A 72,089-nucleotide genomic window follows, 5' to 3' on the forward strand; every position below is an offset into this window, starting at 1 on the left:
TTTCCATTCCAATGTGAGATCCTAACACACTACCATGCTTTTGCAATCGACGTCCACATCAACCTTTTTACCCCTATCAGCCTCTTTACCCCTTAGGTGACTACGCAGATCCCCTTTCCCTGGAGCTTCCATGCCCTTTCTCAAGGTAGCAGCTCAGGCCCAAGGTCAGCCTCCCACAAGTGCATTGCCACGTAGACGTAGGATTATGCTTTGATACCAATTAATAGGAATCCACTCCCAAATTGATATGAACCCACTCCTAAATTGATATGAATTGGCTAGACAATGGGCCTTTGATAGGAATTGGGCTAGGCAGTGAGTCTTTTGTGGGCTTGGGTAAAACTCTCCTTGGAAAATCTGCTTGCCAAGGGAGGGTGCCCAAGCCTTTATAACCCACATGCCCACCTTTTTCCCTTCTAATATGAGATCCTAACAAATTCCCTCCTATGAAAATAGATACAAAAATCCTTGATATGGATTTATCTCTCTTATATTGATCAAATATAATTATCTTAGCTTCGTATCACATGGGAAAAAAAATTAAGGAAATTTTGTGGTGCTACTTTTGCCCATCCTTTGGAAATAAGAAATATATTCTTTTTATGTGTATTGTACATTTTGACGATAATTGTTTTAATATTCTTACCTCAAACTTCGTACTATTAATTATTTCACTTAACCTTTCATTGCTGTTAATGATATATTCTGATTTATGCTTTATTGTTCCACTTATTAGTCAATAGAACAAGAAGCAGTGGAGCTGAAGAACATGTTTTCCAGTCCAAGAAAGTCACTGATAAGAAGACTCCGATAGTGGTCTACTTGAAGACATACATGTGATTAGGGATGGGCTTTTAACCAACCCCATCGAGAGTTTGGGGCAGAGATTTCCTAAAAATGTTAGGGACGAGTATAAGGATGGGGACAGGGATATGGAAAATTCAGACGTGGCGGGGATAGGGATAGAGGTCACCTTGCCTTGTCAACTAATTATAATAATAATAACAATCAAATTTGACTTTAACAATTAAAAGTAAAAAAAATAAATGCATTTATATGTACGTTTTGTCTATTTGTTAATTTTGACCTTTGACCAAATAATGTGCTTCCAATCAATTTTTTCATATGTGTGATTTTTTTTATGGGCATTTAATTTTGAGATCTCAAGGAACTCTAGAACTCATTTGATAACCACTTGAAGCGAAATCCTAGAATTTGCATTGCTTAGGATATGATTTAGGCAATTTTCTATGGAATGATTGGGCCTTTCAAGCCAACCTATATTATTTTATCCCTAGCTAACCCTTTGAGCTTGTATATACACTTGGAAAGCCTTTGTTTCTTTGTTTTAAACCTACTATATCTTCCCTTAATGATAAACCTAAAACACTTTTCGACCCATCTTATTCTGAGAGACTTAATTTGGTGTGACCTTAGAAGAAAAACTCATGAAAAGAAGTATTGTAGAAGAAAATAAACGTATGCTTTGGACCACAACCTGAGTATGCGCAATGAGATAGGTCGGGGGTTGAAAAAAAAAATGATAGTAGAAGCAAGGTGGGGTTGAAGGTTGTTTTTATAAGTTACTATCTTCCTATGAAAAAAAAAAAAGGAAGAAGTAGCTAGTTAGAAGAACATGGAATGAGGTTTAAATTATATGAGGGTTTGTGCAAATGTTGGAAGGAAGAGTTCAAATAGTGGTTGAATGAAAAGAGAGCAAAATAATATTTCTGAAATAGTGAGACTAACCTATAAGAATTTTTCTCTATTTAAAGCATTGTTTTAAAAACCGGACCGGACTGGTTCGATCGAGAACCGGCTATGACTTCGGCATGGTTTACTATATAAATGGTAATATATTCAAAATCGCTTTGGACCGGTAACAGACCGGAGGAATAGTATTAAACCGTCGGTCCGACCGGACCGGGGTTTAAACCGGTCCACTAATTGAAACCTACAATAACCCTAAAACAATCGCATTCCCTAATTGCATCTTCATTTCATTCTTTATTTCATTTTAATCAAGCTTCATCCTTCACTGATTTCGCTCCAAATTGCATCTTCTTCAACTTCAAACAAAGATCAAAGTGAAGAAACTCTAAACTCTAAACTCTAAAGTCTAAAGTCTAAAGAAGATCGAAATTGATTCTTCTTCATTTTCTTCAACTTCAATAGCAAGCAAAACTTGGGCAAAACCTGTACTTCTTTGTCTTCTTCACTGATTTTGCAGGTTTATTCTCTTTTCCTTCAACTAAAATGCTTTTTTACTTTGCTCTTTATCCTGAAGTTCGTCTTCTTCTGCATTTAGTTAGCATTTTTAGCTGTTTCATTTGTTGTTCTTTACAAATATTTGATTACAGATTACAGAAGCAGCTGAAGAGATTTTGCAAATATCTAAATATCTGAAGTTACAACTTACAAGGTCAGATGAATTTCGAGGATACGAATTAGATATTTAGATTGTTGGGTCTGGTGACTGGTGGCTAGTTTGCGTGAATATTGCCCTTCTGTCGATTTAGAAATTTAGATTGTTGGGTCTGGTGAGTGGTGGCTCATTTGTGTGAATATTGCCCTTTTATTGTTTGTTATATTGTTAGTGTGTATGTGCTTATGTTGTTTTTGGGCATAAAGTATCCAAAGAGTTAAACTTTATTTTGCAAATGTTTTTCATTCTGGATTATATTGCAAATGATTTTGTTATTAATTATTATGTGACTTTTTTTTTTGTTATTTAATTTGTAATCAGACGAAAACAGCGTGACATTGGGGCTATTTTTTAATTTGCGGCAGAGCTCCATTCCTCGCTTTGAGTTTCTCTTCAAGCAATGCCAACACTTGCCTCTCCATTTCAATGCCTGGAAATTCATCATTAGATGTCTCCTTGAAACTGTCAACCGGCAATGGAGAAAAAACAGATCACCAACACTAAGGTGGTGGAAAAGTGGAATCCCAACTGAATTGGGCCACCAGATGGGCCACAAATCAGGTGGCTTCAATGGGAGGCCCACTAGCGGAGGCTTTGCGATCCTCCACATCTAATTCTTCACCAACAAGCGTTATTCATCAGTTGCCCAATAGCTCTACCTCTGAGGCTAGCTTCGTTAGCACCTGAATTTAATTGTTTTTTTAACTAAAATAATCTGGTTTGAATTTTCTTTTCGATGATCGTCTCTTGTATAAATAGTGTGCACGGGTGTTATTTAATTTCTCAATTAAAAGTTCGCCTTTTATTGAAGACACGGATTTAGATATAGAAATTATAAATACAGTGCAATCTCTGCTGTATGTCCATGAAAAACTTAGCACATAAATAATTTGAATCATGTTGGACAGTAATTAAGTTGTTATTGTCTATTTGTCTTATTAAAAAATAGAAATATTAAAAAAAAAATAGGTTTTTTTTTTTAAATGTGCTGACATCGTCATACTATGTGATGATGTCATTGGTCCAATCGACGGTCCAACCGGTTGGACTGATTGAACCGTGACCCGGGTAGCAGAGCGGGTTGCCCTCCGATCCGAGTTTTAAAACAATGATTTAAAGTTATAAAAAAGAGTATGTATATGCAACCTATGTACAAAGTAGTAAAGAGTGCTAGTTGCGGTCACGCTTGCGACAATCGCCAGCCTTCCCTGTAACACATGTAAAAAGTTAGTTTATTTTTATGTCTAAAACTATCTCAATAGTGATGGAGATACAAATAGGAGGTGATTTTGACATAATAGAGGTATCTAGCTAGGTGAGACATTGGTCAAATTTGGTACCACATCTTCAAGAGATTGTGAGGGTGAGTGTGTGTCAATAAGAGCTAGCTTTTAGAATAAAAAAATGAATAATTCCCAATATACTAAATAAAATCTAACATCAATTTCTATTATTATTAATGGAAGCAAGCAATGAATAAGACCTTCAGAAATGGAAGCAAGCAATAAATAAGACCTTGAGAACTTATTGTGGCTTCTAGATTATGAATGAACACATAGAGCTCTTCTAACAACTCTTCAACATGATCATTATGAGGAGGAATGTTCGTTGCCATGCCAACCTATAAAACATAAAATGATCTGACATGAAAAAAATTTACTCATACCTCCAATACACACTATTCATGAGAGAAAGCAACTTGAACAATGAAAATTGAACAAAATGTATAATAGAGGAAAAAATAGTTAGATTAAGTCACTACAATCAGAAGAACCATTCCACAATAGATCAACATTTACCTGGAATGAGATCAAATACGATGCATAAATATATTAATGATGATTTGAAGCATGTAGATTATAAATGATTATGAAACAAGAAATAACACTTATAGTATCTAGCTCTAAATCTACTCAACAACATTGCTTTAGCTAGTGGTTGCACAACAAAAAATTAAAGAAAACAAGCGATCTTTAAGAACTTAAAGCAAAGAAGGTAGAACTGTGAAGCAAAAATGATTCACAGGAACAAACAATTATGTTTTTAAATAATCAACCTATAGAGAAAGGCTGAACCAATGTTTCTCTAAGGTAGAATTGGAGGTAAGTTGTAAACTGAGTAAATGATTAACTATTTAAGGCTTTTAAGTGTTAAGCAGTAGTCTTATGACTTATCTATGACATTAATTTAATTTCTATTCTTGTCAGTAACATTTCTTCATGAAGTGGCTACTATCAAACTGAGATTTATTTACAAACCCATCAAAGTTAAAAATGAGCTAACAATAAAACAATGTAAATTTGCTTCTCACATTTGTATTGAGGATAAACCCCAATGGTTTATAAGTTTATTTAAGGTTAGATTATTGTAACTTGAAAATTTTGATTTAAAGTTCTACAAAACCCAATGGTTTAGAAGTTTATTTAATTGGCAAATTAAACGCTATATTTCAACTTCAATCAGTTCCACTTCATTAACTGCTGAATCAAGATACAAGGATTGGTAGAAATTTATGTCTTGTTTTGGATCAAAATTTAAGATACAATTTATCAAATCATGCATTATTTCAGTTAAAGAAAACATCTTAAGTTAAAAAAATTCATCCAAGTAGAAAAAATAAGTTCAAATGAGCTAAAATCATAATACATACTCCAATCTGCACATAGTATAACACATGGCTAGGGCTATTCAACGAGGTGAGCCGCTCGCGAGCCGACTCAGCTCAATTTGTGAGAGAGCATGAGTCGAGTTCGAGCCTACCTCAGCTTGGCTTGTTAGGCTTGCGAGCCAAGCCAGGCTCGAATTATTAGGGGCGTTTTAGGGGTTTTATAAAGTATGGGGGATTAAACTAAAATTTTCAAAACAAAAAGTTTCCAAAAATGACAAAGAACCCCTGATGTTAAAATCCCTAAAAACGAAAGGAAGAGAAACAGGAGCCATTAGAAAGAGAGAGAAGAAGAGAAAGCAAATGAGTAATAAGTAACAAAAAGAAGAGGAAGATAGGTTAAAAAGAAAAGAAAGGGGTTAAGGGAAAGTTAAAAGAAAATAATTTGAATTTTCTTTTCAATTTGGAACATGGGTTTCGTTACCAAGAGAGAGATCAGGAAGCAGAAGAAAATAAAAAACCCTAGATCAAAAGGGCGGTGAGAATACCTTTAGAGTTGGTGGAGAGAAAAAGAAAGAAAGAAAGAAAGAGAAACGAGAGCCACTAGAGAGAGAGAAAAGAAGAGAGCAAATGAGTAATAAATGAGAGAGAGAGAGAGAGAGAGAGAGAGAGAGAGCAGTAATAAATTAGAGAAAGAGAAAGAGAAAAGAAAGGAAATGAGTAATAAATGAGAGAGGGAGAGAGAGAAAAGAAGAGAAAGGAAAGGTGTAATAAATTGGAGAGAGAAGAATCTACTCTAGATTTAAAAAAAAAATGCATTTTATTTTATTTTATTGGCTCGCGAGCCAACTCTAACTCGGCTCTTTAAGCTAGCTCATGAGCTAGACTCAAAATCCTTTTCTCTCTTCACGAGCCGATCCGAGCCAGGAAATCAACAACTCAGTTCAAACTCAAATTCTCCTCCCTTTTCACGAGCTGAGCTCGTTAAGCCAAAAACTCGGCTCGGCTTGGCTAAAAAACAACTCTACACATGGCAGCAGGAGGATATGTTATAAAATAATCAATTTTTATATTAGTAACCGCTAATAGTAAATATATTGAATACAAAACAACATACTATATGTTAATAAAATAAAACAACAATACAATAAAATTAACAATACCAACAATGTGATCACGTGTAGAAGATCCTTCAGAATAATAGGAAGAGATCCGATAAAGGATACAACCTTAGGATGAATGTTGAGTCTTGTGTAACACACAGTTTCCTTAAAACAGATTCTCCTCCTTCACTGGGGTGCCCAAGGATTTGAGCAGCATCTGTTTTCTAGGATACAACAATAGATGAATAGCAAGAGAATCACCACTCTTCTATTCTAACGAACTGAATTAAGCCTTAACTCCAACAAAGGAAAACCTTAAGAAAAACTAGAGAGAAAACAAGAGATTGAAAGAGCTCTCGATTTTTTTGTGTTAAGAATGAGAGGAAAACACCTTTTTATACTACTCAAGGTGGGACAAACATTGAATTCCACCATTATTTTCAACCTTTTCACTTTTCAACTTTAAAACCTCCTCCATTAATCCACTAACCTTTCACCTTCCAAATTCCCAACTTACATCACCACATCTCATTTTATTCAATTTAATTAATAAATTCCAACAATCCCTCACATGAATATATCTGACACTTCTAGACATAAGACACAGTGGTGGAGTTTAAACGGTTGGACTTGCATAGGATAGGTAGGTGTTACCCTTTTAACCTTCCCATGTGAAAGTATGTTTAATTTACTAATTGATTAGTAGACATGATGTCTTTGAACTGATTTTTCATTTATGTAAATGATGACATACTTCACAGAGGAATCCTCCCTAACATTATTCAGTTCTCATTATTATATTCGTTTTGGCCATGAATATACCCTTGATTCTGCGAGAAGTTCTTAAGAATTGAGCCATATAAAATTCCCTTCAGAAGCGGCCCTACTTCTTTCTCACATAGGTGATCTCTTTAAGAGTAACCCCCATTACTATGCTCGGAAACCCTATTTATAAGAATCATTAAAAGTTTTTGCTTAACCTTATTCCTTACAGGCATCACTGTTTCATTTAATCATAGGAACATACTGAGAATAAATCTTACAGTGATCTATCTAAGTTTTTATAATTAAGTTGTCTCTTTGAGCCTGAATCTTGGGATCTCTAATCAATTAGGTTGAGTTTCCATTATATCAATTTATTATTTCATGGGCTTTAGTCCAATTCCGCTTGATGATTTTTCAACAACCTCTTTATTTAACCCTTTGGTTAGCGGATCCGCTAAATTATCTTTTGACTCCACATCAACAATAGAGATAATTCTAGTTGAGAGTAGTTGTCTAATGGTATTATGTTGACGAAGTATATGTCTGGGCTTACCATTATACATATTGTTCTGTGCCCTTCCAATTGCAGATTGATTATCACAATGAATGTAGATTGCTGGCACAGGCTTTGACCACGTTGGAATATCCTCTAAGAATTGGCGTAACCATTCAGCCTCTTCACCACACTTATCCAAAGCAATAAATTCAAATTCTATAATGGATCTAGCTATAATAGTTTGTTTAGAGGATTTCCATGATACAACTGCACCTCCTAGTGTGAACACATATCCACTAGTAGATTTTGAGTCTTTTATACCAGATATATCCTTCTAGCACATCTGAATATCTAGTATAATGCAGTCATAACTATGAGTATACCGTAAATACCTAAGTATTCTTATTATTGCTTTCCAATGATCAGCTCTAGGATTACTTGTGTATCTACTCAGTTTACTAATTGTGTAAGCTATGTTTGGTCTAGTACAACTCATTACGTATATCATACTTCCTATAATTCTTGAATACTTTACTTGAGAAATACTTTCTCCTTTATTCTTTGATAGATGTTAGCTAGAATCTAAAGGTGTTCTAGCCAAGCTAAAATCATCTTTATTAAATTTTTCAAGAATTTTATCCACATAATGCGATTAACCTAAAAGAAGCCCATCCGAAGTTCTTGAAGTTTTAATTCCTTATATTACATCAGCCAAACCCATATATTTCATGTCAAATCTTGAATTCAACATATCTTTGGTAGTTTTAATCATCCTATCATTACTATTGACAATGAGCATGTCATCAACATAAAGACATAAAATGACATAACCATCATTCGTTTCTTTGACGTAGACGCATTTGTCACATTCATTGATTTTGAAGCCACTAGCCATCATAGAACTATCAAATTTTACATGTCATTATTTTGGTGCTTGCTTTAATTCATATGAAGACTTGACCAGTTTACAAACTTTCTTTTCTTGCCTTGGGGTAGAAAAACCCTCGGGTTGTTCTATGTAGATTTCTTATTCCAAATCTCTATTAAGAAAAATTGTTTTTAAATCCATTTGATGTACTTTTAGATTTTGCAGAGATGCAATCACGAGTATCATCCTAATGAATTTATTCTCATCACAAAAGAATATGTATCAAAGTAATCTAGGCCTTCTTTTTGCTTGTATCCCTTAATTACAAGTTTAGCCTTTGTCAATTGAACCATCTACTTTCTTTTCTTTTTCCTCTTGAAAATCCATTTGGACCCTAGAGGTTTACATCCTAGAGGAAGGTCCATTGGTTCCCATGTATGATTTTGCAGGATGGAGTCAACTCGTTCTTAATAACCTCTTTCCAAAAAGGTCTTTCTAAAGATCTCATAGGTTCTTCAAATGTTTGAGGTTTATCTCCTAACAGATAAGTTAAAAAATCTAGTCCAAAAGATTTTATTGTCCTTGCTCTTTTGCTACGTTTAGGTCCATTTTTAACCTCTTAACTATTTTCAATCATAGTCTCATATGTTCGTTTAAATGAACTTGATCCTTCTTTAGATCTACATGGAAATACATGTTCTAAAAAAGATGCATTTCCAGATTCCATTATCATGTTCTCATGAATGTTTGGGATTTTGGAGTAATGCACAAGAAATTGATAAGCACTACTATTATGTGCATACCCAATGAAGATGCAATCAACTGCTTTTTGTACCTATTTTCACCTTCTTTGGTGTTGATATTGCTACTTTGACAAGACACCCCCACACTCACAAGTATTTATGGGAAGGTTTCCTTCCTTTTTATAATTCATAAGGGGTCTTGTCTTCCTTTTTCCAGGGTACTTTATTTAAAAGATAATTGGGTGACAACACATCTTGCCCCCACATGTTCTAAGATGACCTAGAACTTATTTGCATTGCATTCATCATTTCTTTCAAAGTACGATTTTTTCGCTTAGCAATTCCATTTGACTGAGGCGAATAAGGTGCTGTGGTTTTGTGTATAATTTCGTGTTATGCACAAAAATCACGAAACAGTGATTTAGACTCACCACCTCAGTCACTTCGTAACACCTTTATCTTTTTATTGAGTTGATTCTCAACTTCATTCTTATAAAGAATAAACTTATCAATAGCTTCATCCTTGCTTTTTAGCAAATACGCATAAAATGTATCTTGTGCTATCATTAACAAAAGTAATAAAATACTTATTGCCACCCCTTGTTTGTACAGATTTTAGGTCACAAATATCACTGTAAACTAAATCAAGAGAATTTGTGATTCTTTCAATATTATTAAATGGCAACCTTGTCAATTTTGCCTTAACACAAGTTTCACACTTATGTTTGGAATCGATTTGGAAAATAGGTATGTGATTTAAGTTAATTAATTTACGCAAAGTATTATAATTAAGGTGTTCTAGTCTACCATGCCACACATAGGAAGACTTAAGCAAATAATTAGAAGAAGTTATCTTATTAATACTTTCAGGTTTTACAACACAAACATTGAGCTTAAACAACCCATCACTCACATAACCCTTTCCAACATACATTCCATTCTTTGACAAAACTACTTTGTCCGACTCAATAACTAAACGGAAACCATGCTTGTTTAACAAACAACCACACACCATGTTCTTACGAATTTTTGGCACATATAGAACATTGTTTAGAGTTAGCTCTTTCCCAGATGTCATCTTTAAGACCACCCTTCCATGGCCTTCAATCTCAGAAGTAGCTGAGTTTCCTATGTACAACTTTTCCTCATTCTCATTTGGTTCGAAGGAATTAAAAAGTCTTTTGTCTATGTAGACATGCCAAGTAGCTCCAATGTCAAGCCACCATTCTCTAAGGTTAGACCCAACCAGATTCATTTTTGAAACCACCGCATAGAGACTTATGTTAGAGACATACTGAATAATATTCTCCATAACATTTGCCTCTATGATTTCGTTCCTCCTTGGCAATCTACAATCAGAAGCTTTTTGACCCATCTTGTCACAATTAAAACACTTGCCTTGGAACTTTTGTGGCTTCTTAGAGATGCCTCTTTTTTCAAAACTTATGTTGTCTTCTTCAATCCAAAGTCTAATAATGAGTTCTTCAAGGTTCATCTCCTTTCACTTGTGCTTAAGATAGTTCTTGAAATCTTTCCATGCAGGAGGTAACTTCTCAATAATAGTAGCTACTTGGAAAGTTTCACTTAACACCATCCCTTCATAATGAATTTCATGTAATATCATTTGGATCTTTTGCACTTGACTGATGACAACTTTTGAGTCCACAATTTTATAATCGAGGAATTGTCCCACCGTAAACTTTTTGGACCCAACATCCTCAGTTTTATATTTACGGTCTAAAGACTCCTATAATTCTTTGGCTGTTTTCTTCGAAGCGTACACACTGTACAATGAATATGTCAGAAAATTCATGACATAATTTCGGCAAAAAAATTCAGAATGTTTCCAAGCATCAACAACACTGATAACTTGAACATCGTGCTCATCTTCTTTGAGCATAGGAGCATCCTCAATCAAGAATCTTGCAAGATTCAAGGTGGTCAGATAGAAAACATCTTTTGTTGCCACCTCTTTGAATGCATTCCACCGAATTTTTCTGGTTTTTTCGCATGGTTCATAGGAATAGAGACCGGTGCCATATGAGTTGGTGTGGTAGCCAGAGCTTGGGTTAACACATCATCGGGGTTTGATTCAGATGTCATTTTCTGAAAAATTCACATCAAAAAATTATTATGTGAATTTTTGAACAATAGTCAATAAATAATTCCCAGGAAACATTGGAGGGGTCATAGACGGCCCCTCTTAAAATCCAGTCTCCCTAGACAGAATTTCTTTAAATCGTATTGTTCAAATTTCACCACCACACTTTTACTGCACAAGGACGACAACCTTTGGGAAGATCAAAATCCAATGTTTTCAACAGAATAAAATACGGTTACTAATAAAATTGAATATGTTTTAAGATTGTTATAAAATAATCAATTTTTATATTAGTAACCGCAAATAGTAAATATATTGAATACAAAACAATGTAACTAAATGTCAATAAAATAAAATAATAATACAATAAAATTAACAATACCAACAATGCGATCACGTGTAAAAGATCATTCAAAATGACACGAAGAGATCCGGGAAAGAATACAACCTTATAATAAATGTTAAGGCCTGTGTAACACACAATTTTCTTAAAACAAATTCACCTCTTTCACGCGAGTGCACAAGGATTTGAGTAGCATCTGTTTCCTAGGATACAACGACAAATGAATAGCAAGAGAAGTACCACTCTTCTATTCTAATGAACTGAATTAAGCCTTAACTCCAACAAAGGAAAACGTTAAGAAAAAATAGAGAGAAAACAAGAAATTGAAAGAGCTCTCAATTTTTGTGTATTAAGAATGAGAGGAAAAACACCTTTTTATACTACTCAAGGTGGGACAAACATTGAATTCCACCATTATTTTAAACCTTTTCACTTTCCAACTCTAAAACCTCCTCTATTAATCCACTAACCTTTCACCTTTCAAATTCTCAACTTACATCACCACATCTCATTTCAATCAAGTTAATTAATAAATTCCAATAGGATATGCATCAATTAAACCAAAATTCCCATACCCTTGAATTAATGGATATCTTTAAGAGAAATCCTACAAAAAAGATCATGTAGTAAATTTCACATAAATGAGAGAAGAGATTTACATTTTCTCTCATTTTTCCCAGAGAAAATAGAAAGGGAGAGAATATTATTGATTTGAGAAGAATAATTAAAAAGACTGAACAAGATTTCCAGAAATGATAGGATCTAAAGGATCACAAAAAGGGTCTTAAACATAGTTGTTGAGCAGCTCCATAATATAAGCAATCAAACTCAATCCCACAAAATAATGGATGGCATTCAATATTGTATTTAGTATTTTTTTTTTTTCACAAATGAAAATAAGAAGTTTGATTTTGTGTTTTTAAAATTTAAAAATGTGTTCATAACCATCTTCCGAAAACAATCTTTGAAAATGAAAGCATGTTCACTGGAAATAATAAATAATGAGTTTTAGAATAAATTATAAAATTTTAAATCTGATGTGTGAAAAATAAATGAAGATATAAATTATTCAATTTTGATGAGCTTGATACAAACTATTCAATATTCATAACTTTAAAAATAAATGACCTACATTTAGAAGAAAAAGAAGAATAAAGCCTCAATAAATTACCAACCATTTAGCAGCATCTTCAAATGTTTGTTTGATGCAATCAATGGAATTCATAATTCTCAGCCTCACAAATATACTACAACAATATACATATATAGCTATGAAAATTAGCTACAAAAAGGAAAACTGTAGCAAATAAATATTTACAGCTACAAAAGTCAATATTTGTATATGCAAAAAATCTACTGTCATGAAAATAGGGTCTGAACCCGTGAGGTTGAGGCCACTGACAATCTCCTAGATCTACACACATGAAAGGACAAGCGTGAAGCTTCCAGAAAACATCGGGGTGGTGTTTGCCGTAGGCACTTTGACGCTCAAGTCAGCAATGCTGAAAAAGATTATTTGATAAGAATTAAGGAGATGAAGAATTACCACGAGTCTTGTCAGAAGCTAGGACTACGGTGGAGGTGTCAGGTTCTCGGGAGTAAGAACTTTAGGAGTGAATAGATGGTTTTGAGTAGTGTAGACTACTATGGGAGATTACATGCCTAATGAGAGGGCAAGCCTTTGTTTTTATAGTGAACCCAAGGGGTTGGAATCCTAATAGGACACTGAGTCCTCTTTTGGGAGATAATTCATATCAAGAAAGAGATATGATTTCTTGACTTTATTAGATTAAGTTTTATAGTTTGAGTAAGATTAGGAATCCCAGCAGAAGAGGAAATAAAATATGATTATGATTTCCTATTTATGGACTGTTGCAGGCTAATGGGCTGAAACCCAGTTTAGCTTAACTTATAGGATAGCCCAACTCATAGAATAGGTAGTTCACAAAGTGATTTTAAGCATAGGCCCAATCGGGATTGGGCTGAGGCCTTGGGCCGTAACATGTTTATTTCGTTATTGGGCCTCGTCAAGCTCAAGACGATTTTTGGCCCTAACAATATTTATAGCTAATTGAAATAATTTTAGTGATAAGATTTCCTCCCTCGAAGCTAATATTCATCTCTTGCTTTAACTTAATAAAATCATGACAATAACTAGTCATTTAGCTACAATGTATTAGCTATGGTAAAACATTGTAACTAATTAATGTATTTAGCTATAAACATTTTATTTACATGGCATATAGTATCATTATTAGCTATAAGTTTAACTAAATAGCTATTATTTGTGCATTAGTTATAAAATATTGAAATTTGTAGCTAATTAATGTATCTAGCTATACAAATTTTAATTTTATAGTAGTAACAATATTTTAGTATCATTAGTAGCTACTAGTTTAAGTATATAGTTAGTATGTGTGTATTAGCTATAAATTATAAGGATTGTAGCAAATAAAGAATGTGAAAATTAATTTGCTACAATCCTTATAGTATGTAGCTATAGATATTCTTATTTATCCTGTGAGTAATTATATTTTTATTACTTATGAATTAAATAGTTATAGTCAAACATAGTGTTAATCACACCGCTAAGGTTAATAGTAAATTGGAACCTTCAACCATTAGCTAACTTAAAAGAACTCTTCAGCGAGCTAAAAGTGTGAGCTTTTGTAAAATAAAATTTTATTTTAGAGGATCTATGAGGTTTTTGTCTTTTCTATTTAAAACTAATACTTTATGAAATATAGATGATTTTAGGTATCAGATATGACATATTATGAGAATTGGTAATTGTTAGGGCCAAAAAATGTCCTTGGCCCAAATAGGGTAACACTTTTGAAAAAGAGGAAAGCCTAGGCTCAATCCCAATGCGGCCCGAGCCAGAATTCCCCAGATGAGGCCCATACACTATGAAGTACAGTCGGTCCACACCATCTCGACCCCTGATCCCAGCACAACATCTGGGCCTATGGTCCAATTCGGAGCCCACAGTCACCTACGGATCACACTCCTACTTGAACTCTGATAAGGCAGTCCACTATTATCCCAATTCCTCTAAGGTCCGTATCCGAATCACACTCGGACTCCCTTTCACGCCAGGATAAGGGGGCCAAAAGATACATCCCTAGGAGGAACGATTACTATGAGAACTCCTAATTCCACCAAGATTGGGAGACCAGACAGTCACTATTTAAACAGAGGTCAGCCATCTCACAAGGCAGATTACAATACACCTTCAGACCCCGGAGTTCCCGCTTGAGAACTTCGCATTATAGCCGTAGTCATAGTCCCTGACTAGACTTCTAGTAACCTCTCTTCTCCCTAGCCCTCACTAAATTAGCCTTTTCTAGCCTTGCTGACTTGAGCGTCGGAGTGCCTACGGTAAACATCACCTCGGTGTTTTTTGTCGCATGTTTGTTTCTCTACGTGTGCAGGTACAGCAGATCGCTAGTGGCCTTAACCTCACGGGATCAGTCCTTCCGTACAGGTAGATTTTACGTCTACAGTAATGCTACATATTTGTATATATGGATTTGTATGTATGTTTTGGATGATGATGATGATGGCGTTAATAATATTATTATATTTGAAAATGACAGTGTTTGTTTATTATTAATTATATATAGAAAATGCAAGAAAATAGAAAAAACAAATTAAATCATATAAAATACAGTTAAAATTATAGGAGATATGATACAAATTAAATCATATAAAATACAGTTAAAATTATAGGAGATATGATACAAATTAAATCATATAAAATACTGCAAAATTACCTTCTTAATTTTTTTTTCATTGTTTATGTGTCTGGTTTAATACTTTCATAAAATTTTTCATACAATGGTACAAGACTATTGTAAAAAAATAAAGTAAGAAGAAGAGATTAAGAATGGTGGAGTCACAAATGTCAGAGACCTGAGAGGGCAATAGCAACAACTGGAACATCGACAACTTATTTAATACCTATTTAAATTGAAGTTGGTAGTAATGATATTGAAGCATTCCTATTTTGTAAAAAAATTAGTTGATAACATTGTAAATTACTAGGATGAAGGATTTTATGAGTAAACAATTATTTGGTTGAAAATGACTTTATTAATGTTTTATTTTTTATATTAGATTTTTTCTTATGACGTCATTTTATCTATTTAATATAAAAATATTGCTTTAAATTTGTAATTATTATTAAATTTGTTAATTATAGCAATATCTATTACACTTAATTTTACTCAAAGCAACAAATTATAAATTCTTGATATAAATTATTTGTTCCATTGCAAATAATTATAATATTTAGCTACAAATTATATATAAAAAAATTATATCTATTTTAGCAATTTTTAAAGATGATAAAATTGTAATTAAGTTGAGAAAAGTAAGAGTGTGTTAGAGATTGTTGTAGCTTAAAAATAATCAATTAAGTTTTAAGCTACAACAATAAAAGTATTTAGTCAACAACTTTTAAAACTAATCAAGTTTGAAGATGATTATGAAATAATCTGATTTATAAAAGGATTACAACAAGCTATTTGGCCACAAAAAGCTGCAAAACATTCGATCGCCTTTTGTGGCCAAATGACTTGTCAAAATCCGGTGAAACCACCAGACTCTTAACATATCAGCTCATGTTGGTCCTTATAGGACTAGCTACAACACCGACATGTCTTGGCAGCAATTGCTTGATTTTGATAGCTTATTGTCGAATTCTAACAGTTTATTGTCGAATTCTAATAGTTTTTCTACTGATTTTTTTTTTAACTATTTGATTTAATAAATTTTAATTAAGATAAATTATTTTAGCATATTTTGTAATATTTATTAATATATATCAAAATATATTTTATGATTATACATATATTTTAATGAGTAAAATATATCATTTTAAGGGCTAGTTTGGGATTATTGTAACTATAAGTTTAATTAGTTTATACTAAACTTTAAAAATAATCATAAATGTGTTTGGTAAATTTATTTTTTGAAATTTTCGTAAGTTTCAAAAGCTATATACTGTATTTGTGTTTGGTAAATTAGATTTTCATATTAGCATTATATGTGTGATAGCCAAAAATGTAAAAGGACAAAATAGGAAGGTCCTTTTTGTAATTACTGATATTGTGACAGCAGCTCCAAACTATGTCGTTTTGGATTTCTTTATGTCAACTGTTTACACAGTTGCTTCTTGCTGTATAAAACATTCATTGAATGATTACTGTTCAGTTAAGAAAAATCAGAAATTAAGAGTTCAAGATTTCCAGAACTCTCTCAACTTTTCTCTCAATCTCACTTGGTATCAGAGCCGACGACAAGCGTCAATGGCTACGATTCCTCCAGATAATCAAACCAAAAACATGGAAAAGATGCTTCATAGCTCAGCTCACTCTCAGTTCTTAGTGTTTCTGTCAAATCTACAAGTTGTTAGCCCCACATTAACAAGAGATAGCTATACAGACAATTATAGGTTTTGGCGATCTCAAGTTCTCTTTGCAGCAGGAACACATGAGCTTGAAGTACATTTAACAGGTTCAATTCCATGTCCTCCTCCTTTTATCCTTACTGATCCTAAATGTTCAATTGAACTAAGTGACAGTACATCGATTGAAAGCCTAGCTAAAGAAACAATAAATCCAGCTTATGTAGCTTGGAAACGAACTAACAAATTACTTGTCACTTGGCTTTTGGCTTCAATCTCTGAAAGTATGTTTTCTACTGTGTCAAAATACCAATTCTCTACTGAAGTTTGGTTTACACTTGAGAATGAGTTTTTAATTGATTCCAAAGCTAGAGCCTTACATTTAAAGAATTTGCTTCAATCAACTCAAAAATGAAATCTTAGTGTCAGTGAATTTGTTAAAAAGATGAAACGAATTGCTGAAAATTTGTCTACAAGTGGTCAAGTAATCACTGATGAAGAGCTTCTTCAGTATATGTTGGATGGATTAGGCCCAGAGTTTGATGCTATGGTTGTCAACCTAACCTCCAGAATCGAATCCAAATTTGATTCTATTACCTTACAGGAAGCTTAGTTTCTACTTCAGAAATATGAACTGAGACTTGAAAAATTTAATTCCATAGATTTTCACGGTAGCTTAGTTAACATAGCCTCTTTCAATAACTCACAAAGTCAATCTACCTTGACTACCACAAATAAGATGTCTACAACACCTGTTGCATTGGCTAATATGTGACTTCCTTTGCCTGCCTCTTTGCTGGGAACTCAGTTTTATCCTATGCATGCTAGTTCACCCATTTATCAGGGTACTTAAGTCTAATCATCGGATATTGCTCCTTTATATGGTTAGTTTGTTCCTTACTCTTTTAGACCTTTAGGATTTAATAACTCTGGTGGTAGAGGCAAAGGAAGATCAAATAGTCGAGGGAGGCCAATTTTCCAAGTTTGTAATAAGGTTGGCCATACAACAATACAATGCTACCACTGTTACAACTCTACTTACAATGACACTCCACCACAGTTTGGCATGTCCAACCCTGTTAATCCTGGCTACAACAATCGTTCGACTTCACAGCAATCTCATTTTGTTCAACAACAACCCCTTATTTCCACTACCACCTCCTATGGTACACAATCACAACCTGGATATAACTCTTATGGATCACAGACCCAACCAACTAACACTACTGATCTTCATTATCAACAACATTATGATGACTCACAAAAAAGGTCTCCTTTCACTTGTTCCCAGCAAGGGTTTCATGTTCCTAGTCAACAGCTCCAAAATCTACCTCATACACCAAACCAAGCTTACTTTGTGTCCAACCATGTTCCATCCCTGAGTCAACCCTCTGGTGCACATGTAACACTCACTTCAAATGCTCTTGTTGATCCAACCTGGTACATGAATTCTGGAGCAACTGACCATGTAACCTCTGATCATAATTAGTTGACTATCAGCAGAAATTATGATGGAGTTGAGCAGCTACAAGTTGGCAGCGGTGAGTCCTTACATATTACCTATATTGGTTCTACTTTCCTACCAAATACTTTGCATTCTAAGTGTTTACATCTAAAAAATGTGTTGTGTGCTCCTAGGATCACTAAAAATCTGCTTAGCATATCTAAGTTTACTAAAGATAACCATGTTGCTGTGGAATTTGACTTGGATTGTTGTGTTGTTAAGGACAAGGCTACTAGGGCAATACTACTGTAAGGAGGACTTAAAGCTGGCTTATATCAATTACATATTCCATCTAAGCTTCTTTCATCTCATTCACCTACTATGTTAGACAACTTTGGTCCTTTTCTTCCTCAGTCTTTCACTACTTCAGTTAGTCATTCTAGTCATCTAGTCATAATAATTGTACTGATAAAGAAATGAGTTACCCTTGTCATAATAGAAATAAGTTGGCAAGTCCCGAGTTCCACTCAAATGATTGTAATACTATTCTGAATACTTGTAATTCTCTTCCAGTTAATAAAACACGAAACTTGGCTATTTTGGATGATTTTACCTCTTCAATTTCTCCTACTATTTTGCATAATCATGGTGATGATTTCTCTAATATTGTATTGCACCATTATGATACTGACATTTCTCATATCTCATCACATCTGTGCACCAAAGCACTCTCTAATGACAACACCAACATCTCTCAAAGCTCATCTACTGTTTTTCAAGTCAATAATACCAAAACACATATGCTGTCTCTTTGGCATAATAAGTTAGGACATCCTCACTTTGATGTGTTACACAATATTTTGTCAACTATGGATAAATAACCTCTAGGACCTGTTTCTGCTTTGCCTTTCTATGATGCCTGCAAATTAGGCAAGTTGCATAGAAATCACTTTCCCTTGTCTCAATCTAGAGCCACACAACCTCTTGAATTGGTTCATATTGATGTTTGGGTACCAGCCCCACTAACCTCCTTAGAAGGATTCAAATACTATGTACACTTTATTGATGATTACAGCTGATTTACTTGGTTGTTTCCCTTAAGGACAAAAGCTGAAGTCAATTCTGTTTTCATTATATAAGTTTCACCACCTGGTTGAGAGACAATTTAATTGTAAGCTTAAATGTCTCTAATCTGACCAAGGTGGAGAATATAAGGGTCTATTGTCATACCTTACTACTGCTGGTATTCAATTTAGGCACTCTTTTGCTCATGTTCACTAGCAAAATAGAAGAAGTGAACGTAAACATAGACACATAGCAGAAACTGGCCTCACTTTACTTGCTCATGCTTTTATGCCATTGCATTTATGATGGTTTGCATTTGACACTACTGTTTTCTTGATTAATAGAATGCCTACTCTTGTTTTAAACTTCATCTCACCTTATCAAGTGCTTTTCAACATATCACCAGTATATTCTAAACTTAAAACTTTTGGTTGCACTTGTTTTCCTTTCCTGGTAGACTTTAACAAATATAAACTCATTTTTCATTTATCTAAATGCACTTTTGTTGGGTATAGCTTAGTCCATAAAGGCTATAAGTGTTTAACTTCTGAAGCCAAAATTTTTATCACTCATAATGTTCAATTTAATGAAAAAGAGTTTCCTTTTGCCACTAAGTCTGATCAGTCTCTATCAAAGCCCTCTCACTCTACTGTTGCCTCACTTAATTCACCAGACACTACCTCTCCTACTCTTAGTTTCCCTTTTATTTCTATTCAGTTCACACCTAATATAAGTGGCAAAGTCCCTCTTGCAGTGGCTAGCTTTGATCCACGTCCCACTTAAACAGTTGGTTAGTCAGTTCCTACTTCAATCTCAGCACTTAAATTTCCTTCTAATATTCCTTGCATCTAACATTAATTCTGTTTTTCCTTTATCCTCATCACATCATACTTTTGTTCCTATAGATATCTCCACTACCTTAGGTTTTACTTCTTCTAATATAATTGTTACAGATTCAACCTCCACTACACTAAACACATCTCCATCCACCTGCCCTCTTGAGATTGACTTCACCTGTTTTAAGAACAATTGTCCTACTAGTGAGTCACTATCTTTAACTACTAATCAGTCTCATTTACAGCAATCTTCTCAGCCTCCTGGTTGCTCTCTTGTAGTAGATTTAACTCCATCACAATTCTCTGCTCTTATTTCACCTTCTTTACCCATGACTGCTAATACACACCCAATGATCACTAGGTCTAAAGCCTCTACACAACCTTCTACTGCCCTCACTTGGTCCACCATCACTACTGTCCAACCTTAGCCTCTACACAACCTTCCACTGCCCTTACTTTATCCACAATCACTGTCCAACCTGAACCCTCAATAGTAAGTAAAGCCCTTGCTAGTAATGAATGGAAGGAGGCTATGCAAGTTGAGTTTAATGCTCTAATGAAAAATGAAACTTGGAGTCTTGTTCCTAAGACTGTCGATATGAATATAGTTGGCAACAAATGGGTTTTCAAGACAAAATTTAATGTTGATGGATCACTTTCCAAGTATAAGGCTAGGCTAGTTGCTAAAGGTTTCCAACAAACACCTGGGTTGGATTATTTTGAAACCTTTAGCCCGGTCATTAAGCCTAGTACTATTAGAATCATCCTTACACTTGTTGTTTCCTCTAGATGGGACATTCAACAAGTCGAAATAAATAATGCTTTTCTTAATGGCTAATTGAATGAAACTGTTTATATGAGACAGCTTGAAGGGTTCAAATTTCCTCATCTTTCTTCATATGTGTGCAAACTAAACAAGGCTCTTTATGACCTAAAACAAGCACCTAGGGCATGGTTTGATAAACTCAAACATGCACTGCTGGACAAAGGTTTTAAGAATTCAGTTTTAGATTCCAGTTTATTCATTCTTAAGGATAATGCTCAAGTTCTCTATGTCCTCATTTATGTAGATGACATTCTTATTACTAGTTCCAGCACTCCTTACATCTTACAGCTTGTTGAAACCTTAAACAATCAGTTTGCTTTGAAGACTCTTGGTTCAGTTACCTATTTTCTTGGCTTGGAGGCTACTAGAACACATGAAGAAATTCACTTGACGCAGACCAGATATGTTACTGATCTGCTTGTAAAAACCAAGATGCAAGATGCATATTCCTGCCCTACTCCTATGACTGTTGGTACAAAACTTTCAGTCCTAGATAGTGAGCTGTTTAAAGACCCCAGTTTGTATAGAAGTACTATTGGAGCTTTTCAATACTTAACTTTAACAAGGCCTGACATTAGCTTTACAATCAACAAACTAAGTCAGTACCTTCAAGCTCCTACTGAGTTACAATGGCAAGCTTGCAAGAGGGTTTTAAGATACCTTAAAGGAACTCAATCTCATGGTCTTCAGTTCAGAGCAGCAGCTTCTCTTCATCTTGAATGTTATGCAGATGTTGACTGGGGAAGTAATTTGGATGACAGGAGGTCCACCAGTGGCTATTGTGTGTATCTCGGGCCTAACTTGATTCAGTGGAGCTCCTGAAAGCAAAGAGTGGTTGCCTTATCATCTACTGAAGCTGAATATAGAGCACTAGCATACACAGCAACTGAATTGGCCTAGCTGGAAAGTCTGTTTTCTGAATTGGGTGTATCTCTCAACTCTTGTCCAGTAATTTGGTGTGATAATGTCAGTGCTGGTGCCTTAGCTTCTAATCCCGTTTTTCATGCTCGAACAAAGCATATTGAGATTGATACTCACTATATCCAAGACCAAGTTTTAGCAAAGAAAGTTGATGTACAGTATGTTCCCTCACAACTGGAAATTGCTAATGTTTTAACCAAACCCCTCTCCATTACTCAATTTCAAGAATTGAAACAAAAACTTTGTGTTGTTGACACTCCACAGCCTGCTGCTATGTCTTGAAAAGTCAGTAAGTTTTTAATAACAGTTTTCACTCTAAGATGCTCGAAGCTGCTCTACTGTTCTGTTGTTGGACTTTGGAGCTTAGCTTTGTGTTACTCTATTGCTGAACTTTGGAGCTCAGCTCTGTGTTTTAAAAGGTTCAGTTTTGGTCTGGAAGTTTATTTTCTATTTGAAGTTCAACTCTGATTGCATGTTGGAAGTTCAACTCTGATTGCATGTTGGAAGTTCAATTGTGTGTTGAAGTGCATTTTAAAAAGGCTCAGTTCTAGCTCTCAACACTTTAAAGTGTCCATTTCTGGAAGTTTAACTTTGCGAAGAGTTGAAGTTCATTTTTGCAGTTTTTTGTTGGAAGTTCATCCTCTGCAGTTGTATGTTAGAGGTTCATCTTTTGCATGGAGTTGAAGCTAATCTTTTGCAGATTTTTTTTTTTTTTTTTTTTTTTTTTTGCGGGAAATTCATTTTGTTGTCATATTGGAAATTCAATTCAGTAGTCTCTTAACTACAAAGTACAACAAAGGTTTCTTCTATAGATCCTATAGTCTGTTTTTGAGGGGGAATGATAGCCAAATAGGAACCTCACGAAAAGTACAGCAAAGGACAGCAAAAGACAAGGATAGTCCAGTTTAAGGGGGAATGATAGCCAAAAATGTAAACGGACAAAATATGAAGGTCCTTTTTGTAATTACTGATATTGTGACAGCAGCTCCAAACTATGTCATTTTGGATTTCTTTATGTCAATTGTTTACACAGTTGCTTCTTGCTGTATAAAACATTCATTGAACGATTACTGTTCAGTTAAGAAAAATCAAAAATTAAGAGTTCAAGATTTCTAGAACTCTCTCAACTTTTCTCTCAATCTCACTATGTGGAATGACCAAAAAGTATATATTCTTTCTTAGATTAATTTTTTTCCTAACCCTATAATTCCCTAAAATAATGCTAAATAAATAATGACCAAAAAGTATTGTAATGACCACATCACTTATGTGCCACCTCACCTCCCAAAAAAAAAGAATTTTTTTCCTAACCCTATAATTCAAATCCTAAAAATTTTCCCATTGCTGCCGTTCCTAAAAACCATTATTCCATATCGAGGAAAGGCATAACCAACGGAAGGGAAGTTTCTCACTCTATCCCTGACATTGTTCTCCGACGATGTTCCCTGGGCAAAAGGGGCCACCGTTCTCTTTCTTTCTTCAGTTGTTCCAATCAAGACAAATGAGTTGCTTCGTCTCCTCCTCCTATCTTTCTTTCTCTTCATTTTTGATCGTGTTAGGCGAAAGGTAGTTGTAGAGGAGCGACTGTGAAACAACGATTCCCTCCTTAGGAATTCAAGTGAAAGAGGAAGCCAAAAAGCCATATAGTGCAGGAGGCAGATTTTTGTAAAAAAGGGGTTGATCACTCGAATTGGTTCTCGCGTCCTTGTGCCCAAAAGGATGGGCAAGTTCGGTTAAAGTGTTCATCGATCGGGTGGATCTATATGCTCCGGGGGGGGTGAGACGAGGTGTAGCGCAGTCTGGTCAGCGCATCTGTTTTGGGTACAGAGGGCCATAGGTTCGAATCCTGTCACCTTGATGTGGTATTCTCAAGGGGTGTTCACCACTTTGGTCTCCTCCGCCACCGTTCTTTACTCTCCCATCAACGACCTCCTCGGGGGAAATTCCGGCCTTCTTCTTTTCCTTTCCCTACCCCACTTCATTCGTACATTCATATTTCTTATGTCTCTCTCTTTTATTTTCTAATTCTGATTAATTTTGTTAATTATGATTTCAATCTTTGATATTAGTTTTCATTTGGCCGCTAAGATGTTTACTACAATAATCTGAAAACTGATGCATTCTTGTCCTAATTTATGCTCTAGGATTGTCTTCTTTGTCCTATAGGATTTGCAACCAATATGGCTGTGATGGTAGCAATTGGAAGCATTGCCTCACTCCTGGCTGCTAGTGATAAACCTTTGAAAAATGAAAAAATTGCCATATTTTCTTATGCACTAAACCATGCGTCTATAATTGATGGTATTCGTCTTGCTGGGAGAACAAAAAAGTGCAGAACCTTTTAACTATAAACACTATGACATGTCCCATCTCAAGGCATTGTTGTAAGCATTTCACTTCTCTCTTAAAGTATTCCATATATTAGTTTTTGTTCCATCTGTTATTTCCATTGTTCTTGTCACTGTAATGGATTTGTGTTATGACAAATCAAGTTGCACAATGATGAAAAAAGTTGTTGTGACTAACAAGTTGTCATCTTTTCTTAATTCCTTCCTTTAACACTATAGCTTTTGTCTTCCCTTTGGTTAGATAACTTAAGAAATAGATATAGTTATCACAAATATTTAGAGTCTGATGCTCGTTCTAGGATGTCATTTTTTTTTTTTTTTCCTTTACTTCTACTTTTTCTCCATATACTAGGCAACTAATAAGCAACAAGATTTATTGTTGGGACATACATAATTAATTTCAAAGGGTAACCCATTTAATCCAACTACTAGATTGCTTAAAAATATGTGTTAGATATTTGTAGGACCATTTTGAGGGAGAGCTAAAGGAAACTTGGATGGTATATTGGACTTTAGCTTATTTAGTGATCTTACAGAAAAGTGTAAGATGAACATTTGGATCTCCAAAATATTAAGGTGTAAGCCTCAAGCAGCCACAAGGTTTAAGCATGAGTTGAATTAAAATAACTCCATTTATGAATGTGTTATACCTTGGATATTTTGCATCTTGTCTATGAAACCTTACTACTCTGTGGTTGACAGTTAGTCTTTTGGAAATATTTGCTAGGTGTTTTGGTAATATACCATATGTTTGACCAATTGCCGGTCTTACCTTGTTTATATGTTGTGTTATTTATTTTTTTTTTAATGTTTTTACTGCTGAAAATCTTGATTTTTAACTTTTGGCATATTTTCTGATGATGTACTTAATTCTCTTCTTTCTACAGCTTGTTTAGTATGGATGGAGACATTGCACCAATGGTTGAACTTGTGAAGCTTTGCAAGAAGTATGGCTTTTTGTTAGTCTTAGATTATCTATCATTAAACATAATTATCATGCAATTTGCATTCCACTTTTATTCTCTGCACTCAGCCAAATAGTCAAACTGAATATTCATTTTTATTATTAATTAATATTACCTTTTTGTAGGTAAATTAAAATGACGCCGCAAAATGCTTGGTTTGGGCAGACAAGTACTAAATACTTATTCCAGTTTGTATTGGTAGGAAGTACATTTATCTTATTACTCTCTCAGGGCATACACACAGTCACACACTTGAGTAACAGCAAGATTGAAGAAGAGCTCAAGGCAAAGATGTCTTCACTGGACAAAAAATACACCATGGAACCCAAGGAAGTTGTTCATGAACTACTGCTTTATAGTAGACTCTCATCATCACCTATTGAGATTCTTGAAAACGTCTTATTAGAACCTTCCAAGAAAGGGCAGCGTTGGAATGAGCTTAAGAGTAGAGGGTTGTTCAAGTGGTAGTAATGACAATAAAACATTCATATTTTGTTAAAAAAAAAAAAAAAAAAAAAAAATTAGTTGATAACATTTTAAATTACTAGGATAAATTATTTTACGAGTAAACAATTATTTGGTTGAAAATGATTTTATTAATGTTTTATTTTTTATATTAGAATTTTTCTTATGGCGTCATATCATCTATTTAATATAAAAATATTGCTATAATTTTGAAATTATTATTAAATTTGTTAATTATAGCAATATTTGTTATTATTAATTTTAATTGAAGCAATAAATTATGAATTCTTGATATAAATTATTTGTTCCATTGCAAATAATTATAAACTTTAGCTACAAATCAAAAGTATTCATAGCAAGTAATTTCAATATTTAGCTATTAACACATGTCCATAGCAATATTTTTCCATATATATTATGACTTATATATGTCTGTAGCAAAAAAATTAATATTTAGCTACGAATTCATTATATATGTGACAAATGATCTTTTTATTTAGTTACGATTTTAGTGGTCACATAGCCAAAAGGTTAATATATTTACTATAGATATTATTTTTGTAGCAGGAATTTTTAAGATTTAGTTATAAATTTATATTTGTGTAGCTAAAATGCAAACATAGCTATACAAACTATTTTCCGTGGCTACAAAGGCAAAACTTTTTCTACAAGCTTATTATTGTTATGACAAAAACATTTAAGTTTTTAGTTACATATTAATCTCATTCATAGCAAAAAATATAAAGTGTTAGCTACGTAAGCAAAAAGTTACATGGCTAACTTTTAGCTGCTCCACTTCTAGCTACGATAAGCTAAAAAAAACATTGTATTTGTAGCTAAACCATTTAGTTATGCAAATTCATACTTTTAGCTATAATGAACGCTATGACTAGAAATACATAATGTTGTAGTATAGTGCAAAAAGAAATACGCCATTTTCTGCATCATTATAAAGCCTTTTTAATGACATGTTGCCCTATCATTCGTTTGTAAAACAAATAAACAAACAAAAGTAGAACTTGTTTCTAAACCTAAATTAAACTAATCTCTCCATGAAATTATGTAATTTTTGTTCATATAGAAGAGTGGAATTGCTTCCTCACGCAAATTCAGTGTACGGATAAATATACCAAATTCCTAAATTTTTGGCCATTAATTAAAACTTGTCATGCAGAGGAAAGGATTTTAGCCCCACTAACCAATTCTTCTCTCCGGACAAAACTTGACTGGACGTCCACCTATTTCAATGAAAGTTGTCACAATGATAAAGGTCAGTGCCAGGATCATTTAAATAATCACACATTAAATTTTATATAGATGAACTGTTGATTAATCATATACATTACATGTTTGTTAAACATTTTTTGATAGATTGTTTTGAGAAACATAAAAAGTCTCTGTTCATGGTTGGGGAGATTGGAGGAACAGACAACAATTATGCACGATTTCAATGCAAAACCTTCGAGGAGGTCAAGGCCATGGTACTAGATGTCCTCCAAGCCATAATAGATGCTGCTACTGTAAGTTTTTTTGTTCTAATATCTTGTATCGATAAAATTTTATCACTGGAATTCATTCTAGTGGTAGTTTTACTCTCCTTTTCAAATGTTTGTGTTACAACTTCAAATAGTATTTCTCAATACTGATTGTTTTAACTGGTTCAGTTGCAGAGAATTATGGAATATAGAGCTCGTTGACTAATTGTTCCAGGGAACTTTCCAACAGGCTGCTTCGCGGTCTATCTAGCTGGACGCCAAACCAATGATTCTACAGCTTATGCCTAAAGAGCTTGAACAACTTTTCAATGTATCACAATGAGCGCCTTCAACAAGCCATTCAACAACTTAAACTACAATACTGTAATGTCACCATAGTATATGACAATTATTACAATGCATTCTTGTGGATTCTTTGCCATGCTCTTTGTTTGGTCAGTTAATTAATTTCTTAGACATCTCTTAATTACTATATCATTAACTACAAATAAAAATTAATAAGAATTCACGAAATTTTGATGGTAAATCAGTGTAGAAAGCTTGTTGCGGAGTTAGAGGTGAATATGATTTTAGTCTAACAAGAATTTGTGGATATCCTGATGCTCTAGTTTGTGGCAATCCCTGTGAAGGCATAAGCTTGAGGATGCGTTCATTTGACTCAGAAGGCTTATAAGATCATGGCAACTTGATTCATTAGTTACCTCTTCCCAAGGCTTCAATATTTTCATCACTTAAAGTTTTGTACAATATAATTTGTTAATAGTTAATTAATAAAAACATTTTGCTCTTGCTCTGTATTCCCTTATAATAGGGGTAAGTGTTTTTTTTTCTAGGAAATTATTCAGATAATGATCGAGTGGTTCGATAGAGATTCTTAGATATAATATTTATTTATAATTTAAAATTTAATTTAATTTAAACTTAAATATTGGAATGGATAGTTAAATTTGTATAAGATTTGCCTTGTTTATTTATAATATAAAATTTAATTTAGTTTATTATTTTAATCTAATTATTGAATTGGTTAATTCAAAAATAACATTTATTATATGTCATTGTAATAACCTATAGAATATTTTTAAATATTAGCTCCCCGCCACTGTGTAAAGTGTAAACCAAATTGTGCCCAATAAAGATAGGTATGAGGATGGGGAAATCAGAGAGATTCAAAGCGTTTTTAGCGTTGATTATGTTTCTTTTCGACGTAAATTGCTTATTGTGAGATTGAAAAATGGAAAACCTCTGAATCCAACTCATTTAATTTGACAATTTTCCAAGACCTCTTTGTTTTTGCTGTATCTACGATTCAATAAACGAGAACAACATTGCGCCATGATTCTGAGAAGATAGTGGGCACAAATAAAATACGGTGTGTTTGTCTCCTGAAAACTAAAGAAGAGGATCCAGTGAAATAAAAGATAGCAGTTAGAGTAAGACACAATTATGTAAGAGAATGTTTTCCAGGGAATTTAGGTGAAGCCATTGATAAAAAAAACTTCCATCAGATGTTCGAGAAAATGTCTCATTAACAAACATGCTTATTAAAAAGTAAATATGTAATTGGTTTTAGTGTTTTATTCTTAAAGCGTTACAATTTTCAATAAAGATTCTGTCTATAAGAATCCAAATTGACTTAACAACTGATTATTGCATGGACTTAATCCTACAGTTCTCTTGTATGCAGTTTTGATTCAATGTAGGAAAGAACCACCAGAAGAAATTGAGCGAGGGTAGAACAATATCTGCTTGATGGAATTGACAAGCGGATACCTATTCCCTTGGTTTCTTGCAGACTTGTATGAGGGATATGCATTCCTTAACGATGTAGGAAATGCCATTCTTGTCAGTTGAGGGAGGCATATCATTCCTAAAGTGTTTCTTAAAAATGTGGGGATGCCATTCTTGTCAGCTGAGGAAGGGATCTCATTCCTAACCTTTTAAACATTATGAATGTTGTAGTTTATATACTAAACTTCATCATTTGAACAAGCTCTCTCGGTTACTATCTCGCCATCTCTGCATCAAATAGGAGGATCTCATCTTTTCGTCTCCACACAAGTTAACAAGGTAATAGACTTCCAACTTGATTTTATCTTTTAAATATTCTTCAATTTTAGCTTAAATTCCATGTTTCTGCAATTTAAACTTTGTTTATATGAGCTTCTACTCTATTTTTATTTTTTTATTTTTTTTTAACTGAAGTATTATATAGCTTTTGTTCTGTTTTCTTTGGCTGCGGTTTTAGATTATGCAATTACATTAATTTTTGCATTCTGAAATTTGTTTGGTTAACATTGGCTAGAAATTACCAGTCTCGTAAAGAACTCTGCCTATACGATTTCCTTAAAACAGTTCATGATGCAGAGAATATATTATTAATATTATTTAGCATATTTTTCCTATTTAATAAAATATTAATTAGGAATAGTTTTTAGTTTTCCTTTTTTACTTAGGATTCCCATTTAATAAAATATTAGGAATATTTTTCAGTCTAGAAATAGGATTTTTCCTAACTAGTATAAATAGGACAACATAGTCAGTTTATTGTAATATTTTCTTTAATTCAGAATTTTAATTCAAAGGTTTTCTTTAAACCTAGTTATTTTCCATTGTTCCAACCACAATCACCCTATTCTAGCCCTAATTGTTGAAGATTTAATTTCCCTACAACTCTTCTGCTACGTCAGTTCAGGTCATAGAATTTGACATACACAATCAGTGTTCTGATAGCATACCTAGAATTAAAGTTATCTAGCTGTTTAGGTTGGAGTTCTGCAGTAGAATTGTAGTGATAAACCCAGTGAATTAGTGACCAACAAATTATAAGTTGAAAACCTTAGAAGCACAATATCTGGATGTAGTTATTTGAAAAGAGCTCATCTCATTGTATGAAATAATAAAAAGCTAAAGTAGTAGGATTATGAGAAAAAAAAAAAAAAATAATAGTAATAGTGCATGTAACGACTACAACTATCCGCAAAAGACTCAAGCAAATCATTGGAACCAGCAAAGAAATATTCTGAATCAATCTAAAATCCTACAAACATACATCCATCTCATTTTCTTTTTGACTAGGGTTCTAACCATCATCAATTACTTGACTATTTTAGAAAGTGGAGCCTACACTTTATATATATATATATATCAAATGCACTTAATTTTTTTTATATAACTAATTTTGTAATTTAAAGTTTAATTATAATTTTGAACTTAAATCCTATATTTTAAATCTTGAGGGTTTTTTATTTTATTTTTTCTTCCACATTTCACATTTGATTCCATTCCCTCAAGATTCCTTGTTATAACCAAACAATGAAATCTTCTTCATTTCCTTCTTTCATTCCATTTACATTTCTATAACCATTCCCATTCTATTCCATAAAAAAATATATGACATGAGGGCTTGTATTGGTCAGTTTAATTAGGATTGAGGATTAGGTTTAAAAAATAATATTCTTGGATTAAAAGGCGTAATCAAATTTATAATAATCCAATCTCAACAACGAAAGTAGGAAATAGGAATAGCAATGGACCTCAAAATTACTTGAAATACATCTTTTTTTGTTGACATATTTACTCAGTCAAACATAACCAGATTATCAAATACTCGTTTCCCATTGGCATCATTAAAGCTAGGAAAAAAAATCTTGAGGTTGTGTTTGGTTTAGGGGTGTTCGATTCCAAGTACCCTACATTTTTGGAAGGAACCGAAATCGGAATCGGAACCAACGGTTCCTTAAATTTTGGAATCGGAATCGGAACCGACGGTTCCAGTTCCTAAATACCCAGAACTAGAACATGTAAAAACGGTTCTGGTTTCGGTTCCGGTTCTGGGTACCCTGTAAAATTCATTACTCCCCCCCAAAGTCTTTAAAATGACAAAAAAACTCTTAAAAACTTACAAATACCCCCCACCTGGCACTTGTTAACAAAATTAAAATTTTAAATTTTAAATTTCAAACTAAAAAATTAAAATAATCCATTGAAAATCACAAATTCAAAATTAAAATATTACAATAATCCTTTGAAAGTCACAAATTCAAAATTATAAACTCCAAAACTAAAACAATGAAATTACATAACGTATAAAATAAGTAACATAACAATTAACAACATCCAAATATGAAAAACTGAAAATATCTCATGCTTCATGCTCTAAATTGCTTGCCTCATGTGCATTAATTTCTACAAAATAAATACAAGAAAATCAATTAGTAAGTTCAAAATATTGAATACAATAATTTGGGAATAAATTAACTAAATATGAATATAAAAGATTAATATTATTTTTTTACCTGAGTCATAACTTTCTGCATCCATCAAGTAATCCTCAAAAGTTGTTGGGGTATATGCATATCTCAACCAATCTTGTGCACAAACTAATGCTTCCACAATGGGTGTACTTAAAGAACTTCGAAAGTGATCAAGTACACGACCTGATGTACTGAAAGCTGACTCAGAAGCAACTGTAGATACCAGAATAGGAAACACATCTCTTGTTATATACGAGAAAACCTTATACGTTGCAGCATTTACTTTCCACCAATCTAGTATGTTCAAGTTGGACTTCACGGGTAGACATTTCTCCTCGAGGTAAATCTCTAACTCTGATTTTGTCATATCATGAACCTCTACCTCCATTTCCTCCTCATACTCGTCTAAGGAGGGGTCGCACTCAATATCATCACAACTCACACCAGTAACTGAAGAATGGCTAATTCCAGTAATTTGGGAAGAACAAGAAATTTGGCTTTCTTAGAAACTTGCTACAACCTCCACATAAAAATCATACAACCGTTGTAACAAATCTCTCAACTTTCTTGACGTCAACCCAACCTTTTGCAAATCATTACCATAAATCTTTTTGTACCCCCACTCCACATATTTCATTTTAAATCGAGGATCTAAAACCGTTGCAATCAATACCATCATGTTCGATCTATCAACACTTCCATAATACTTATCAAACTTCTCTTTCATTTTCTTTGATATGTTGTTAAGTATTGAATTTGTGTCTTTTTCCCAGTCATTCAAAAAAAGCACAATACCAATTGTCTCTTGAAAGTAATTGTCAGAAGTCACATAGTTTGACCTTAACATTTTTTTTGTAGCTTCATAAAATTTTCTAAGGAATTTAGCAAATACATTTGCTTTTTCCCAATCTTCGTTAGAAGGTGTATCATGTGACAAACCCGCAATGTAGGTGGGATCTTCATCTTCCAACCTCTGAAAAGCTTTCTTGAATTTTACTGCAACATCTAACATCAAATAGGTGGAATTCCATCTAGTAGCAATATCAAGACACACACCACCTTTATAAGCAATCATTTCTTCTTTCACACTTCTTCTTTCACACATCTCTGAAACGTTTTAGCTTTAGTAGGGGAACTCCTCACATACTTAACCGAATTACGAATTCGACTAATATAATCTTTTGTCTCACTAAGACCATCCTTCACGATCAAATTCATAATATGAGCAATACATCTCATATGGAAGAACTCACCATCCAGAAGTAGTGCTAAGTTGCCCCTCAAGTAAGCGATTGCCATGTCATTAGCACCAACATTATCCACTGTTATAGTAGACACTTTATCTTCAATACCCCAATAAAAAATGCACTTCTCAACCACTTTGCCTATCTCCCTTCCCTTGTGACTACTAATAGGCACAAAACTGAGAATTCTTTTATGTATAACCCAATTCTCATCAATGTAGTGACCAGTGAGACGTAAGTAGCTAATATTCTGAATTGAAGTCCATATATCGGTAGTCAAAGCAATCCTAGACTTTAGAGACCACAACTTACTTTTCAGTAAAACCTTCTCATAATCAAAACGTTTCACAACATCCCTAGCCAATGTGATGCGAGAAATATTTGACCACAAAGGTTGCAATGAATTTGGAAATCTCCTAAATGGTGGCTGCTCCACCATTCGAAAAGGTTCTTCCATAATAATAATCATTTCAGCAAGCAACTGCCTAGACACCTCTTGATTGAATTTCCATGTGTTAATCGTACTACTTTCCTCTCCTTCTTCGTTTATCTCATGGCTTCTATCTACATTGCTTGGGCATTTCTTATAATTGGATAAATGCTTACTCATAGAAGAAGTTCCATTCATTGCATTATACACCAACATCTTTCCATAATACGAACACTTCATTTGGTCTGCTATGCCGATTGTCTCATTGAAAATTTTCTCAAAGTGTTGCCACATGTCAGATGGCTTATGTTGTCCATGCACATTTGAGATAGACTCTCTAACAATATTAGGCATATCCTCCCCAATGTCAATGTTCTCTCTATTTAATGACATTGTTCTTGCAAAAAATTTGCCAAGTTCAACTTCAAAAGAATTTAAAATACATATAATTTTTATATATGTAGTGTTTATGTGATATTATGCCATTAATAAATAAAAATAGTATTTACATGCTTCTTAAATGTTTTAACTGACTTAACTACCTAACTTTTTCATGCCAAATTCTAAGGTTGTGTAGTGAATGTTACATTATCACCATCCTTTGGAGGGTTCAGCAGTTGGTTGTCTAAATGAATATCCTTAAATATCTTAACATATCAACATAATACACAGTTGTGAGATTTCTTTTCATAAAACATCCAAGCAAAATTGAGACTAGAGTCACTGTCCATTAATGCTTGATTTGCTTTACATGGATTATTCCTAAAGGAAATATTGACCGCCTTTCATCAAACCAATCAAATAAATGGATCATGTAAAAGTTTGGTCTCCTGTCATATGACATATAAGCAATTAAAATACAATACTTTTATAAATGGTAATATCACACACACACACACACACAAATTAAGACAAGTAATTGAGAAGTATGTATATTCACAAATTAAAACACTTATGCTCTGAAATAGAAACACGTTTTTAATAGAGCATAAAGATACATTGTAGATTCACATATATAGATTGTAGATTCAAGTCTATCTTCTTCACATATATAGGTTCAAGTCCATTGCAATCACTTTTATCCATAACACATAAATGAAGAACCAAAATCCATATAAAAACTTTCTGTTGAGCATTATATTGAACACATTGCATCTGCATATTACTGAAACTGAAGAAATTAAGTGTTAGAGTTGAAATATATTTAATCAACAACAACTGTGATAGTCAAATGCTAAGAAAAACAAGACAACTTTTTTCTCTCTAATATTTCCTTTTTTAAAGTTTTTTCCTTTTGTAAACTTTACATACCACCAAGCACCATGTTCAAATATCGTCAAACTAATTCCCTTTTTTATCTTAATAAAACCAAGCATGCATGTGTCTTTTAATTTTTCAGGGAACATCATTATTTGCCTATCTGTGGTATTATATCATCTTAACATTCTTCTTTTTATTTAAATCTAAATTTGGTGTTATATAGCCAGGATATACATATACTTACAACTAGATTTTTCACCTTTATCAATTCTTGGTTGGTTCATGGAGATTTCTTTGAAAAGCCTGACCCTAACCCAATTGACACTAACCCTATTTGAGCAGAGGTCCAGCCTGGGAAGGTCTACAATTTAGTCCAAATTTCAAATAAAGTGGAAGTTTGGTTCATGATTCAAAACCAAAAGAGAAAAGATATATATATATATATATAAAAAAAGGCATTTGCTTCAAAAAATTGAAGGTTAGTTTTTAGACTTTAGGTGGTCGTATTTTGGATCCCATATGATTAAATTATTCACACAGTATGTCTGTTTGTCAATTAGTATTTGCATTATAATATGCAGACGCAATGTGTTCGATATAATGCTCAACATAAAGTTTTTATATGGATTTTGGTTCTGTTGGTCAAATAAAATTCAAAAATAAAATTAAAAGAAAGAAATGGAAATTACCTTAAGAAATTAGAGTGCTTTAGTGTCTTCTTCTAGATTCCAAAGATCATGCTTTAGTGCTTTAGTGTGATGTGAGGCTCAGAAGTTGTGTGTGTGAATGAATAGAGAGAAAGAGCAACATAGACGTGAGTGAACAGAGAGAAAGAGCGACATAGACGAAAGAAACAATGAATTTTTTTGCCCTAATCTGAACTTTTTATATGTGGCAGGTAAATTACAAAAAACCCCCCACTCCTTAATAATATTTCATTTCAGTCCCAGTTCTTGGTTCTAGTTTCAGTTCTTGACTATAGGAACCGGAACCGAAACCATACAGTGTCGGTTCCAGATTTTTGGAACCAGAAACTACCCATTGACAATCGGTTCTAGGTAGGAACCAGAACCAAACACCGGGTACCCAACGGTTCTGGTTCCAAACGGTTCTTTTGAACACCCCTAGTTTGGCTAGGGTTATGGGCAAATAACTCATGTTATCTATCTTTGATTCTAGACATTCCTTTGTTTGGTTTGACAGTAATATAAGATTACGAGAATGAAACACTCCTAATAGTGAATATTGTTGGTCATTTTAGGGGTTATTAGATTACCTAGTTCGGGGGTGTTAATCTTTTTTTATAGGGGTTGTCTTTTTTTTTTTTTTTTTTTAAACCAAATTTGACATTAAATAAAAGCCATTTTAGACTAAATTGTCCTCAAATGTCTACCAAATAACAATTAGCATAGACCCCCTACATTTGAGATTTTAGCTAAAACACTCCAACCACAAAAAAGTTTAAAAGTTAACAAAATACCCTTATCCATCAAAGACCACCGCCGGCTACTAGCCAGAACCACCGGCCACCAGAAATAGTCGCCAGATCGACGCATGACTGGCGAGATTTGGCCTTCCTTGAGCCGATTTGTTTGTTTTTGGCCATATTGAAGGCCGAAAACGACTAGATCGCCATGGATTTTGCCCAAAACGGCTAGAACATATCTAGCCATTTTTGGCCGTTTCTAGCTAGATCCACGATGATCTGATTGTTGTTGGCCTTCAATCTCGCTGGAAATAGCCAGATTGGCATGGATCTAGTTGGAAGCAGCCAAATCGCCATGGATCTGGCTGGGAACAGCTAAAACGGTGAACGGCTGGCCAAATCTCACCGATCATGCCCCGTTTCGATGACGGGCTTCAGCAGCCGGTGGTGGTGGCCGATGGTCGGCGGTGGTCTTGGGTGCCTGGGTGTATTTTGCTAAATTTAAACTTTGTTGTTAGGTGTTTTAGCTACATTCTCAAATATAAGGGGTTAAATGTGAAAGAAAATGAAACCATTGCTGAAACCATTTTGAAAAAGTTTTTGGACAAGTTTTATCAAATATAAATAACCAAGAATGTGTTGTATGTGATAAACGGAAAGTATAAAACCAGGCCTTTTGATAATCTTTATCTAAAAATTCTTGAGGAATAAAGGTTTGAGAAAATGGGCCTTTTTTTTATAAATTCCAATACGCCAATCTTGTAGTCTTAAACTTTTTTTATTTTGAATTTTGTAAAAGCATTTTTATTTGGATCATTTCTATCTGGATTATGGGTAACTTCAATTGAATCAGTATCAACTAAAATAAATTCATAAAAGGTTATTGTTTTTAATAGATCATTAGGAATAAAATAAAAATCTGGAGGAAATTTTTTTGATAAGGTTTCTTGAAGAGTTTATCCCTAGAATTCGGGTTCAATAATACAAATTGATTGGGTTGTTTTTTTTTTTTTTTCCCAATGTATTGAAAAGTTGGATTAATGTTAATAGGTTTTGATGGAGAAGGTGAATAAGATGTTGCTATTATAAGGGCTTGCTGGTAATTTTTTGGTGGTGATGAAGAAACAGATTCTTCATCTAGAAGAGTGAACCGATTTGGTTGGGTAATAATAGTTTTATGTTTATTGAGTTTTGAAGGTTTTGATTGTGGGGTAATAGGTAGTTGAGGTGGTAACATTGCATACGTTGCTTTTGATTTTTGATTATTTTGTGGTTTGATAGGAGTGCCCATCTTTTCCTCAATTTCTCTCAAAAATATCTTGTCTTGAAAGTTATTATGAGAGAGCCTATTAGAGTAAAAAGTTTTTGATTCTTGCATTTTATTGAGAACATGATTTTGAAAATTTTTAAATTTTAATGCAAAAAGTTTAAAACATGTTTTTGTAATGCAAGCTTCCAAAATTTTCCTAGCATCAAGCCATTCTCTTGTGGAAACAATCTCTAGACTCTCTAGTTTAGTAATAGCATTTATCCTAAATATAGAAATATTTTTTAAATTACTAATGTCTTTTACTAATGGAGGATTAACAAATTCAAATGTTATTTTTTGTCCTAAAATATTTGTTGTGATTCCTTTATTATTTGAGGTAAAAGGGTAAATTTGAGTAATAAAGGGGGTACCTAATATAACATTTTGATCTAAATCTTTTGCTAGAATAAAAATATTTTTAATACAAAAATTTTGTATATATACATGAGCATTAGATAATTTATAATTAATGTTTAATTGTTGACCTTTAGCTCTATGTAATCTTTCTTTTGTCTTTTTATAATATTTTGTTGGAATTAATCATTCTCTCATACAATTTTGATAAGCTCTTGTATCTATTAAGGCTTGAGTGATAATATCTAGTTAGAGATTAATATTAATCCTAATATAAACATGCCCTTTTTTTAATTGATTTTTAGAGATTTTATTAATAAATGATTATTTAGTTTTCTCAGTAATTTTTAATTCTAATTTTGAGATTGATGGTTGTCCTATAGTTTCTTTAGAGGCTTTTAAGCATAATAAATCTGTTTTAATTTCAAAATTATCCTTTTATAATTCTTTGACTTGATTTTTCAGAATATTAATCTCTTCTTGTAAGTCACTTAGAGTAACTTGTTTAGGTTTTTCAAATCTTTTTAATATATCTTTTAAATTATAAGAATCTACATCTTTTTGTTTTTCTTCAGATAAATTTAATTCTTTAAGTTTTAATAAATATTCTCTTTTAATATCTTCATCCTAAATTTTATCAGTAATATCTAACAAAAATTCTTTTGATTTAGTAATAACATTGATTGACTTAGGTCTAGAGGTTGATATCATATTTATTGATTTCATTGCACAGTAGCAAGGCCCCATGCAATCACAATCGTCAGAATCTTGTGAAGACTCATTCATTGTTTCAGAAGAGTTTTCTTGAATATGATAAATCATATCTATGTTATCTATATAATACTAGATTCCTTTTCAAAGTTTGTTTGAATAAAATTTAATAATTGTTGTTTTAATTCTGAATCTATTTCTAATTTTTTTAATTTGATTTTTCATATGACACTTAGTTGCATAATGACCCTGTTGTTTACATTTCTAACATGTGATAGATTTTTTTGGATATTTTCTTATTAGAAGATTTTTTCTTTTTATAAGGCTTACCTTAAAATTTTGGTTCATATTACTAATCTTTTTTATAATAAGGTTTTTTATATTGCTTTCGTTGTTTATCTCTTTTATATTGAATAGAGGGAGTTAATATTTTTTCATAAACATATTGATTACAAAATCCACTTAATTCTGTTTTCTTATGTTTTAATTCATTTTTTAATTTAGCTTTTAATTTTAAATCAGTACAAATTATTAAAGCTTCATTGTTAATAAAACTAATTAAATCTCTATAAGTTAAATCCTCGTAAGGTATATTTCCATCAATTTTTTTGTATAATGCATTTTTAACAGTTTGATTGAATAATCTAGGTAGACCATCTAGGAACCTTTCTTTCCAATAGGGTTTCCTACAGTCTGTTACTAAGCTAGAAGTTTGATTTTTGTGTCAGAAATGTTGATTGTTGTTGAGGTTGAATAATGAGGGTGTTGAGAAATCCATACTTGCACTACTGGTGGGCTAACATTTTGGATGGAAAAGCAGGCCACAATTTAATAAAGATTTTTCTTCGTAATTCTATGAATTTGGAGGAGGTGAGGATATAATGAATAATAACATGAAAATTGCTGGAAAATGCTAGCAAAGGTCTTCATCTGTATTGAATTTTTGGCGAAATATTGATTCTTCAAACAGAAGGTGGGAGAATTTTTTCATTAAACCAAAAAAATGCTATTATTTCCACTTGTTGATGTTCTATTTTTATTTCTTCTAAAGGTGGATGTATAGATGTAATAATTTTATTTGTTGATGTTTGCCAATTTTTTGTCGTATTAGTTGTTACAAAAATAGCTTTCATTTCACTTAAATTTTGATAATATTTTCAATTTTCTAACCAATTAAAGAAATAAATATTTTGTTTTAATTTCTCTTGTGTACTATACCATTTAGATCTAAGGGTATTTTGTTCATCTAGTTTAAATATTGTAAAGAAAATTTGTCTTTTTTCTTTATTATAGTTGTGTAGGAATTCTTGTTTTAATAATTCTTTGTTAATTTCAAAGGGTTTAGTTATTGTGTTAATTTGACTATAATTTCCTAATACTTCTGATTGTGTTGGTGAACTAGGTGGAGTTGATGTGTTTTCATATGCAAGTTTTGGTACAGGAGGAGAGTAATTTACTCCTACTAATTTACTTATTGAATTTGCTGATGAGGGCCTAGGTGTAGTGATTTCTTCAATCCTAGGGTTGTGATGATTTTTATTAGTAATTATGGGTTGATTTTGTTCTAAGGAATTTCTCAAAAATTTAATCTTATTGTATCCTCTGGTTCTTGTATTATTTATTGTATTTCAAATTCATTTTGGTCATGTAAAGGTTTTAGAGGGCATAATTTTTCTAATTTCCAATCTGTTTGTTTAATAATTTCATCCCAAGCTAATCTTTTTGGTGTAGAAGTTTTATGTTTTCTTCTATCAGATTTCATAATAACTGTGTGTCATGGTGGGAACATCCTAATGGCTCTTGGACTTATTGTGGTATTCATAACTTTGTAATAAATCCTATATATTAATGTTGGCTAGGCTTTATCTTGATAAGTAAAGTTAGAAGCTTTTAAGTTAATAGTTAATGCAGACATTATTGTTGGATCATATAATCCTACTGTGAAGTTTTGATAACAATCGAAATATACTAGTCCACTTTCCAAATTAGAGTTTAATACTGCTAATAAAGAGTTATTGAAGTTTAAATTTCTTGCGTCTTTTAACATTACTAATATTAGAATTTTTTGCCCTAATCTAAATAATGGTTTTACTGCTACTTGTACTAATCCTATATATGTGTAAAAATTTATAATTGTTTTGTTTGTGTTTATGTATTGCTTCTTAAAAAAAGAGTTGAATTTCTTCAACCTTTTCTTCGGTTATCATTATTGTGTCTTCTGTTGTTTTAATAGAGTAATTTGACATAAATTCAAAATTACCTATTTGATATATTGTGTCTTTTCTAATTGGTGCTATGTTCCACTTATGTAAGTGTTGATCAATTTTTGCCATATTGATTTCTTGTGTGTTAATAGATTTCATTAGTTCTTGATTATTGTTTGTGTTTTGTTGTTGATTATTAATTCTAATAGCATTACTGCTACTACTATCATCTCATTTACTGCTACTTTCTAATCTCCTTAAGAAATTAAACATCTCTAAAATAATTCTAATCTAAAAGTTCTAGTTTTTCTCCTAGATTACGAGACCACCTCTGGGACCACATAACACGGCTGACCAATGGTTGCAGGCTGACCAAGCGCACCCTTCAGGTTGACCAAGCGCAACCTAGAATCAATTCTAGAGTTCTTCTAGATTAAAACCTTTTAGATATATCTAATCCTTAATTTAACTAAGAAATGAACAGTGCTACAGATGAATAGTAAACTGCTACAGATGTGAAATAGTAACTACGGTAGTGGTAGTTAGTTTTTGAGAATTTTGATTCCTAATTCCTCACTTCTAATAACACTTGGCTCTGATACCATATAAGGTAGGATCTTAAAAAAGTGAAGGATGTAATAAAAGTTATGTACTGAAAATGAATAGTAAATGTTATTGTAATAATAAATGTGAAAAGAAATGAAATAATGTAAAAAATGTGAACAGAAAAGAAATGAATAATAACTTACAAGTAGAAATTTGACGAAGAAACGTTTATTGCTTGATAAATTTTACAAAGTATTTGTCAAAGGACAAATTTTTGTTCTCTCACTTGTTGTTCTCTCATTTTTGCATTCTACTCTTGCATTCTAAGTGATACATATTTATACTACAAAGGAGCGGATTTCAAATACATTTGAATTTGTCTTAATTATTACAATACATAAAAAAATATAAAGTAGATGATAAATTGATGAGCTGTCTTGAATACGTGTCTTCAATTATTGAGAACTTCTCTTGATATTGGCCGACAAAATGATCTTATTGATAAGGAATCTTGAAAAATCTTGATATCCATTGAAAGTATTGAACTCGTGATAAAGCTAGTGCTGAGTCATTGTCCTTTCTTTTATTGAAATCATAATTGATCATGGAACATTGCATAATAGTCATCTTCTTCTTGATCATTTGGTGACTTAGTGTTGTCCGAATTTGGTTTTTAAGATGAGGAAGATCCAATGGCCATACTAATTTTGTCCATATCTTGAGTAGTTTGGCATTGAGCCAACTCAGCTAGAAGTTTTGATTTTTGTGTCAGAAATGTTGATTGTTGTTGAGGTTAACATAAATGAGGGTGTTGAGAAATCCATACTTGCACTACTGGTGGGCTAACATTTTGGATGGAAAAGCTAGGCCACAATTTAATAAAGATTTTTCTTCGTAATTCTCTGAATTTTGGAGGAGGTGCAGTGATATAAAATTGCCAATTCATTATCTAAGCAATTAAGAAATTGCTGGAAAATGCTAGCAAAGGTTCTTCATTGTCATTGAAATTTTTGGTGAATAATTGATATCCTTCCCAAATCAAAGGTGGGAGAATTTTTTTCATTTAAACCAAAAAAATGAAACCATTTTGGAAAAGTTTTTGGATAGGTTTTGTCAAATATGAAGAACCAAGAATGTGTTGTATGTGATAAACAGAAAGTATAAAACCAGGCTTTTTGATAATCTTTATAAGAAAATTCTTGAGGAATAAAAGTTTGAGAAAATGGGCTTTTTTTATAAATTCCAATACGCCAATCTTGTGGTCTCAAGACTTTTTGATTTTGCATTTTGGAAAAGCAATTTTGTTTGTTCCCAGAATTCGGGTTCAGTAATACAAATTAATTGGGTTGTTTCCTTTTCAAAGTATTGAAAAGGTGGATTATTGTTAATAGGTTTTGATGGAGAAGGTGAATAAGATGTTGGTATTGCAAGGGCTTGTTGGTAATTTTTTTGTGGTGATGAAGAAATAGATTCTTCATCTAGAAGAGTGAACCGATTTGGTTCGGTAATAGTGGTTATCTATTTATTGGGTTTTGAAGGTTTTGATTGTGGGGTAATAGGTTGTTGAGGTGGCAGCATTGCATACGATGCTTTTGATTTTGGATTATTTTGGGGTTTGATGGGAGTGCCCATCTTTCCCTTACTTTCTCTCAAAAATATCTCGTCCTGAAAGTTATTATGAGAGAGACTATTTGAGTAAAAAAATTTTGACTCTTGTATTTGATTGAAAACATGATTTTGAAAATTTTTAAATTTTAATGCAAAAAGTTTAAAACATGTTTTGTAATGCAAGCATCTAAAATTTTTCTAGTATCGAGCCAATCTCTTGATGGAACAATTTCATGACTCTCTAATTTAGTAATAGCATTTATCCTAGATATGGAAATATTTTTTAAATTACTAATGTCATTTACTAATGGAGGATTAACAAATTCAAATGTTACATCTTGTCCTAAAATATTTGTTGTAATTCCTTTATTGTTTACTGTGAAAGGGTAATTTGAGTAATAAAAGGGGTGCTTAATATAACATCTTGATCTAAATCTTTTGCTATAATGAAAGTATTTTTAATACAAAAATTTTGTATACATGCATGAACATTAGATAATTTACAATTAATGTTTAATTTTTGACCATTAGCTCCATGTAATTTTTCTTTTGTTTTTTCATAATATTTTATTGGAATTAATCATTCTCTCATACAATTTTGATCAGCTCCTGTGTCTACTAAGGCTTGTGTAATAATATCTAATTCATGATTAATATTAATCCTTATATAAACATGCCATTTTTGGAATTGAATTTTAGAGATTTCATTAATAAATGATTCCTCAGTTTCTTCAATAATTTTTAATTCTGATTTTGAGGTTGATGGTTGTCCTTTAGTTTCTTTAGAGGCTTTTAAGCATAATGAATCTGTCTTAATTTCAAAATTATCTTTTTGTAATTTTATGACTTGATTTTTCATAATATTAATTTCTTCTTGCAAGTCACTAAGAGTAATTTGTGTGGGTTTTTCAAATCTTTTTAATATATCTTTTAAATTATAAGAATCTACATCTTTTTGTTTTTCTTCAGATAAAATTAATTCTCTAAGTTTTAATAAATATTATATTTTAATATCTTCATCCTAAATTTTATCAGTAATATCTAATAAAAATTCTTTTGATTTAATGTTAACATTTATTAACTTAGGTCTAAAGGTTGATATCATATTTATTGATTTCATTGCACAGTAGCAAAGCCTCATGCAATTACAATCATCAGAATCTTGTGAAGACTCACTCATTATTTCAGAAGAATTTTTTTGGATTTGATAAATCATATCTAGATTATCTGTATCATAACTAGATTCTTCTTCAGAGTCTGTCTGAATAATTTTAATAATTGTTGTTTTAATTCTGAATCTATTTCTAATTTTTTAATTTGATTTTTCATAGGACACTTAGTTGCATAATGACCTTGTTGTTTACATTTCCAACAAGTGATAGGTTTTTTAGATATTTTCTTATTGGAAGATTTTTTCTTTTTATAAGGCTTATCATAAGACTTTTGTACATATTTATAATCTTTTTATAATAATGTTTTTTATATTGTTTTTGTTATTAATGTCTTTTATATTGAATAGAGGGAGGTAATATTTTTTTCATAACCATATTGACTACAAAATCCACTTAATTCCATTTTCTTATGTTTTAATTCGTTTTTTAATTCAACTTTTAATTTTAAACCAGTACAAATTATTAAAGCTTCATTGTTAATAAAACTAATTAAATCTCCAAAAGTTAAATCTTCATAAGGTATATTTCCATCAAATTTTTTGTATAATGCATTTGTAACAATTTGAGTGAATAATCTAGGTAGACCATCTAGGAACCTTTCTTTCCACTAGGGTTTCCTACAGTCTGTTCTTGTAAATACTTTTTGTAAGAACATATCCTTATACCATCTAAAATCTGCCATAGTTGAACATTTTAAGTTTGATAATATTTCTTATGATCTTTTCTGAAATCTTGTTGGGTCTCCTACAAAGCTTTTAGTTATTGCATAGATTAATGTAGAGACTGCGTCTTCTTCTTCTTGTTCATACTCCATTTGACTAGTACCTTCTGTTTTAACTTTTCTGATCTTATTTGTTGCATGTAATATTAATTTTTGATGAGCTTCTGTTAAATCACTATCCCACCAATTTTTTAGCATTCCTGTGAATCCTGAAACTAATATTTTTTCTATTTGGTGATCAGTGTTTTCGTGGACTTTATGGGCTAATGCTGACATTGTCATTTCTTGTAAAACATTTAATATTTAATGCTCAGCTAATCCATCTATATTCCATTCATCTATTCCTATTCCACTATAGGTAGATTTTGATATTTGTGTTACATCTTTGAATTGTATATTTGGTAAGGAAGGTTTTGGGTAATAATTTTGAGTTTTAGGATATTTCATAGGGGCGTTCAAAAGCGGTTAACCAAACCGGTTAACCCTTTTTTTGAACCGAACCAGATTTTTGGTTCGGGAAAATTCCCGAACCGAACCGGATTTTCGGTTCAAGAAAATTCCCAAACCGAAACCGAACCGGTTTTCCATTTTTTTTTTATAAAACTTTTTTTTTAATTTTATCCTAAATTAAATTGTAAATATAGACAATATATATCCAAATAAAAATTAAACATTCATACATATCCATTAACTACTACTAACAATAAATTAAAAATTGATACAAATAAAAGTCCATAATAAAACAACAAAATAAATAAATAAGTCCCAATGGAAAACAACAAAAGAAATTGGGCAAATACAACTCCACAAGTAGAAAGCGGAAACCAACATTAAGTCAATACGAGTAGATCTCCCAATATCTGCCCAAATAAAAATTAAATATTAGAAGTTTATAAAAATATTTATCCTCTAAATATTTATCCATCTCAAATTTGGTCACCGTAACTTCCTGTCTAGCCATTGCCTCATCGTACATACAATACATCAATTCTTTAGGATCAACATTTACATCTTCTACATTAACCTGACTTGCTTGTTGAGACTGTTGACTAGATTGCCCACTTGGAGAACTATAAATGAGCTTGTATTGGTTAAATAAAGAGTACAAAGTTGTATGCACTTTTGTCTTCAAAAGTTCAGCATTAGCATCATCATAGTATTTACTAATAACCCAATTCACATATCCTAACTTGAATCTAGGATCCAACACCACTGCAATGAATAACATTAAGTTGATATTGTCAATATTTGACCAATATTTATCATGTTTTCCTTTCATTCTCCTAGCCATAGTACTTAAGCCAACATCATCACTTCTACACCATGTTGAAATCTGCATTCCAATGGCAAAGATCTCGCGCATGTATGCATTGCCGGTAACAAAAAGTGAGCCCAACACATGTAGAGTAGCATCATAAAAAACTTTCAAAAAAGGTAACAAGTAACAGGCATACTCCCAATCACTAGGCATAGGCAAACCCCTTGACTTTTCCCCTCTAGTAAGTTCATCTTTATACTTACTGTCTTGGATTTCCAACAACTCAAATGCTTTCTGAAATTTTAAAGCCACATCCAACATTAAGTACGTAGAGTTCCACCTTGTTTCTACATCAAGAACCAAAAGATTTTTTTGTTCAATCTTTTCTAGCTCTACACACTCCTTAAACCTTTGTAATCTCGCTGGAGAAGACCTCACATATCTCACTGTAGAGTGAATTCTAAAAATGGAGTCCTCCATGTCTTTTAACCCCTCTTTTACAGTGAGACTCAATATATGTGCACAACACCTCATATGCAAAAAATCACCATCAAAACACTACCCTTCCAACTTTCTACCCGATTTTGGAGATATTTTATTCCAACATCATTAGAACTTGCATTGTCAACGGTAATGGTGAAAACCTTAGAAATACCCCAATCAAGCAAACACCTCTCAATTGCCTTACCAATTAATAAACCGTTGTGACTAGCAATTGGACAAAAGTTTAAGATCTTTTTGTGTAATTTCCAATCATCATCAATGAAGTGAGTAGTCAAACACATATAGTTAAGGTTTTCGCAAGATGTCCATGTATCCGTGGTAAGACTTACTCTCTTACTAAACTTACTAAAAAAGGCTTTCAGCTTATTTCTTCCTCAACATAAATATTAAAACAATCTCTAGCCATAGTAATACGAGAGGGAACTTGAAATAGAGGTTATGCATCTTTCATCATATTGCAAAACCCCTCACGCTTTACATGCCTAAAGGGCATCTCATCAACAATGATCATTCTAGCTAGAGGCCGTCTAAGCCTATCTGGATTGAATTTCCAAGTTGTAAGTGAAGATTGTGTGGAGGTGGTAGCAGTACCACTTGATTGGTCATTTGATTGTGTCTGTTGAAAAACTAAGATCCTTTGTTTCTTATCCATCACCTTCAAATGGTACTTTTTACATTGACTTAAGTGATTTCGTAAACAACTAGTACCACTTTTACTTGGACATGCAAGCACATTCCCACAATAATCACATGTTGTTGTCCTGTCATCCACATTCTCACAAGGATTTATAGTAAAATGATCCCACATGTCAGAAGTATTCTTTTGAGTATTAGAACTTACACGTTTTGGGACTCGTGGTGTTTGTGGTCGTGGATCAGGGTCCGTAGAAGGATGTGGGGCTACCAATGAGTTTGGAGTTGGATTCCTACTAGTTGGTGTCTCAGGACTCTCATCAGTATTAGAATGGTCAGTAGCCATGGGGTTGGATTTGGACATCTGCAACATCAACACGAAGATCTTAATGTAAGTGAAAGGACCTTCCTAGCAGTCTATACAACTAAAAAAAGAACCAAATTTTAGAACAAGCAACATTAAGATGCATTACACATGCATTTTGGCTAAAGAAGAATTTCAACTGAGCTAGACATACCAAAGAGCTGTCTAAGCAGCAGGATAAACAAATATGAGCTCACTTAAATACAATAGCTCACTTAAACTCAACAGTCAGCTTAAAAAAAATGATATAGCCTTTAAATTCTAAAAAACATAGCTTTCATTCAGCACATATTAATCATAATGAATTGTAAAGTATATTTAACCATAAAATAATTTGAGAAGTAAACATAACATAATTATATTTGGGTGTTGCTTTTAGAAAATTTAAAAATTTATACCAAATACTAAACACTAAAGCAAAATGATCACAGCATGAGCTCGCAACTTAGGTGCCATTTCGTACTGTATTTCAGTGTGTTAAGCTTTAGATTCAAAGCAGTAGCAAAATGTATCTGATATATATTTCCATGAGACTGAATTGAAAAACAGAGGAAGCATTCTTCAATTTTACAATGAAAATCTCAAAAATGTATTTAGATAATTTAACAATTTATAAAAATATGAATTCTAAATTATATCCATACTTCAAAATAAATCTCAGCTGAAACTCAAAAAGTTTGAAATAACCTCATGCTCTTCACTCATTCTTCCCTCTTACCTCTTCTAGTCACTGCCCCATGCAATGAATTTCCCACTCTGTAATGAATCCAAATAACATCCTCCAGTTGGCTTCATGTTTTTGGATAGCACACAAAAGTTTTGGGTTTTAACTTGGGATAAAAATGAATGTGTTTTTGAGTAAATATGAAGTTGTGACATATAATCTGCCATCTAGGACCATGACTAACAATTTTAATAAGTAAATCTAAGTATAATCTGCCACACTAAAAATGTTTTTATGCTTCTAACTTTTGTTTTTCCGTTTGTGTCCAAAAAAAATAATGAATAATTGTTAAGCACGTGGACAACTTAAAGAGAGACGAAGAGATCAAAAGTCAAAACAAGAGCATGTTAAGAGGTAGAAAGTTACGTGGGTGGAAACTGGGAAGTTCTTACCTTGAAATTGGGGCTAAAATTGATGCCTTTAAACTCTGTTATGTATTGTTGCTGCGCCTTCGTTTCTTGAGAATGGATGAGTAGAAAAGCTGATTTATAAACTGGGAAGTAACGTGGGTGCCTGTTGGAGCTNTCAATCTTCCCAGGTATATATACCTTAACCATTTTATCAAACTTGGACATATTCTTTTATTTAACACACAACAGAATTATTGAATTACATTTGTGTTCAAATAATGTAGGAGTTGCTTTGGGTGATAGTTGGATTTCTCCTGAAGATTTTTGTGCATGTGGTTCCTCTGATTGAAAATTTCTGTGTGCCAAATATTTCTCCATCTAAAAATGACTTGATTTTCATATTAAAATTGCTTACAACTAAAGATTAATTAATGCAGTTTTCATGGGCACCACTTCTCAAAGAGTTGTCACGAATGGACAACAAAGGCTTGAATGAATCGAATAGGTTTATATTAAGAATTTAATTGTCTCTGATTAATGTTTTGAAAAAGGCAAAATCAAATTAAGTTAGCATAATCCATTTTGCAAGAACAGTTTAGCTCTAAAGATTAAGCAACAACTAGCAGCAGGTAAATATGAAGATGCGGCAATAACATACTCATGTATTACTTGTTCAAATAATGTAGGAGTTCTGGTGGCAGACATAAAACAAAATTTCACAAATGATATGACTTATCTCTCACTCTTTTCTCTTTAAGATAAGGTGCCAATATTATTTAATAAATGATAAAAGGAAAGTTCTTACCTTGAAATTGTTGCTGTGCCTTTGTTTCTTAAGCATGGATGAGTAGAAAAGGTTTTTTAATAAACTGTGAAGTAAGGTGGGTGCTTGCTGGAAGAAGGAGCTGGAAGAAGGAGAAGGATGATGCAACTTTGCTAGAGCTGGAAGAAGGAGAAGGATGACGCAGCTTTGCTAGATCTGGAAGAAAAATGAAGAAAATCTGGTATTTGTGAACTGAGAAAGGCCTCGGGTGCTTACTGGAGCTGGAAGAAGGAGAACGACGCCGCAACTTTGCTGGATCTGGAAGAAAAATGAAGATAATCGGGAATTTGTGAACTGAGAAGGGAGAGGCAGAGAGCTGCGAAAAAATTGGTGGGTTGCGATTTTAGATTTGAGTGAAAGTGAATGTGAATTAGGGATAGGTTTTTATTTATTTATTTAATATATATATATATATATAATTTGAAAACCGGTTCATAAACTGGTTAACCGTTTTTAGTTTTTCCTGAACGGGTAACCGAACCGAAAATTCGGTTTTTTTAATTTTCCGAACCGTAACCGAACCGTTTTTTGGTTAACCGGTTTTTCGGTTCGATTCGGTTTTTGCATTTTTTTGAACACTCTTAGGTTTCTTAACTCAATTTCAAAGGGGGCTGTTTGGTGGTTTGGATAGGGGGACAAGGAGGCTGTTTGGTGGTTTGGCTTAAGTTTGCTGGGTTTGGGGAGGATGAGGGTAATAAGGACATTTAACCTATACCTGTTAAAATTAACGAAATATTATTAATGGAACAGGTGCCTAAGTTAATACTGATACCAATAGAGGTTTGAAATGTTACTAACCGCAAAGGGCCCTAAGTTAATAATGATATCATTGAGGGAGTGTTTGGATCATATAATATTTTATTATAGAGGAATATTATATTATTAGAAAGATAACTCATCTTGAAGATTACTAGGAATGTTTAAGAGTGCGTTTGTTTTAGTATTTTGGATAGGATTTTTTATATTTTTAGAGTTTGGTGGAAATAACGAGATAGGATTTGAAAATTAACAAAAACACCCTCTTAGGTTTGTTAAATAACTAAACACCCTTGTAATAAAAATATTAAAAATTTAAAAAACACCCCACTCACCCATTAAATTCCAACAGCCGGCCACCACTGACTAGGGGTGTTCAAAAGAACCGATTGGAACCGAAATCAGTGGCTACCCGGGGTTTGATTCCTGTTCCTACCCGGAACCGGTTGTCAACGGGTAGGTTTCGGTTCCAAATTTTTGGAACCGCTACTATGCGGTTCCGGTTTCGATTCCTATAGTTAGGAACCGAAACCGGGAACTGAGACTAATATAAAATAAAATTAAAGAGTAGAGGGATTAATAAAAACTTTTGTAGAAAAAGTAACGTAAATATATTTATATTTATATTTCATAACATTTAAAGTAAGTTGGTTTGACTTTTGAGAATCTACCTTTACAAAGTAACGAAGTTTGTAATTTTGAATTTATAATTTGTAATTTTATTTTTGTTAACAAATGTCAGGTGGGGGTTATTTGTAAGTTTTTAAGGGTTTTTTTGCCTTTTAAAAACTTTGGGGGTAATTATAATTTTACTGGGTACCCAGAATCGGAACTGGAACCGTAAGTTTCGGTTCTAGGTACCTAGGAATCAAAACTGTCGGTTTTGGTTCCGGTTCCAAATTTTAAGGAACAGTCAGTTCTGGTTCCTTCAAAAAATGTAGGGTACCTAGAACCGAACACCCTACCACCGACAGAGGTGGCCGGAGTCACCGTATCAATGCACAACTGGCTGGATCTGGCCGGTCGTGCGGCGAGATGGCCTTTTCCAATCAGATCCACTGTGAATCTGGTAGGAAAACACCAGATCTGGCCATGTTTGGTCGTCAACGATGGCCATAGATATGGTCGTCGGCCGTCGTTGACGACCAGCTACGGCTAAAGATCTGCACATCAACGGCCAGATCTTTGGCCGTGGATCTAGCATCCAACAAGTAGTGCACCATTATACTAGATTTCGGCCACCTTCCGACGATGTGGCTAGAATCTGGCAAATGTGGGTGGGTGGGGGTATTTTTGTCAATTTCTAAACTTTTTTCTAGGGGTGTTTATTTAAATTAATAAACTTAAAGGGTTTAAAATATAGTTGAAGAAAATATAATAGTATTTTCAGAATAGGGAAACAAACTGATATTTTGGAAATAGTATGAATAGGATAATGGGAAATATTAAACCAAACAGACCCTAAGAAATGTATTTGGTTGATTTGAATAAATTAGTGAGTAATATATTTGGTTAAGAGGATAAATGGGTGAGTATGTCATATAGATTAATAAATTGCCCTCCTTTTTAAATATAAATGTAATATTATTTTTATTATTGTTCGTTTTAACCCCCTACATTTGAAATTTTGCTAAAACACCCCAGCCATATAAAACGTTAATTTGTAGCAAAATCACCTCCACCCACCCCAAGCCACTATCGGCGGTTAGCCACCACTGCTGACCACTGCCAACAGTCGACGAAATGGCGCACAACTAACCGTATACGATTGGCCGTGTGCTAGCCAAGCTAGTTCTGGCCATGGATAACTGATCCATGGCTATTTCACGACCATAGAGACGACCAAATCTAGCCGTTTTTGGCCCACGACTGGCTAGATCCTGCCAGTTATGCACCATTAAGGCGACTGTTGTTAGTGGTTGGCAATGGTGGTAGGCGGTCGGCGATGGTTTGGATGGCTGGAGGTATTTTGTTAACTTTTAAATTTTTTTGTGACTAGGGTGTTTTAGCTAATTTCTCAAATGTAGGGGGCTGGACAATTGTTTTTTGATAGACATTTGAAAGCAACTATGTCCAAAAGGGTATTTAATTAAGGGCAAAATAGGTATACAAATTAGATTACTCGATAATCTTTTAATAACAGCCCTTGGGGAGGGTATCTGATTACCCCCTACATTGCCAATAGTAAACACTATTTGCAATAAAAGATACCCGAAATATTTCATTACTTGCAAAGCAAACAACGGAATCTTGCAAAATAAACGAAGATTGATCCAAATGCACCATGAGGGTTTATCTGGTTTGGGGGAAACCAATTATCCCTATTAAAATTACTATAGGTAATGTTACCCTCACTTTCATTGTTTTATCTTTTATTAGATTGTGGGTAGACAAATCCATAATCCACACACTTTTATTTTTTTTATCTTTTATTAGATTGTGATTAGACAATACCATAATCCACATGGTTTAACTTAGGATTGTATACGAGTCAAGCCGAGCCGAGCCGAGTATTGGCTAGCTTGAGCTTGGCATGAATGAAAAATGCAGAGCTCGCCGAGCTGAGGAAACTGGAGCTCGAGCTCTTCAAGCTAAGGAAAGTGGAGCTCGAGCTTGAGCTTGAAGCCCCTACAGCTTGCTCGAGTTTAGCTCGAAAACAGTATTTAATAGTATTATTTGTTGGGGATGTGTTTGTTTATTATTGGAAGAATTTAAAAGCATTAATGTACTCACCACACACAAACCCACCTTATCTTGACTTTGAAAAATAAAACATAACCTAAATCTAAACAACACAAAACATATAAACCTCTTAAATCGGTTGAACCAGTCTACCCGTGCTAGGCTTTAAAACACAGGAAGAGAGAAAAATGTGAAAAATAGTTAATTAATATAAATTTTTGTAGGGTTAATATAAATTTAAGTAGAGTCAAAATTGTTAATTACTATAAAAATATAAACCTTTTTTAATTTTGTTCAAACTTTAAGCTGGTTCAAGTGAACCCATATTTGATATGGTAGCTACGTCCCTGATTACAACTATAGTTTTCGACTGTCTTCCGACGAATCTGAACGAAATAGAGACAGCATCGAGAATAAAACACCAATAAAGCAAATCACAAATAATAAACACAGAGAAAAATAACACACGCAATTTATCTTGGTTCACCCAATATAGGCTACGTCCAGCCGAGTCAATATTATTGCAATATTTCCTCACCTCTCTCTCTCTTGTTTACAATAAATGAATTGCCCTATGATTTGCTATCACACTCATAACAAGAGAAAGGTATGTTTATATACTAGGTTTAAGTGACAAAACCTAGTTTACAAGGATTCCTATTTCTAAGCTCAACCCAATAAGGAATTAATAATTTAAAGAAATCCTATAGCGATTATACATGGAAAAGGCCCAAACCGCCTACGGGCCCAGGGGCGCTGCCCCCACGACCCCTAGCTGCTCACTAGGGAGAGGGGCCCCCATCCGCTGACCGAGTAGCGGGACCCCCGAATGCGGCTGCGTAACCCAATAATGCTGAAGTAGTCGACAACTCCAACAGAATCCGTCGATCAAATTTTCCAGATTTTGTTATTTTATTATAAAATAATGTATAAAAAATAGTATTTTAAGCTACAAAAAACCGTTCAAACAAAATAGATTATTTTATAATCTACTTGTTGTATAATCACTTTTCAAATGTGTTTACCAAACACTTTTAGGTTGCTAGCTACATTAATCCCAAACTGACCTTAAGGTGGTGTTTGATAACTTGTCTAATAACTGTATAGTATGACTGCTAAATAACTTTAAATGAATAAGATTGAATTAAACATTGATGATATGTTGGTTTGTAATTTTTTAAAATCTGATTATAAGAATTAAGTATTTGTTTTACAATTTTTAAATATCTAAAAACTAGTATTTTTACATATATATCTTTATCAATAAAAATTAGAATATAGATATTTTTGGAGAAGTCATTTAGGACAAATAAATAAGTATTTACTTAAAAGCCAAAAAAACTAGAGGGCGTTTGGTTCAGGGAATGTTGGATTACTAGAAAGTTAGATTACCTTGAATATTACTGGGAATCTTTAAGAAAATGTGTTTGGTTAATTGGTGGGTATGCTATATTAATATGTTTGGTTGGGAGGAATAAATTTGTGGGCATGTTATTAAAACTACCAAATTGTCCTCTAATTAAATATTATTTTTTAATATTGATTATTATTTGGATTATTATAACCCTCCTGCATTTAAAAACATAACAAAAACAACCCCATAATAAAAGTTTGAAAAATCAACAAAGCACCCCTACTAATCCAGCCACTGTCGGCCGTAGGCAACCACCGTAGGCCCTTGGCAGCTGGCAACCTAACGGTGCACGGAAGGTAGGAAATGGCCTCTGTGCACCGTATGGCCATTTCCGACCAGAGATTTGGCCGAAAATGGCCAAACATGACAGATCTGGCCGTCGACGATTAGATCAACGGATCTGGCGTTTAACGGCTAGATCTGCCATGATCTGGCCATTTTCGGTTAGATATCTGGGCGAAAATGGCTATATCGATGCACAGCGGCCATTTTTGGCCTTCTGTACGCTGTTCTAGTAGTGGCTGGCCGCGGCGATGGTTGCTAGTGGCAGGTGGGTGGGGGTAGTGGCTTGGGTGGGCTGCAATTTGTTTTGAATTTAAGGGTAATTTTGTCCAAAAAGGTTAATTAATTGGGTGAAATAGTAAAAGTCATATTCATGTAAACAAATTTAAAAATAAGGGCATTATTGTCTTAAAATTTTATTAATAAGAGATAGAATTGTAACGAAAAAAGATAACTTTGATAATCTTAAAATACCTAAGAAAATGGAGGTAATCAGATTACGTCCAATATTACCAATATTAATCACTATTGGTATTTGAAGATTACCGATATCTTATATTACTTGACAACTAAACATGGTAATCAAGTAATATAAAATGACTTAACCTCAGTAATCCTAGGTAACCCCTAACCAAACACCCCCTTAAGGGCCCCTTTGGCTCACTATTATTACCCTATCCTATTCTACTATTCTATTCTAAAAACCAAAAAATATATTTGTTTCAATATTCTCAAAATTCAATTCTACGTTATTCAACTCTTAAAATATTAATAATTATCTTTATCATAAAGATAACCCAACTTTATTTTTTCCAAAATAATATTATAAGTCCTAGTTTGGCAGAGTATTTAAATATCTTTGGTTACTTACTTTTATATTTCAATTTAAGAGAATTATTTACTTATTTATTTTACAATGTTATGCTTAGTCGGATAGGGAAGTAAATATCCCTAGCTCACGATCAATTTAAAAAAAAAGCAAAAAAAACCCAAGCCCAAGAAAATACCGTCTTTTAATACCTGGGCCCACCCGGGCTTTCAAATTCGAGTTTGATTAAAATGATCAACGGTTTTTTTAAGATAGTGATTTTTAGTTCCCACCAAATTGATTTTCAGACCCCATTTAATATAGTGATGGCAATTGGCCGGGCCAGGGGTACCTATACCCTTTGGACCAGCCTAAGCCCAACCTCATGACAAAGGTCTAAGCCTGGCTCGGGCCCGTCATGGGTATGACAAGTAAAGCCCAAGCCTGGCCCAACATGCTTTTTGTAACCTCAAGCCCGGCCCAAGGCTGCTCATTTTTATAATGTGAATTTTTAAATATTAATAAATTTTAATTTTTTTTATATTTTTAATTCTAGAAACAATTTTTAAATATTAATTTGTTTTTGAATACTCACAAAATATATAAATTTTTTTTCCACAAAGTGCATCCATCCATCCATGTAAGGTTTGAAAAAAATGAGTATATATATGTAGGATAATGTTGTAATTAAATATATAGTATAAAGGTAATTTAATATAATTAATACTAAAATTGTCGGGTCAAGCTGAGCCTGAAGATAAACCCAAGCTCGGCTCGTACTCGAGGTCGGGGCATTAAAATCGGGCCCAGGCCCAAGCCCAAGCCTGCGAACATCGGGTAAAGCTCGACTTTTTCGGGCCAGGCCCTACCAGGTAATCGGAAATATCGGGCCCATTGCCATCTCTAATTTAATATTTAAAAGGGAGAACGACATTCTCCAACCCAAGGTTTGGTGAAAAGACATTTTCCACCCACCAAGTTTCAAAATGACACTCTTCCCACCCTTCAAGTTCCATAACGACAGTTTCCCACCTATCGTTATGTTCCGTTTCCCACCTATCATTATATTGCATTAGGAAAATTAGTTCTTGACATTGTATAAGCAGTGTAAAGACAAAAATACCCTTTTATTTTCTTCTTTCTCCTTTTCCGCCTGAACACCTCTCTTCTCTTCCTCTTTTCTTCTTCTTTACCTTTCTTCTTTCTTCTCCTTCTCTCTTTTTCTCCTCTTTCTCTTCCCATTGCCTTCTCACCACAATCTTCTCACAAAAAAATTGAAAAATTAAAAAAAAAAAAAAAAATTAGTTGGTCAAGTGCGATTCTAGCCAAATCGCAGCAGGTGGCGTGCGATTCCGGTTGAATAGCATCCAACCAACTATTTTATCTTGATATAGAACACAAAATTCAAAATCCACATTGGTGTTTTTGTTTTAAAAGCATGATGGAAGATTTTAGATCCAAATCGAGCGGTGATGGAAGAATATAGATAGACAATTACTATGGATCAACAACAACAGCAGCAGGACCCAGCCTTAATGGTAATGGAATGCAAGGTCATCAGTGTCGCCACCTCCACAAACTCAACAACCCCAAAAAAATGATGTGGAGTTCAAGAAAGGTAAGTCAAGAAATGGGTCTTCTTCAAGAAGTTGGAGTTTTAATGATCCAGAGTTGTAGAGGGAGAAGTGGGTTTCTAGCTATAAGGTTTACACTGTTGAAAGCAAAGCTACCGTTAAAGGGTCTTTCAAGAAGAGTTTTAGGTGGATTAAGGACAAGTGTTCTATAGTTGTCTATGGTTGGTGGTGATTTCTTTCTTTTGATTTTTCATGCTTTATGTTGTTACAATCGTACTTCGTTTTGCATAATTTCTTAATATGTTAAAAGAGTATTAGCTTGTTTTTATGAGTTGGAAATAGTTTTTTTTTTTTTTCTTTTCTAAGTTTATAGAGAGAGGATAAAATGACAAACTTACTCTTTAATTATTTTTTTTAATTCACTATTATATTCTTCTTTAATTAAACTCAACGGACGGATCTTAATATAGGTGGAAAAATGTCATTTTAAAACTTAGCGGTGAAAATCTCATTTTGCCGAACGTTGTGGGAAAATGTCGTTCCCCTTATTTAAAAACATCTCTTTAAACTCATTTAATACTTAAAATATACTTCTAACCTAACTAGATTCTTTCTTTACCCCCCACCCCCAAATTTCGAATTTAGAATCAGAACATTAAAGAGAAATGACATTTGGGTTGGCTATGATTTCTAGGCCCAATTCCGTAAATGCATTATGTATTCGGGGCTCCTCCACACAGACTGCCAAGTCACTGTCTCTGTCTAATTTCTTCAATTTTCCTTGATTTTTGTCTGTGCTTCTCTTATGTTCTTGAGATGTTATTCATGGGAGAAATTTTTTAGTTGGGTATTCCCTGGTGTGGGATTCACAATTATAGATTTGGCATGATTTGCAATTTTAAAGCTAGAAGCAGGTGTAGGATACTCGTCATAGCACCCATGAAGTAATTATACTTTGCAGAATTCACAATTTGAAGACTAAAGGCGTGTTGCATATTAAATTAATTACACAAGAATCTTAATATTTAATTTAAACTATTTGCCAATCATTCTATGAGATTACGGAAATCAACCCCTGCATTTGACACACTATTTTCTCATTATCCTATTATAAAAAACAAAAAAAAAAAAGTATTTGTTTTAATATACTTCGAAATCCAATCATATTCTATTCAACTTAAAACATTAATAATTGTAGGTGCGTTTGGTTCATTACTTTGGATAAGATTTTGGGAATAATATTGGGTAGTTGAATAGGGGAGTATTACGAGGTAAACTGTAAAAATTTATGAAAAAGCCCTTAGGTTTGCTAATTTAATTGAAGACCCTAATATATAAAATGATAAAAACACCCCCACCACCTGCAGTGCCAGATTCCGGCCACCACCGCCGGAATCTGGCTGGAAAATTTCGTTATGACATAGACTGATCAGATTTGTGTCGTAACGTGTCGTATGGCCTTTTTCGGCTAGATCCACCACGGATCTGGCCGAAAAAAGGCCAGATCTATGGCCAGATGTGGCAGTCGACGGCCAGAAAAGGCCAAAGATATGGCCATCATTTTCGATCAACGATGGCTAAGATTTGGCTGTTGTTAACAGCCATTTCTTTGGCAGTCACAGATCGGTGGACTGTCGGCCATTTCTGGTCGGCAGGTAGGCCGTACAGATTTCGGCTACCACCGACGGTGGTTGCCAGAATCTGGCAAGTATGGGTTGATGGGGGTGTTTTTATTAATTTTTAAACCTTTTTTCTGGGGGTATTTAATGAAATTAATAAGCTTAAAGGGGTCTAAAAGTAATTAAAAAAATATAGTAATATTTCTGGAATAATGTGCCAAACAATATTTGGGGAATATGATTGGGAATATGGATATAAATACTGAACCAAACGCACCCTATCTTTCTCAATAAAAGTTTTAAAATTATCAAAAACACCCCCACCCACCCAAGCCACTATCATCCGCCAGTAGCCATCACTGCCGTCGTGACGACGTACGGCCGGCTGGATTTGGCCGGTCGTCCATCAATCTGTCCATTTTCAACTAGATCTATAGCTAAAGATCTGACCATTGACGACGACCATATTCCAAGATACGGTTGTCAAGGACGACTAGATCTGTCTGTCAACGACTAAATTTATGGCCTAGATCAGGTTGTTTCCAGCCAGATCAACACACAACCAGCCAGTTCCAGTCAGTCGTGGCTAGCTATCGGCAATAGTTGGGTGGGTGGTGGTGTTTTTGTTATTTTATAGACTTTTATTATGGGGGTGTTTATTAAATTAACAAACCTAAAGGGTTAAAAATAGTCTAAATATTTTCCAAAAATGTACCAAAAAGGTTCTTAGAATCCTATCCTATTTTCGAAAAATCTATTTAGAATAGAATGTTATTCTAAAAAACTAAACAAATGAAGCTGACAATTTTCTAACTATATTTTGATGACATATAAAATAAAAAAAAAAAATAAAAAAAAAAAATTTGTTTCAAAAATTATTTCAAACTTACTTTTTCTTCTTCAAATTTCTGTTGTTTGTTTACTGTCTCTATGGTTTTAATAATATTTTTCATGAAAGATTTCGATGACTACAATAATTTAGATTTAAGGTTTATGCAAAACTTAAAGGTTTAAGATTAAGATACAAATAAAAAGTTAAGTGTAGATGCACTTGGAACTTAAAATTTCATTTCAAAATCCTATTGTCCAATTGCTTTCTCCATGGTTTTAATAATAATTTTTCATGAAACAAAGGGTTTCAACTATTACAATAATATGGATTTAGGGTTTATACAAAAAGTTAAAAGTTTAAGATTGCAATAAAAATATAAAATTAAATGTGGGTGTACTTGGAACTTAAAATGTCCTTTCTTGTAATTGCCTTTAAGGCTAAACTTGTCATTACAAAAATATTTTAAAATTTTTTGAACTCGGCCAAAAAATTCTACCATCTTGCTTACTTTAGACTTAGCTTCTTCTAACTTTAGAAGTAGCTTGCTGCCACATTGTTTGTCAACACTAAGAATTTGGACCCCAACATGTAATGCCTCCAAATTTGCAAGCAATGTATGATAGCGGTCATCTCCTTTTCTGGACTATATAGTGCCTCTCTGTCTCATTATATTTTGTACTCTTGAAAGTTAACTGATGCTTTCCTTGTTTTAAGAATCCTCCGATGGCAATGTCAAAAGCATTAGTGTGTACCTCAAAGGGTTGGGAGTAATCTGTAAGCATGTGATCGGGTATAAGTAGCGAAAAAAATACAAGTTCAAAACAAATAAAAACCGATCATATGCTTAATCCCAAATATGGGTACAGATTATAGTGTTTATAAATTTTGCATTACAACAATATGATAAATCCATACAAGGATTCAGAATGCTTACACCCATTTGGAGGCTCCTTCGAATATCTCTGATTATGCTCACGAACATTGTTCACATGATTCTTCGCTTATTGATCCAATGTAGGATCACAATCACGGAAATCCACACAAAGACAATCCGTAAAACTATCAAGGGATTTGCTAGATCCTCTTGATGGCTTCATGTCACAACCGGGGGCTATCCTCTATCTCGTCACCTTAGGCCTCAAGGGCTTTCCCCGCGCGCCAGACATGTCCAAGGTATTGTCCGCTATGGGTCCCTCTAGCCACGCCTCCTTTGGACCCTCACGGCTTTGTTTTGCTTTGTGGTCTTTTTCCACTTTGCGAATGCCTTCCCCATGACTTGAACCTTGGACTTATACCTTGGCCAAGTAACATGAATACCATTGGGTTACTCCGAAGGAGTCGTGGCCAGAAGGACCCATAGTGGACATTACCTTGGACATGTCCGGCGCATGGGGAAAGCCCTTGAGCCCAAAGGTGGCAAGATAGAGGATAGCCCTCGGTCGTGACAATAGAAAGGCGTATTTTTATGGATAATTGATTCATACCGTTCCAAATGAATTGACTATTTTGCCCTTAGTTAGATTTTATGTTTTTTAACATGAAATTAACATCTAGAGGACTATTTTGAGTTAGGAACATACCTTTGACATCTTGGGTATTACATTTCCTCCCCTCTTATAATAATTTCTACCTCGAAATTACAGAAACAACTTTGGGTATCGACTTCTCATAACTTGCTCCATTTCCCAAGTAGCTTCTTCTATCTTGTGATTCCTCCAAAGCACTTTAACTAGTGGAATTTGCTTGTTTCTGAGCTCCTTTACCTTTCTGTCAAGGATTTGAACTAGGCATTCCTTATAAGCCAAATTATCCTATAATTCCACTTCCTCCATCTGAAGCATATGTGAAGAATCACTAACATACTTACGCAACAAAGAGACATGGAAAACATTATGGACTCTTTCCATACTCATTGGCAACGCAAGTCTATAAGCTACTTTGCCTACCCTTTTCAATACTTCAAAGGGTCCAATGTAACGTGGAGCGAGCTTGCCCTTCTTTCCCTCATAATATGTTTATAAGGCGCGACCTTTACAAAAACTTTGTCGTCTACTTGGAATTCCCCTTCTTTTCTTTTTAGGTTGGCATAGCTCTTCTGTCGATCTTGGGCTTGTTTAATTTTTTCTCTAATGAGCTCAACATCTTCAATCATTTTCTGGGTCATCTCTGGTCCAACTGCTAGAATCAAGAAGTCTTTTTCTCTAATATCATCCCAGTACAATGGGGATCTGCACCTTCTTCCATATAATACTTCATATAGGGCCATCTGGACAGTGGATTTGTAGCTATTGTAATAGGCAAATTCTATTAGTGGAAGTATATCACTCCATTTGTGATCCATACAACAAGCTCTAAACATGTCTTCAATCACCTGGTTAGTCCTTTCAGTTTGGCCATCAGTTTAAGGATGATAAGCCGTACTAAAAGCTAACCTTATACCCAATGCTCTTTGCATTCCAACCCAAAAAAGCTGATATGAACCTGGTATCTCTGTTTGACACTATCGTCTTGGGTACTCTATGTAATCTCACAATCTCTCTGACATATAATTGCCCCAATCAAAATGCATCTATCTTATCTGTCATAGGTAGAAAATGAGCTATCTTGGTCAATCTATCAACCACCACCCAGATTACATTATATCCTTGCTAAACTTTAGGAAGTCCCATAATGAAGTCCATTGCGATATCCTCCCATTTTCATTTAGGAATCTCTAAGGGTTGAAGTATTCCTGATGGTCTTTGATGCTCTGTCTTTACTTGTTGACATATTAAACATCTGGCAACATAATCGGCAATGTCTTTTTTCAAACTTGACCACCAATAGCTTTTCTTTACATCTTGATACATTTTTACACTCCCAGGGTGAGTTGTATAAAGTGTATTGTGTGCCTCACTAAGGATTTTATTCCTTAGTTCTTCATCTTGAGGTACACATATTCTATCTCTAAACATCAGTGCTCTATTGACTATTTTAAAGTCTGTCTCTTTACCCTCTATTATCCGTTAGTAGATTACCTTGCAGGTATCATCTTTACCCTGTTTCATCTTGATCTCTTCCACTAAAATGGGTTTGATCTCCATCTGGGCCAATCCTCCTTTGATCACAATTTCAATTCCTTCTTAGAGGAACTCCTATTGTAGTTGTCCCTGTATAGTAATCTGAGATAAAGAGACTTTTCTACTAAGGGCATCTGCTACTACATTAGCTTTCCCTAGATGGTATCTTATGTCATAGTCATAGTCTGTCACAGTCATAGTCTGTCACCAATTCTAACCATATCCTCTGTCTCATATTCAACTCTTTCTGGGTGAAGAAATACTTAAAAATCTTGTGGTAAGTGTATATGTTGCATTTCACTCCATACAAGTAGTGTCGCCATATCTTCAAAGCAAAAACCATTACTGCTACTTCCAAGTCATGGGTAAGATATCTGCTCTCATAGTCTTTCAATTATCTAGAGGCATAAGCAATGACTTTCCCTTGCTGCATCAACACTGCTTCCAAACCATTGTGGAAGGCATCAACATAAATATCATAATCAATGCCTACTTCTGGTAATGTAAGAATTGGAGCTGTAGTTAATCTTTTCTTCAACTCTTGAAAGCTTTGCTCGCATGCTTCTGTCCATTTAAATGGTACTTCTTTCTTGGTTAGAGCTGTAAGTGGTCTGGCTATCTTTGCAAAGCCTTCCATGAACTTCCTATAGTACCCTGCTAAGCCTAGAAAACCTTTAACCTCTTTCACTGTCTTTGGCCTCTGCCACTCGAGCACCGCCTCTACTTTAGCAAGATCCATGGATACACCGTCTTTAGAGATCACATGACCCAAAAAAGGTAACCCGATTTAACCAAAACTCACATTTTGAAAATTTGGCATACAATTGTTTCTCTCTTAATCTTTGTAATACAAATCTCAAGTGCTCGACATGGTCTTCTAAAGTCTTGGAATAAACCAAGATATCATCAATAAACAGCACTATGAACTTGTCAATAGCATCATGAAAAACTCTATTCATCAAGTTCATAAAAATTGCAGGTGCATTAGTCAATCTGAATGGCATCACAACAAATTCATAATGCCCATACCTTGTTTGGAAAGTCGTTTTTGGTATATCTTCCTTAACCACTCTAACTTGATGGTATCCTGACCTTAGATCAATTTTAGAAAACACTGAAGCACATTTCAATTGATCGAACAAATCATCTATCCTGAGTAATGGGTACTTATTCTTTACCATTACTTTATTCAGTTCACGGTAATCTATACACATCGTCATAGACCCATCCTTCTTTTTCACAAATAGAATTAGAGCACCCCATGGGGAATGACTTGTCCTGATAAGGCCCTTGTCTAACAACTCTTGTAACTGCTTCTTCAATTCTTGGAGCTCAACTGTGGCCATGCGATAAGAAGCCTTTGAAATAGGGGCTATACCGGGGGCTAGTTCTATACTAAACTCCACTTCTCTCTCTAGAGGTAAACCTGGCAATTCATCTGGAAACACATTAATAAATTCATTTACCACAGGTACCTCATGTACACTTGGGCTCGAACTCTCTCCCTTATTTATACATGTGCAATGTACCCAGAACACCCCTTTTTCAACTTCTTCCTAGCTTTTGCTGCACTAATCATCATGCTAGTTGGGTGCTCTTCTCCAAAAATGAAGTTATCCCCATGGTCTAGATTAAACTTGACTTTTTTCCTACAACAATCAATTTCTGCTCCATACTAAGAAAGTCCATCACGAGAATGATGTCAAAGTCTGGCATATTAAAGACAATCAAATCTACCATCATATCTCGGTCTTTAATAGTCATTAACTCCCCCATTAAGACTTCATTGGTCACTACACCCTTACCATCAGGCAATTCAATCCTACTGGCCTGTTTTACTCTAATAGGCATTAACCCTAATCTCTTAATCATACCATAGGAGATGAAGGAATAAGTAGCACCAAAATCAATCAAGGTATACAAAGGAGTATCATGAAATAATAACTGACTAGTGACTACTGAAGGGCTGGCATCCTGCATTTGGGCCATACTATATACCCTGGCTATCGTGTCTCCAACTGCGGATAAAGTTGCAGAAACAATGGGACAATCTCTAGCAATATAACCTGGCTAGCGGCATCTGAAACAAACATTAGTCCTCATTAGACATTCAACCTTGTGTCTTCTTCGATATTTCTTATAGTAACTGATCTCACCTTTCCTCTGCTGGCCCTTTTTCTTCATGTCCTTTCTGTTGGCTTTGGGTGGGACTCCTTTCTTGCCTTTACCCTTATTGTCCTTGGCAACAGCTTGATATGCACTACTGGACTGGCCAATTTGGAGAGGACTACTTGCCACTGTTGGGGGAAGAGCTAATCTGGTCTCCTTCCTTAAGTTAGCGAGTGCTTCACTATATGTTTGGGAGGGTTGATGACCCGACATAACATCTCTGGTGATAGTGGGATAAAGTCCACCCAAAATCTCTCTAATCGGGTTTGTGGTGTACTGAACAGTGTGGGTACAAACTTAGCCAAGGAGTTGGACTTGACTGAATACTCTTTGACTGTCATATTTCCTTGTTGCAAACTAATAAACTCTTGCAGTTTAGAAGATATCATATCCGCCGTTTGATACTACGCCTCAAACAATTCCTTGAACCCTAACCAAGTGAGAGTGGTGTTATCTTGAGTCTGCTCTATAAGCTCCCACAATGTCATAACATCTCCTTTCAATAGGTACGTAGCATACCAGATCTTCTCTTGATTTGTCATAGGAAATAGAGTAGTAGCTTTCTCTACCAATTTGATCCATTGTTCTGCTACTACTAGATCATTAGTGCCATTAAATTCTGGAGGCTGATGTTTACTTAAGAGGCCATAAATCGGTTCAATCTGCTTTGAAAGAACAATTGTTTTTGAGGTACTCGTCCCTATTGCTTGACTTGGTACCACATTGGTCGTCATTGTTGTCACTGGAGTACTTGTACTTTCTGGTGAGGTTCTCCGTAAAGCTCTATTAACAGCCTCCTGGATCATATGCTCCAATGTTGCAACATCTAAACCCAGAGTGCTTGAAGTAGCAACTGCTGGGTTAGGAGCTTCAAGTGCAGTTGGAACATCTTGTGCATTCGAAGCATCACTGCACCCTGGATCTGTTCTCCTTGTTTTCCTCATATTTATTCCCTTTTACAGTCACACATATAACGTTAATCATCTAATCAATATGTACATAAATTCAGGTAAACATACTTACAGCGATTGGACAACTAAAGCAGCGGAACCTTACATGAGGGATACTATCATCAACTCTCATAAATGTCTGACTCCGCAATAGAGAACATCTTAAAACACCCCGTTTTAAAGTAACACAATACTTGCTCTGATACCAAATGTAATATCCAAGATGTCAAAGGTATGTTCCTAACACAAAATAGTCCTTTAGATGTTAATTTTATTTTAAAAAGCATAAAATCTAACAAAAGGCAAAATAGTCTTTGCTTTGTGGTCTTTTTTCAACTTTGCGAATGCCCTTCCCATGACCTGAACCTTGAACTTATACCTTGGCCAAGTAACATGAGTACCTCCGCTATGAGTACAATACCTTGGACATGTCCGGTGTGCGGGGAAAGCCCGTCAAGATAAAGGATAGCCCTCGATCGTGACACTTCAAGAATCAAGGTTTTTCAATGAGTCAAGAAGAGAAAGAATATTTATCTTTAATCAATGAGTGGGGTGTGGGAGAGAGAGTAAAAGGGTGGCTAGGGTTTTTTAATAATTGAATAATCATACTTTGTTTTAATTTAAGTTGCACTTATAAAGTGCAACAATTAAAACCCTATTCGAATAAGAAATAGCCATGGGCTCCAACCCTAATTCACCCTTGCAACCAAACACACCCTTTTTGGTAATTTAATTTTAATCAATTATTAATATAATTAAAATCAATTAATATATAATAATATATTAACATTTAATTACTAATAATAAACTATTTAAATACATGCCCACATATATTTAAATATAATCTCACTAATTTTAATTTTAGTATTAAAATTAAATACAAGCAACAACATCAGCAAATTTAATTGCACTGTGAGATTACCAAAATACCCTTTCATCATAAAAGATGAAAATACCCCTTGCACAAAAAACGATTCTTAAATTATCTTCTAAGGGTGTGACTCGTAGGCTCCTCATCATATCGGCAGTGTGTAGTATCGCGATTAACACCAATTAATCGTCTCACAGCACACAGACCAAGATTGCCCCCTAGCAAGATATCATGGCCACCCGATAGATTCGGATTTAGCGAAACCGTAGCCTGTCAACGATATGGTTATTGCGCAATCAAATCCTTTGAATCTCATCGAGACTAAGGCACAGAAATAGTGTCAACCTCAGATATCCTCGACATGTTTGTATTCAGTTACTAGACCCATGACAGGAATATCAAATTGGATTGAGCAACAACTCAATCTTACTGTGGCCACAGATTTAGTGTCATTGTCATTTATTGAATTACCCAGTGAGATAACTTCTCCAATATCTAGGAGTGATGAATCCTTTGTCCATCCACCATAGTCTCGATACACTTCTCAATGTAGCTAATCACTACTATATTGATAGCTCTTAATAGAACTACGTTGGGCTAGTGTCAAACTACATCAATTGGTGCACAAGGCACTCTAGTGATCTCAAGTCTAAGGATCACATACACCACCATTCATTAGAGGATTTATTCCATAGACACCGGGGTTACCATCTATATGGAATCCTCTGGTGGGTCTGTCTAGTGAACTTGCCTCTAGCAAGCACCCATGCGTTGCACCAGGTTATCAACAAACAACCTTGACAAGTGAGATCAGTCACTGCCTTTCGATAGGGTCATTCAACACTATGATAGCCTTATCGTATTATCTGTGTCCTTGGTCAGAATAATACTGGGACTACGGACGTTTCTAGAATGGCCACCATATGTAATCATAGGGTTCTCACTATCAAGATTTGAAATACTTGATACCCTTATCACGGTTCTACCATCCTAAGGACATATATCATTATATACACGATATAGAAGAATATGCCTTTTATTGATAAATAAACATTTATTACAGAGTCAATTTTACAATAATTGATTGGCTCTAGGGCACCTACTCTAACATAATCCAGTAAGATGAGCACATGTTCCTTTATCACTGTCTGCTTCAAATCATCAAAGGCCTTTTCACACTACTAAGACCACTTTCAAGCCTTTGTCTTCTTTAGTTGGTCCGTAAGCAAAGCAACTCTTGTTGGATAGCTCTTGATGAACCGACAATAATAATATACAAGCCCTAAGAAAGAATGTAACTCTATCATTTTCGTGGGCGATTCTCATTCCGTTATAGCCTTACTTTTGCCTTGTCCATTATAAGTCTGCCATCTCTAATCTTATGGCCAAGAAATTCTACCTTTGGTTGAGCAAATGAAAACTAGCTCTTCTTAATGTAGAGCTTATTGTCTTGCAACAATTTGAAAATGGTTTAGAGATGTTCTATGTGCTCCTTAAGTGTATCGCTATAGATGATGATATCGTCGAGGTACACCACCACTAACTTATCCAAGTAAGGCTTGAAAATACGATTCATGAGTATGCAGAAAGTGTCTGGTGCATTTGTAAGTTTTAAGGGCATCATGAGGAACTCATATGCCTTATAACAAGTACACAAGCCATATTTGCTTCATCATCCTTGGCTATCCTCACTTGCTAGTATCCTGACCTCAAATCAAGCTTCGAAAAAAATACTTGGCATAGCCCAACTGATCAAACAAGTAAACAATTAAAGGAATAGGGTACGTGTTTTTTATGGCAACCTTATTTAGTGTTCTATAGTCAATACACGATCGTAACTACCCATCATGCTTCTTCTGAAATAAGACCAGAGCTTTATATGTCACTTTAGATGGTTGGATGAACCTTGACTCTAGCAAATCTTTGAGTTGTCTCCTCAACTCATCTAGCTCAGGTGGTGAAATGCAGTTGAGGGCTTTTGAGGGTGGTTTGCCTCTTGGCTCAAGCTCAATTTTGTGATCCACATGCCTACTAGGTGGCATTCTAGTGGCATTACATCTTTGTACTCACTAAGTACATTGGTAATCTCTCTTGGTACCTCGCCTACTAAGTCATCACTCTTATCGTCCATTGTGTGCATAGTGCCTAAATATGTCGCTTTTCCTTGCTTAGCTCTTTTCTTTAGTTGTATCGTTGAGAGAAGATGTGGTTTATCATTTGGCTTTGTCTTGGTGGGCTTCATCATTGTGGAAACCATGCACAAGTTTCCCTCCAAGATGCAAATAATGTTGAATCGAGGCAATGTCACAACGTTAAACTGCCTGACGAATTGCATACCTAATACGAAGTCGAAATCATCAAAAGGAACAACTGAAAGTTTACCTTGCTAATCCATGTACTTAAGTGTAGATCCACATCACATGGTACACCATCAAGAGGTTTCCCTTCAATATTCTTTCAACTAACCTCTCCTTTTGCCAACCTTGAGGCCTAACATATTGGCTTCCTCTTCTAAATAAAATTATGAGAAGCCTTCCCATTAATGCAAGCCTCCACATACATGAGGGATTTTTCATTCGGCTTGACTAGAACTAGATTTGCTTTCAAGGCATTGAAGAGTTATAAAGACCCCATTTGAATCTTCTCACTCGATTCTCTTTCAATTATGGCATTCTGTACATTTTTCTTCAGACATTCTGACTTCCAGTGTGAATCGTTGCATACGAAACAATTATTCCAAGGCTTGCTTTCTCTCTTCTCCTTTTTTCACTCCTTCTTAGGTGGTGCTTGACTCTTTCTGTCATTGGAATGAAACTATTTTGCTCCCCCAGCTTTGCCATACCATGATTTGGAATTTTTATGTTTAAAGAGAGTGTTACTTATTCGGTAATCTTGAAGAGTCTCTATTATCATCATGGCTAAGGACATATCTTTCCTCTCATGCCTTTGTGTTTCTTATTGAGCCCAATTTTGGAGTCCATCTATGAAATTAAATAGCTAATCATCCTCACTCATGTTATTAATATGCAACATTAGCTTGAAAAACTCTTCGACATAATTCACTATGGAACAAGTGAGTTTTAACTCCTTCATTCACTTCTTTGCACCATGAGCCACATTTTCAGGATACAATTGGTGCTTCAACTCTTTCTTCTGTTTCTCCCATGTCTTAATTTTGCAAGTCTCACTCTTTACCTTAACATACTTCCTATGCCACCAACCAGCAGTAAGGTCATGAAGATACATAATTGCTTGATTTACCTTTTCTTTTTCATTGAGCAGCTTGATTGCATTAAAGTAGAGCTCCATGTGCCAAAGCAAATTGTCCATCTCCTTTGTATCTCTTTTCTCATTATACTCCTTGGGTTTAGGAATTTCAATACATGGTGCTGCAACTATAGATGAATAAATGATTGGTCCCACTGATATTACCTTCTTATAAATAGCCCAGTCCATCTTCACCTCCTTAAATTGAGCTTGGTGCTTGGCCAATGCTTCAAACATCTTTGTTTCAAAAGCTTTGATAAAGTCAATGGTTGCTTGACGACTTTCTGTGACACTTTTAAAAACAACATTGAGGATGGAGTCTCCAACTCCTTCCAACTTGTTGTTGGCTTCCTCCACAAATTTATCTAGTTGATCTAGCTTCTCAACATGGTCTTCTTAACATGGTATGCCAATGCTGACTTAAATTTAGCCGACTTTGCTTCCATGGATCTTAACACATCATGAGTTCTCAAATGGCCACGAGATTTCTTCTATGGCTTGTGAACATCCTCATGCTCTATGCTTGCATCACTTGAGTTGCCATCACTTCCTATCATCGTTCGCTTCCTTGAGATGGGATCTGAAAACCAATGCTCTAATGCCAACTATCACGACCCTAGAAGAATCGTGCGGCCTTAGTATACAAACAAGAAATTTGGCATAAGTCAGCTTAAATAATCCACAAACTCTCAAAGAACAACAAGAACACGAAGAACAAAGATAAAGAGAAAAACTCTATTATATTTCTCTGAAATAAATACAATGCTTAGACTATGAAAATTACCTAAGACTAGCTAGGTTTATATAGGAGTTTGCAAGTAGATCTGACGGTCTAGATCGCTATATATCCATTAAGATGGATGCCTTATTAATTATACAAGCAATAGAATCTTAATCATTTTCTATTGCCTTTTTGGTGAAGGAAAATTCTGGAAATATCCTCTAACATATTCTATAATACTCTTGGGTTAAGTCTAGGTCAAGCTTTTTGCATTGGATATTGGGCCTCGTGCGGAGTTGGGCTTGGTTTGGACGTGACACAAGACAGATTACCCAATAAACCAAATATTATTACTTACTAATTACTATGCAAATTGAGCTTTAACGCTAATCCACTATCAAATTCTAGCATTTTATATACCCCTATAATATCAATCAATATAAAGTGTATCCAACCATTATCAAAATTACAAAAGACCCCCTTGCTAGGAAAGGTTTTGGATATTTTCATGACCTTTTTTTATAATCTACAAGGAATTTTTTTTTTTTTTTTTTTTAATCTCAACGATACTCAAAGTGATGAATTATGAAATTACAAGAGTATTTCATATTGAAATAATTATTGTTTATAGATGAATTGTGAAAATATAGGGTAGTTTGTGTTATCTGCCCTAAATTAATGAGCAATATGCAATATTTCATCTTAAATGTACCATTTTAAATTTTTTAACATTTGTCGTCAAGGTAGATCTTCAAATAACCTAATTATTTAAACCTTTGAATTTGGAGTCCAAGGACTCTGTGGGAAAATTCATGATCATTAATTTATTTTAATCTAATAAGATATTATACAAGATGGAAGTTGGAGACAGTTAGTTTAATTGCCACTTCATTAACTCTTAGGGGGCGTTTGATTAAGAGAATGTTGGATTATTGAGAAGTTAGATTACCTTAAAAATTACTGGAAATCTTTAGGAAAATGTGTTTAGTTAATTGGTGGGTATATTATATTAATATGCTTAGTGAGGAATAAATTGGCTGGTATGTTATTTAAATTACTGAATTGTCCTCTAATTAAATATTATTATTATATTATTTTTTAATATTGATTATTATTTGGATTATTATAATCCCACTGCATTTAAAAACTTAGCGAAAACAACCCCATAATAAAAGTTTGGAAAATCAACAAAGCACCTCTACCAACCCAGCCACTGTCGGCCGTTGGCAACCACCGCAGGTCGCCGGCAGCCGACAACCTAATGGCGCACGGAAGGCAGGAAATGGCCTTTGTGTGCTGTATGGTCATTTTTGGCTAGAGATCTAGCCGAAAATGGCCAACCGTTACAGATTTGGCCGTCGACGGCTAGATCCGTTGATCTGGCAGTCAACGGCCAGATTGATGGCCGTTAACGGCCAGATATGGCACAATCTGGCCATTTCCAACTAGACATCTGGTCGAAAATGGCCATATTGATGCACCGCGACCATTTTTGGCCTTTTGCGCACCATTTCGGTGGCAACGATTTTCGGCAGTAGGTGGGTGGGGGTGGTGGCTTGGGTGGGCTGCAATTTGTTTTGAATTCAAGGGTAATTTTGTCCAAAAGTTATTTAATTGGGGTGAAATAGTGAAAGTCATATTCACGTAAATAAATTTAAAAATAAGGGCATTATTGTCCTAAAATTTTATTAATAAGAGATTGAATTGTAACAAAAAAAAAAAAAAGATTACCCTGGTAATCTTAGAATACCTAATCAAATGGAAGTAATCAGATTACCTCCAATATTACCAATAGTAACTACTATTAGTATTTGAAGATTACCGGAATCTTATATTCCCTGACAACCAAACATGATAATCAAGTAATAGCAGATGATATAACTTCAGTAATCTCACGTTACCGTCAACCAAACGGCCCCTTAAAACCATTGACTTGTAACGGATAAGGAGTTGAAAATTTGTGTCA

The 72,089-nt window shown here is 34.0% G+C and overlaps 2 protein-coding genes and 1 pseudogene across 2 annotated transcripts; 1 reads left to right on the plus strand and 2 right to left on the minus strand.

The window, feature by feature from the left end:
- Positions 1 to 24,131: 24,131 nt before the first annotated feature.
- On the plus strand, positions 24,132 to 27,914 carry LOC116122547 (annotated as a pseudogene).
- Positions 27,915 to 31,366: 3,452 nt separating this feature from the next.
- On the minus strand, positions 31,367 to 32,553 carry LOC116122558 (zinc finger BED domain-containing protein RICESLEEPER 2-like). The gene is made up of 3 exons (XM_031408394.1): positions 32,079 to 32,553; positions 31,521 to 31,928; positions 31,367 to 31,410 (listed from the first exon to the last, which is right to left on the minus strand). The coding sequence occupies exons 1-3, from the start codon at positions 32,551 to 32,553 to the stop codon at positions 31,367 to 31,369; spliced, it is 927 nt and encodes a 308-aa protein (XP_031264254.1).
- Positions 32,554 to 45,293: 12,740 nt separating this feature from the next.
- On the minus strand, positions 45,294 to 46,201 carry LOC116122576 (zinc finger BED domain-containing protein RICESLEEPER 2-like). The gene is made up of 2 exons (XM_031408413.1): positions 45,404 to 46,201; positions 45,294 to 45,323 (listed from the first exon to the last, which is right to left on the minus strand). The coding sequence occupies exons 1-2, from the start codon at positions 46,199 to 46,201 to the stop codon at positions 45,294 to 45,296; spliced, it is 828 nt and encodes a 275-aa protein (XP_031264273.1).
- Between the last annotated feature and the right edge of the window lie 25,888 nt (positions 46,202 to 72,089).

Source organism: Pistacia vera, unplaced genomic scaffold, assembly GCF_008641045.1.
Source record: "Pistacia vera cultivar Batoury unplaced genomic scaffold, PisVer_v2 Contig1023, whole genome shotgun sequence".
In the NCBI taxonomy this organism is placed as follows: domain Eukaryota; kingdom Viridiplantae; phylum Streptophyta; class Magnoliopsida; order Sapindales; family Anacardiaceae; genus Pistacia; species Pistacia vera.

What these genes read in the sequence shown, in the direction of transcription:
- LOC116122576 (XM_031408413.1), bottom strand. Translation starts at nt 46,201, where the DNA reads ATGGAGGACTCCATTTTTAGAATTCACTCTACAGTGAGATATGTGAGG. An exon ending in TGGCTAGACAGGAAGTTACG is followed by an intron (nt 45,324 to 45,403) that starts GTGACCAAATTT and finishes TTATTTGGGCAG; the next exon opens with ATATTGGGAGATCTACTCGT.
- LOC116122558 (XM_031408394.1), bottom strand. Translation starts at nt 32,553, where the DNA reads ATGATTGCTTATAAAGGTGGTGTGTGTCTTGATATTGCTACTAGATGG. An exon ending in GGGGTACAAAAAGATTTATG is followed by an intron (nt 31,929 to 32,078) that starts GTAATGATTTGC and finishes GCCATTCTTCAG; the next exon opens with TTACTGGTGTGAGTTGTGAT. An exon ending in TGCAGAAAGTTATGACTCAG is followed by an intron (nt 31,411 to 31,520) that starts GTAAAAAAATAA and finishes TTTATTTTGTAG; the next exon opens with AAATTAATGCACATGAGGCA.